Raw genomic sequence first — 72089 nt, 5'->3', positions numbered from 1 at the left:
GTTGAGCAACACTTCAGACAGACCATAAAATGGGTAAGCCCTCCTCTAAGTCTACAGTAAGTCTAGAAATGTTGTTAGTCATCCTTTGGAAACAGTATCATAATAGCAATTCGGTTGCACAGGTGTTGCCATCCTGTTGTGTGTAAAAACACATTTTCATCAATCCAAGAGCATTTAGACATAGCAAAAATGTCTCTTCGTCAATCCAAGAGCCTCCTGCATGGCAAGCATGGTTTGCAGCTAAGCAGCCAGCCACGGCTCTCCTGATGCCCCTTTGGCCTTTTCTCCCTCTCCAGTTTGTGATCTCGGCAGTGGGACTCTATCACAACACACAGACAGACACACACAATTTCAGTCTGACAATACCAGCACCTCTCTGTGGCATTTTCTTCCATATGAATCCATTGAAAACGTATATGGATGTGCACATGTAGCCTCGACTCTCAAATCCTCCAGTACATCACGAGCGCAGCTGCGCCCAATGGAGGCCATGGCGCATGGACTGTAGAGATTGAATGAACGTGGACACGTGACAGCATTCCTAAGGTGGATGACCTGTACGTTCTAGCTGCTCATGGCTACCAAGCGCTCTCGTCACTCAAGTATTCACCAATATAACATTGCAAAGTTCTCGATCGCAATATCTGGAACATATTGATGCCGGTTCAGCAGCAGATTAAAATCTTGTTTCAATGTCTGCTTGTGTTGATATGGAGGAAGCATCAGAGGGCTCTTCTGTACTTTCAGCATTTGGAAATCTCCGTATACTGAGCAAAACCTTTGCTTTTTGTAGACATTGTACTCCCTTCTTCATTGGTAACCATGAGGCAAAACCAGTGCAATAATGCAGTATAAGGTACCGTAACTGAAGTGTGTCTAGCAGGTGCTTGCTCAAAGTTATGTTCTTAAGGTGATGCAGGCGATACGCAGCTGAGCAATTGCGAGTGCTCTAAGATGGCTGATGCAGAGAGACCCTGCTGCTGCACCTTCTCATGTGGACTATGACTGTCCATCTGGGTAGGACTGAGACAATTGTAATTGGGCAGCCCGAGGACACCTCAGAAGCATGATTTGCAATGGGTCCCTCGACCTGCCCTTAGTATTTGTCATTGGGAGCGTTGCCAACATTTACTGCAACAGAGATCAAACACCAAGTTATAGATGTAGTTTCTTATTAGATTAGAGCCCATTTGAATGGTACTAGTGTAGGCAACGCAGTACAATGAATTAAGTGAACTGAATATAATTTCACATGCATACATTTTGCTTACTATTGTTTTTCTTTCTTTTAGAGCTGGAAGTAAAAGAGGACCCCTGGACCTGCACCACGAGAAGGGAAAAGAAGCCAGAGTCTGCTTCAGTGCAGCTTCCAGTGCCTTGCACATTATCAAGCAACAGTGCACACAATCAAGCTCCTGTGCATTAATGATGCTTTTTCTGTCAATAAACGCATTTTGCAGGCTTCATGCAGATTTGTCAATTGCTTTCTTATTGTGTTAAAAATATTGGCTTGTACTCTTGAGAAAAAGGGACATGTTATTTCTACAACAGCTTCATCGTCTATTATCAGTGTGGGCACTGACTTTGCAATGAGAGCTTATGAGTAGTAAAAACAGAAACATTATCACCTTCGGAATGAACATACAAAAATAAGGTAACCTGCAGTCTTCCTCCAGAAAGTAAGCTCTATATTGGTGTTTGAGCCATGAACACCCTCTGCACCTTCCGCTGTGTGCTGCAACCACAAGGCCTGTTGCCATGCTGGATCCTCATGCATGGTGGTGCATGCCGCGCGGCATGCCTTATCATCCTCTGGAGCAGTAGGATTTCTGGTGCTGCACTGAGCGCAATTAGAGCATAGATTTAATGATAGAGAGATGTGGGTAACACACACCTCAGATATAGATAGAACAAAACAGAGATATTGCTGTTCACATGTGCTACGCACGCAGAATATTTTGGGATAAATAGCACTACTGTGAGCCAACAAACTCATATACACTATTCATAAATGTAAACGTCAGACCGAATTAGACATATACTTAAGACCTCACTGTTGTGATCCTAACGAGAGCCAAAAAAGGGAAAATTGCAAGAGAGAAGGGGCTCGAGGGCCATTACAGCAAGGAGGTCGGGAGAGTGAGCAATTGCCAAGGAGGAAGGTGCAAAGATGAAGGAAAACAGGAAGAACAACCTCATGGGCACAGGACAGCACCAAAATCCATCTGGACCGGACCATTTCTCAACTATCTCAACCATAACTGAACAAAGCGAGAATGTCTGCATTGGAATTGAACATGGTAGAACACTTTGTGTTTTGCTCTCTTTGATGATGAAGCCTCAAAGTAATTACTCCAAGAAGGGCAAGGGGGACCAGACACTCCCATTGGGATAAGTTGTAAAGAGAGTTGAAAGGGTTCCAATATGGGCAATTCTTTCATGCAAACGCAGAGTGATGAAGGGTGCTGCTTGGAAACTGGTCGACTTCAAACCTTTTGGAAAGACCTGTTCATGTCACTTCTACTGCCCAGATGCCTCCTCTGATGCATGTGTGCACTCAAGGAACCACACTCCCATGTCCACCCTGGTCATGCCAGGTTTACAGGGGATTAGGGCAACCTGCACTTTACATCCCACCTGCCTCCCACGATTTCCTGGGAATTAGTAAACAACTATAGCTAGACACCCAAAGCCTAATGTTAATGTCTACTTTTAACATGCAATGTAGGCAATATGCTGGTGTTTAAACCATTGAGAACCTCTCCTGCTTTATTTTTAAATGTAATGGAATCGTGGCACCGGCGGGTAAAGTACTTTAATTTGCCTGTTATTGTTCAACATGGTCCAATGGGAAGATTGATTCAAACCCTGATTTCTTTACTATCCCATTCAATACTCCTGGTATTTTGTAAACTACAATCATGGCATCTTGAATGGGCCATTGGCTGCATGTAGGACCTTATTGATATAATGTACAATTTAATTAGTTGAGCACACCTATATCTTCAGAAATACTAAGATTTAAAGCATCCATTAATGTTGAGTCATCTGAGTGACAATTCGGCTTATTGAATTGTCTATTGTGTGCATACAAGCAAAACAACTGTTCTCACCACTGGAGCTCGGGACCATGTTCAATTTCACTGAAATCCCTTCTTTGAATGGTCACTCCCGATCCTTTGCTTGCCAAATTAACAGTCCCTCATATTTCCAATCGTTGCACTGTTTCTTTTTTCAGTCTTCCAGTGCGCTAGGCAACTTCACTTTATTACAGAATGAAAGGAACATAAAAATTAAAACAAGCAACAAAAAAAACAGCTCGTATGAGCAATTCTAAGAGAGGCTCTTCTGAAGAAGCGCAGGTGGATGTCACAGTGGGGAAGGCATTGTCCCAAATCATCCTCACCCTCTGCAAACATGTGTATGAACAACAAGACAGAGCCGTTAAGGTTTAGTCACCTTACCTGGGCCTGCAGTGGCATGGGTGATGAGTCCGTGGCATCAGCCTGTGTGATGTGGGTCCACCATAGATCTATTGCCATGGTGACATCTGTCTCTTGGGGAGTCACAAACTTTACTTTGCCCCATATCTCCCGACTTTTGCCTCCTGTTTGGGTGGCGGATTGATGGGAGGCAGGGCGCCAGAGTTGAAGAGCGAATGTGCATGGTATTAGCACTAGGGCAAAGATTGCCCTATTTTTAAAAACCACGGGTCATATTAGAAAACTATTGCACCATGACAAGTGAAGTTTGGCAGGTTATTGGAAATATTGAAACAGTCAAAGTGGGAGAAGGCCATGGAAATGGTGACATGGATTTGTGTAGGTAATACTCAAGAGGGGTAGGCTGCATCTGAGGACATGGGCTTGGAAGTGAGATGTCTTCAATAGGAGAATAAAGATTGAGGTGGCTGTCAAAGTTCACTCCAAGGTTGTTCATGTCAGGTAGGGACAGATGGGGGAGTGCTTAATGAGGAAGGCAAAGGTAAACAACAAATACTTCAGTGCATTAAGCCAGAGGACATGTCAGATGCAGCATATCCTCATTCAATATGACCCAAATAATTAAAGCTAACACTTCTATATCCTTCTCCCACCTTAACTGTTGTGGAAACCCCTCTTGGGCCTAGTTTAAAATCTTTAAAATGACGAAAATAAAGCAGCTAGACCGGTTCTTGGACCAAAACAGTTATCACATAACACCTCCCTTGATAGCCTTCTATTGGATGCCTCTAGATATGCACTTCAAATTCAAGGCTCTCTGCCTCATCTACAGAACCATCGTAACACTGACCCAATCCAAAACAGGTGCAAGATGAAGTAGAACATTCCCCACAGGATCCTGAGGTCATCTGGATCAATGACGGTTCTCCGTAAGACTCTGGATCCTCCCAGCCTCTGGAACATCCTCCCTCATTTCATTAGATGTTGGGCGAACCGCCTCAATTGCAGACACATCTCAAAATCTCACCTCTTCAGAGTAGCATTCCTTTAGGAGATTGGTTATTCCTTCCCATTAACACACTATCGGCCTCATTACAAGGATGCTGGTCTGGAAACAATGGTGCTGGTAGTTCCGTACCAGCACCTTTTTCCAGACCGGTATAGTCTGAGTAGCGAATCCGGTAACACTGGCACTGCAAGTAACCCACTGCATCCTGAAACACTGTGGCCGTTATCTGCGGAGTGCCATGGCAGCCGTGCCTGCCATACCGTCATGGCGTTACTAAGTGCACATTATGAGCAGCACAGACACGCAATTACTGGCATGGACATGCCGGTATCAACATGAAATTGATGCCGGAAACACCGGGATCACGGACCTGGAGTTAAGTAGAATCACGTGTGTAAAAATATCCCACATGTGCAAAAAATCAGCACAGGTACCACAAATCAGCAGTGCTACAGCACAAAAGAACCACACCCACACTCTGCACCCCTTACAAGACCGAATTCTAGCAGTAGCAGAAGCAGTACTGGAGTTGGAGGCCATGCCTGCAGGACTATTACTTGAAGAGACAGGGGGGTAGAGGATGCAGCGTATGCGCTTGAGGAGAAAGAGGGCCATCATGGTCCAGCAAAACCCCATTGTTCAGCTGGTTGCACTGCGCAGACAGCCTCCAATCCCTCGGTTAACAGCCACACAATTAAACAGAGCGAAAGGTAGATCTGCACCCTGTACTGGCTAGACAGGGAGACCATCATTAATATAGTGGACCTGATCCACGATGACCTGGTCAGCCTTCTAAATATACTCACAGTCATCCCCCCCTTACTAAAGGTAGTGTCTGTGCTACACTTCCTTGCTACAGGCACATTCCGGCACACAGTTGGAGAGCTGCATGGGATAACGCAACCCTGTTTTTCAAGTGTCCTATTCCAGGTCATTGATGCGCTCTTACGTCATGTTCGAGACCACATCAGTCTACCCAGAACAGCAGACCAGGTCAATGTCAAGAAAAAAGGCTTTCATGCCCTTGCATGCATGCCGAAGGCCATTGGTGCCTCGGGCTGCACACATGGAGCTGGTGGCCAGGCAGGCTGTGGAGGCTGTGTAACATAAAACATTATCATTCACTGAACGTGCAGATGGTGTGTGATGCCCACCTCATCATCACCCATTTCTGTGCCATATTTCCAGGTTCCACCCATGACTCCATGCTGCTGCGCAACTCCAGGCTGCCTGAGTACATGGCATGTTACGTTGGACAGTGTACCTGGCTGCTGGGTGAGTCTAACTGCAAGGCCATGTGTACAGTTGAATTTGGTGGGGGGGGCATGAAACAGCATAGTGTACCTGGCTGCTTTATGAGTCTAACTACAAGGCCATGAGCACAGTTGAATGTGGGCCATGTCTAACACACATCACCAGTGGCTGTGCACATTTAATGCTTCATTCCATTTTACATCCCACTTATCTGTGCTCCTTAAATTACCAAAAAGCCATGAAATCGAACATGTGCAAGATAGCAGGTGTAAAGGGGAATGGTTGCTATGAATAAGACTAGTTCTCATGAATCAAGGCAATAGTACTACACATACAGGTACTAAATGAAAGGGGAGAAGTATTTACTTTGTGTTGTGTGCGCATTAAACCTGAAAGTGTACAGATGTGACTGAAGGTGCTACACAGTAATAGCATACCCGAGAGCAAGGTCTTGACAGGCGTTCCACAACTTCAGAAATCGATCCAGTGCATGCATAAGAGTAACAATTCTGTACAACTATAAACAAGAAAACAACATGTACACAGCACCACAACAGAAGGAGACCAAGAAGCAATAACACAGTCAAGGAAACCCACAACAATTGAAGGACAGACATAGAACAATACTGCATCCACCTGCATAATAGTGTTTGTCAACACACACATTGTCCATCTCCCCTGCCTGTTTGAACCACACAATCACATGTTTCTCATTCCTAATCTAAAAGTAACATAGTACATGGGCATTGTCTTACATTTTCCCACATAACACAAGAATGATAGATCCAGCATTTCAATTTCTGTATTTGGTACTACAAGGGTAGGAGGTCATGTTGCCAGTGAATGGCCCGAGTGAAAGCGACTTCAGACCACACCCCCACACGCATTTTGACATAGTGCATTTCAGGTACCTGATACAGGACATATGTTAGCGGAACTAAATATTGCATGTGCATATCTGTCCACTCAAAAGAACACTATAGAGCCTGTGCCAACATGACAATGACAGAAGAATGACATTGTACACTTTCTGTTGCCCCCATGCAGGTGATGCTGGTTACCCCCTGTCGCCATGGTTGATGACACCCATGAGGAAACTGTTAGGGAGAATTCTCAAAAATATGTTAATTCCCTCCACCTTAGAGACCCTCAGCAACTTTACTGGTTTTTGAGGACTTGGTTTTTTTTTTCCTGGAGAGAGGGTGACCCTTTTTTCCCACTCTCTCGTGTATTTTAATGTGATTTTAAACACTCTGTTTCTTTTTGGTTGTGGAGCCTAACCAACTCCATAGGCATCATATTTTACAATTGTGTCAAAAAGCACTTTCAGTGCTGTGCCACAGGGAAGTCTTCCAGATTTCCCAGGGTTTAAATACCTTCTCTGGGATCAACAATTGTTTCCCTGGGCAGTAAAGTGAAATTGGCTTTACTTAGCATTTTACTTACTAGACCCAGCACACCCTGTCTTACAATATAGTGCTGGAGGGGTTACTTAGTATCCCATGTGTCTAAATGCTCATGTACCATTTTTTGTGTTACCCTTTTCTCAATTGAATGGCTAGTGGCAGTGGTTTCATTTTGAACTACCTAGGTTTACATTTACCGCGACCATTCACAGACCCGGTAATGTTAACTGCGGGAGCCATCTTTTTCAAAATGGCGTCCAGTCATCTTTGCTAAAATGGTGCCCAGTCTATTTTCGCCAGGTCTTTGTGGAAAGGCCCTTCTTTGTTCATTTCGCCTTTGGCAGGATTTCTGAGAGAAACCCGCCTATGGCTCCAGAGTGTCTGGGCTAGGCAGGAAGTGTAGGAGGTACCCGAAACTCCCTGCGCTTAGTCTCCTAGGAGACCTGAATGCACCCCGTGGTGATTGGCTGGCTGACTGTCCGGCAATGACAGCCACCCTGCTAGGTGAGCTACAGCTAGGCTTGAAAGAAGGGGAGAGAACTGAATAAAAGGCCAGTCTTTTGGATTGGAAGGCAGAGTCGAAAACTGGATGAAGGAACTGAAGAAGAGGTTGAAGAGGACGTCTGCTGCAACTCCTGCACCGTTTGTTTGCCCTGTGAAGCCCTGCTGCAGCGACTACTTGCCAAGTTCGCATCGACAGAGAAGCCCTGCAAGGACGACTTCTCCCTTTAAGTTGGTGGGACCAATCAACTCCCAAGTAAGCCACCTAGACACCAATCTCGGAGCTGGTTGAATTTCCTCGGAGTTACTGCAGGAAACTGTAGAGCCAGGGAGAGGGACACTAGATTGTGTGCATTGCTTGTAAGCTAGCCTAAAGCTTTTGGAAGATCCTACAGCCTCCCACAAAGCAGTACTGACCAAGCCTGACCCCCCTCAGTCAAGTGCTGGACCTCAGATGTGAGGAAAGTCCACCTTGACAGCCAGGAACATTGCTTATTGCTATTTGTTGTACCACAAGGAGCTGAAACGCGAAACAGCCACGGAAAGTAAAGTTTGCCGGTTGCCAGTTTTTTACAGTACTGGTGTAATGCAGGAGTCCCCCAACGTCCCTCCTCTTGTCACCACAACTGAGGTCCAGGAACAGTAAGATCTGCAGAACAGCACAGGAACTGAAGTCTTCAGCTGCATCTTGTCTGCTTTACCAAGGTACTGTAAAACCAGGCTCAGACAACTTACCTCTTACTGTGGAAGTGCTTGCAACTTCTACAACTCACAAGTCTAACCAGCTTGTGGCCCTACATCTGATTCTTCTATTTATCAAAGACTCCTAAGAACTTGTGAAAAGACTTTCCGTTTGCTTACCTGAGGTGCTGCATCCTATACAAAGACTTTTCCCATTGACTTTGACTTGGCCTATTTGAATTCTAAGTGCTATCTGAAAGTATTTGCCCTGCTTATGAATATTTGTAATTTCTTGTGTTCTAATAACCTTTGCCTTTTACCATCTTTTTAAGAGTGTTCTGAATGCCAACAGTAAGATATTAATGTCCCCAGCACCCTTGTTACTGAAGTCACCTGTGGGTGTAGGTTGTGTCTGTGGGCCACCCCAAAGGGTCTTGTCTGATTCAGAAACTCATATTGTACAGTATTGAAGTATGTTTATGTGTTACTATTCTATTGCTCCCTTCTGAAGAAGGCTATAGAGCTGACTGATAAATAAATTATTAATTATTTATGCAAGATACCTTGAGGCTGATTCATGGAATTATTTGCACCAAAAAACAGGGATTTGTGCGCCATTCTGCCCGCAAATCCTTGTTTAACAAATGGGGATTTGCAGGCAGAATGGCGCACAGATCCCCATTTTTCGGCGCAAATAATTCCATGTATCAGCCCCCTTGGGTGTAAGAGTTTATTTGACTAGCTGTAATTGTGAATCTTTGTGTAACTCCACTACTGCTCCCATTTCCTGTCTTGAGATAAGCCTGGCTGCTCAACACGCTACCAAAACTCTGTAGTACAAGCTTATGCAAAAGGTGATGTTGGCTACACCTGTAGTCATAATTGCTTGTAGTGTTCCCAGAGGGTACTGCATTCAAACTTTGCCTAACAGCAACCACACAACATCAACAAGCAGGAATACAATCGTGCCCATGTACGTACTTGGGGCACAATTGAACAGACATTTGGTCAGTTGAGGCAACGTTCCGCTGCGTGAGCAGATCGGAGGGGCACTGATGTACAGCCCAGAAAAGGTTGGAAAGATACTGCTTGTCTGTGCCATGTCGCACAACTTGTGCATCAGACGCAATGTCCTGCTGCCCCCTGACATGGACATGCACACACCAGAGGCTGAGTACGACAGTGATGATGATGAGGCAATTGGCCAGCGCCATGATGGCATAGATGGATGTGTTTCACGTGATGCACTTATACAGCACTACTTCTAATCACCTGTCACACACGTGGCACAGGCCACCTTGCGCACTGGGCACTGCACGTAAATAAATACAATCACACTGAATAATCAAAGTCCAGTCATTATTTCTGTTTGCCACACCAACTATATTTTGTGATTTGAAACTATGTACAATGTAAAGTTACTATACTACTAATACTGTGCATCCCAATGATCCCTCCCCACACCCCCTCCCCAACTATCCCTCCCCACACCACCTCCCCAACTATCCATCCCCACCCGCTCCCCATCTATCCCTCCTGAAAACCCCTCCCAAAATATACATCCCCACACCCCCTCCACAACTATCCCTTCCCACACCCCCTCCCCAATTGTACCTTCCCACACCCCCTCACCAAACTGTCTATGGCCAACCCCTGTCCTGTACAACTATGTACATTTGAAAAATTCTCAGATAGGGCACCCATGGGTCCATGGCCTATTTGCGGCTCCTTTTATGCTCGTGGGTGCGGCTTTGTGCAGTACGAGACAGCCGCGCTGAGCGCCGCCTTGGGCTACTCTGTACTGAACTCCCTGGTGTGGTGATGGAGGAGGGAGCCAGTGGTGTTGACAAGGGCCATCAGTGCAGGAAGGCCTGTAACAACATGGCCATTGTTTCTGCTATTGAGGGTATGACACTTTTGCCCTCCCTCACCCTGTGTGACATTTGTACTATGGCACATGTGCATCACCCCAGTGCCCGTGCATTCTGCCTTGAACTGGCCTGCACACTCTCCCGCATCAGCTGTGCCTCATTAAGGTGCTGTTGCACAGTGATTTGAGAGTATCCTGGCATTGCTCCATCTGTGTCAGGCGGAGCATCCTTGTTAGCATAATCCCCATTTCCATTGAGCCCTATGGGGGCTCAAATGGGAATGGGGATGTACCGGGTCTGGGTCCCAGGAAAGGGAATTACCGGGACCTCCAAGGTCGGAAAGGCCCGATAATTCCTCATTCATGGAACCCGGACCCGGTATGGGGGTAGCCATGCCACTAAAAGCGGCATGACTACCTCCATAATAGTAATGAGGCCTATTGTATTTTTGTTGCCTTTTTGTTTTCCCCAATTCCTTGTCCTTTCAAGCGTATGAAATTGATTCATTTTATAGCGCATAAAGTACACACGGGTGACATTACAGGGAAAGATAGCTAAATAGGAACAGCATCCTTCCCTTTTCCGACGGTGCTTGGCATACTCTTTATGGGTACTGTTCTTATTACATTCCTCTATTGTCCAAGCCCAGTCTTGTTCTAATAATTTTTTTTTTTTTTACATAAACAGGTCGCAGGTATAAGTAATTTTGTTCCACCCCAATTTCGTCCAATAACGATTTCATCCTTGCATGGTACGCCCTAATAGAGCGACAGCTACTTCCCATTGATATTTGATACAAATCTTGATAGAGGGAGTTCCTTAATGGAACTAGGATTCTATTGTAGTTTAACAGTGCTCTCCATTCCCAACAGCAAGAGAGAGAGATATTATACCCAACTCATGACGAATTATGCAATTCGGGATGGAAGGAGCAAGATGAAGGTCAGATTTCAACAGGTGCCCCTGTAAGGTGTTAAGATATGAATTTAAAGTAAAGAAATACATATCAAGGGCGTAGAGAAGAACTGATTCCACTTTTAATTACATAAATTCCAACGGTATCAGAGAGAATCTGCTGTATTTGTGGCAAATTATCTTCATTTTACTTAGTAAATGTCTTGCCTTTGAATGGAGACGATCAATCCAGAATTTGGTGGAATATGAATTACTTAAATGGTAGCCATGGTATGTAATTTCAGTAGATTTGGATATAGCTTGGCCATTAATCTTCCATGTAAAATGGTAAATGTTTTGCCAGCATCAAACACAATAATGCTAGTCCTTGGAGAATTTAGTGTGAGATTATGTTGGATTGCAAATTCCTCAATAACTGCAGCTTCCTCTGCAGGCCTGCCGGAGGAAGATCGAACAAAAAATTATCATCCGCAAAAGCTAACCAATGTAGCCTCAAGGAACACAACCTGGCAGCAAACGTATTACTGGTCTTCCAAAGTTCATCTAGATCGCACAAATATAGATTAAACAACGTTGCTGCCAGGTTGCATCCTTGCTACAAGCCTAAGTATGACATTACAGAATCCGTCATTGCCCCCGTTGGGTGATTCTAATCTTGTTTGAGGTATTTGTGTGAATTTTGGCAATCCAATAAATCAGGTTTTCCAGGATGCCTAAATTAAACATCTTTGTCCATAACAGATTTCAAACTACAGTGTCAAACGCTGCAGACATGTCAATGGAAGCCACGTAAATTGGACTAAGTTCTTTAGTTGTAGTGCCTGCTAACAAAAATGGGCCAGTATTGTAGCGTTTAACGTTTTACTCATGGGGCCTCATTACGGGTTTGGTGGTAGCCATGCCCTTAATAAGGGCATGGCTGCCTCAAATCCGTGTCCGGGTTCCCTGAATGGGGAATTACCAGGCCATTCCGAGTTCGGAGGGCCCGGTAATTCCTCCCTCAAGGAAAACAGGCCCGGACCTTCCCCTTTCCCATTTGAGCCCCCATACAGCTCAAATGGGAATGGGAGCGGGAGCTAACAACGGGCCGATTACGTCCGGTCCGTTGCTAGCTCCCTGTTCCCCTCGCGGTTTTACAAGGCGTCCTTACCGTGTCTCTCAAGGGGACCTCGTAATATTGCAGAATGGGTTAACGGGTGCCGCCACCATTAGCGGCACCTGTTAACCCATTCTATAATTCTTGTAAGATGCCCATAGACCTTCTAAAACATATTTGAAATTTCGAGTATGTATTATGTAGTGTGATATGTTTTTCCAAGTCATATATGTTATGTTATGTTATTTTGCATTTATATAGCGCCTTATATACCATTGGTATGGTCTGAAGGCGCTGGTAGGTTGAACGCCCTTGGGAACCGAAGTTCAGATCAGTAGAGAGAGTAGAGAGAGTCAAAAGTGCGTGTGAGCACCAGGTATGTGTGCAGCTGGTGCAGTATTTGTGTAATAGCTGCTTCTTAGCAGTAGGTGTGGTGGTTTAGAGATCAGGAGTATGTGTTCGTTCTGGCAGGATTTATCCAGACCGAATGTGGTTGCGTTATGCCTGAGGAGAACGCCTGGCTGTGGGGTGTGTAACCAGCAGTGTTTACTTAGAATGATGTGGAGTGTGCGGCGGATTTTGGTATGAGAACAGTTATACCGAATGGTGTCATATTAACTCTGTGTTCTAGTTGAGTGGTGGTGTAAAGGAGAGAGTAAGCGTGGTGGTGTGATATGATGGGTTATATGCTTTTTAAACGTTCTCTGTATTCCAAACGATAATATATACGTCACGCAGTTCTATGCTCTCCAATTGGTTCCTTGCACTCCTATCTACCCATGCACCCCAGTCTGCTCCACACACTCCGGTCAGCTCCACGCACTCATACATTCCAGTCGGCCCCACGCGCTAAAGTCTGCATGCACTCTTGTCTGCCCCACGCATGCACTCTTTTCTGCCCCATGCATGCATTCCTGTCATCCCTATGCTCTACGCATTCAGCAGTTCTACGTGCTCCTCCATATATAGAATTAGAATCGAAAATACTTTTCCAGCTGCATCCGTTAATGAAACAGGCCTATAGTTTTCAGGCTTTGCTGGATCGCCCTTTTTGTAAATCGGAACTGTCAGAAGTGTTTTTGTTAGGACACCCTTCTGCACGTCCTTGCGGCTGGGGTGCAGGTGCCACCGGGATCTGAGGCGGCTGCGGTGCAAGTGCCACCGGGTTCGGAGGCAGCTGGGTTGCAGGTGCCACCGGGATCTGAAGTGACTGGGGTGCAGGTGCCACCGGCATCTGAGGCGGCTGGGGTGTAGGTGACACCGGGATCTGAGGCAGCTGGGGTGCAGGTGCCTCTGGGATATGAGGTAGCTGGCGTGCAGGTACCACTGGGATCCGAGGCGACTGGGTTGCAGGTGCCACCGGGATCTGAGGTAGCTGGAGGGATGCAAATGGGGTCGCACTTTCAAATCTGCCTCTTGACGCTGTGGAGTCCTGTGTCGAAGTGGTGGTGGGATTTCTGCAGTGAGGCCTGATTTTGTACATTCCAAGTTCTCTAATATTCACGTATCCCATAGCAAGAGCAGTTTTAATTCCTGCATCTATTTTCTAAACAGCATTTCAGAGTCTATGGGGCTCATTATGCGGTAGCTGGTAAAATCCCCCGGTAGGTGGCGGATTACCGGCAACTCTGTAACACCCTTACTGCCACTTGATATCCCGGTGCCACTGGGATATCACAAGCGGCGGCAGTACTGGCAAATCCCCATTTTCATAGAGTCACATGGGACTCCATGGAAATTGGGTCACTGAAGCACTGGCACTGTTGTTAATGTAGCTGGTGCTTCAGCAACAACCATGCCGGCAGGCGCCTGAAAACCCAGCAGGTCAGGCCGCAGGTCAGGCCTGCCTGTGGATCCGTGGCCCCTACCGCCATTGTTGTAGTATTGTGGTCTGCAAAGGGTGCCGGTACGTTGCTACCGGCACCCTTATTTCCAGACTGCCATACTTATAATGACCTATGCCTGCAGTCCTGTTAAGGATTTCAATCAGACGACACACACCTTAGTCTTGGCCTAGTATGCAGCGCGCGATTGAAAGGCTTATGTTTTATGTTAGATTCAATATTGAGATGGAACACCACTCATATCACACCCCCTTTTCAAATAGCCAGGGTCACAATGGACCATGAACCAGGCTGGTTGATAAAATGTAATATTAATTTATTTATTTTAAAATTCAAAAGAAATCATAACATTTTTAATATGGGGCAGCAATCACCAATGGGGTGATAAGAACAATAGGAATGTAAGCAATGCCCTTAGTCTAACCTTCTATTGACACAACTACAAACACCAGGGAATAGGAGCACTTTTGATTTTAGGTAAGATAGCACTTGAGTTAGAATGTCCCCCTGCAATGTTCCCTCAACCCACAAATAATCATTTTTAAGTGGATAAACAGAAGCAGCAGGTAATCAGGAATGACAAATGGGAAACAAATGGGAAACATAATTGAAATCCAACCTTCCCTCTCCAAGCAAGAGAGAAAAACAGATTTTAAATCCTGGCAATGCTAAAACTGAAACTCAGAAATGCATGAATGAAACAATGAATGTATATAAAACGCTTGAAACAAAAACAATTCTTTACTGGAGCAACACTGGAAAGATACTAGCAATCAAATGCAATGTATTGAGCAAAAGCATACAATTCAAAATTGAATGGAAGATTTAAAACAGTTTATAATCAAAATGACACATTGGAAATTTAGTAAACTTTTACAATTCCCTCCTGAATTTACCAAAAATGTTTTTTTTTAAAAATGGGTGAAATATTGAGTAGGGGTGTAGCTATGGATCATAGGTACAATATGGAAGTGAAATGAGGTCTCTAGCTGGTAAATTGAGTGAGTTATGCAAGATCTAGTGAGGTGCGTTTTGAGAAAATGAAGGCGCGAAAAAGGAAAAGAAATCAATTTTGACAATTCTACACTAGAGCATTCAGGCTACACTACCGGATTGAGACACAGTTAGCTCCAGGGTTGACTCACAAATTCAACCCTAGCACCTCCTTCGACCGCCGTGGCGGAACCACTCCAATCACTCGAAAGAGGAATAAGTGCTTAGGATTTCAAAAGTCAAAATTATTAAAGAAGTTGGCGCCAGTGCAAGAAATCAAAGGCAGGGTTTGAAGGCTAAGCATAGGATGACTTAGAGAGTGGAACTAAGGACAAGGCGATACAAGGTATACTATGGTTTTCTATGGTTCTTATTGGAACTCACAGTCCACTTTTTAGTTTGGTTTTTGGACAGTCAATGGTTCTGGTCACCAAACGGATCTAGTCTAACACAACACAGCTGGACAAAATCAGCGGGACAGGATAAGCTGGGCGGGGAGGCGATACCAAAGTATTTTTCTTTTGGACTGGCAATTCTGGTTACTGGATACTATAGATCAGCAGGGTAGCAGGATGGCAGCTGCATGCAGTGAGTGGCGGCAAGCCAAACTGGATTAGGATGCCAAAAGTACCACAGTTTCTCCTGGTTGCTGGGATATTAGTAGGTTTTAATATTGTAGGGTAGGCCTTGCCCGAGCCAGATCAGCAATGCTTGGTTTTTGCAATGGGTTCTGGAATAGGATCAGCAATGCTTGGCCTTGTAGTTGGAGTCTGGAGTCTGAAAGATGAAACAGGAACAGGATTGTAGCGCAGGAAATCAGGAAGAGTGTGTGTCTAGGGTCCTGTCAGGGACCTTTATTTATAATGCAAAATTACATCATCCAGGTAGAGGCTGGGCAGGTTAACTACGCCGGCCCCTAAACTACTTGGATTGGGCAGGGGAGCCAGTCTCTGCCTCGCTCTCAGTTGGTGGGACTTCTAAGGGAATGATGTCAGATTTATGAGGTGAGGTTTACAATGTCCAAACACTCCCACATTTACTTTACTTAAAATCCGATTTTGCCAAAAACATACATTTCTTCACTTGCAATCTCTTGGCAAATTATACAAACAGGTTACATATTATGTGCAGCCCAGATCAGTCCAATCTTCAGTTCTGTGCAACCTTGTTTCACCTTTCTGATACATTTTGGTAAATTTGGCCTAAAAATCCACAATTTTATACACAGATGCAAATTGTCCCCAGGGATGTATGTACAAAATGGTATGTTTGCCACATTAATACTTTCCTTGGAATCTCGCTTATTCCGTAACTTGTGTTCCCAATGCGGCAATGAGTTCTACCAAGTTTGAAAAGATAGCCCACAAAATTAGATTTAAAACTGCAAACTTTTAAGATTTTTGCTTATTCTTGCTACAGATAAAAGTCTTAAAGTTTCTTTATAACATAGTCTTGTAACCCAAAAGGCAGTCCCTTTGTTACTGGAGCCTGTTTTTTCCCTCCAACTGCAAGCAGCTGTCATTTCCTTGCAGGCAAGGGGGTTTCCAGTCTTAATTGAAGGTTTTATTGCCCCTTCACACTTGACAGGTGAGTGTCCCAGGACTGCTATTGTCCCAGCCTGGAGCACAGACGAATGTCTGATGAGAGTGTGAACTTTCATGGTCCTGTCCCATACAACGTTTTTCAAGCTTGCAATTCGCACCTCTATGTCCTTGATTTACGGTGTATCTCCCTTCCTTGGAGAAGTTTCATGACTGGCAACTCGAACAACAGGTTTTTCTGAGAGTTTGCAAATCCATCCCATGTGTTTTAAACTGTTTAATTTCTTACTTTGTGTCTTGAATTAAAGGAGACCCTGTGCAGGGAGTCCTAAACCCCTCCCTCACATCCTGTCCCCCCAAGACATACAGGCGTCTAAGGAGGGCTTCTGTGTAGAAGCCCGCAAAAGGAGAGTGAACAAAGGAACCAAACCTGGTTTGGCGGGCAGAGAAAAACACGAGAAATACTTTTACAAAAAGAAATGGCGACTAAACCCAGCCAGAACCGTATAAAAACGTACATGGTCTAGCGGGTTTAAGTTTGTGGCTTCCAAGATAGCCTATAACAATAGAAGGCTAATAAATATAACTGCGGTAGGAAAAATAGGGTAGTTACCACTGCCACCAGCCAAGTCTTAATGAAAAGGGAGCGAAACAATGCTCCAAGAGAAACAGACAAAAAGGGATAAGTATTAACCCTTTCCAGAACTCTATTTAAGATAGTTTGTACTGGGTCTGTGAGTTTTAAAAGAGACTAATAAAGTCAATGGCAACTTTATATGTTCTGGGAGACAGTAGTCAGTCCCAGAAAATGGAGTCGGAGTTGGGAAGCCAAAAAGACAACCCTGTCTCACTGCACTGAAGGTGCTGTGTAACACACAGTAAAAAAGATGATGCCTATGGATTAGGTGAGGCTCCACAGTCTATGAACACAAGAAAATGTTAAATACACACAGCAACACACATGTAAGAGTGGGAAAAAAGGCTCACACTCTTACCAGGTGAAAAAAATAAATCCTAGAAATCCAGCAAAGCTGCTGAGGGACTCAGTAGGGAAGAGAAACTAGCCATTCTGGAGAATTCTCCCTAACACACCCTACCATATCACTTCTGCAGAAGTCTAAATTATGATTGTTGGCCTAGTTGAATTTTGCACCAATCTGAAACTGTGCACCGTCTAAATCTCGTAAAGTCCCTTCCAGACGTCTCAATGCTGAACCTTCAGGATATATCTCTCTTGAACCTCTTGCTTCCCATTCTCCAAGTTGCAGGTCTCTCATAGCTCTCTGGTTTCTCAGCATTCAGTCTTAGGAGGGCTAACATAGCTTTTGGGTTTCTAAGCATTTACAGTTTAGGTACCTCTTATCGTTCCTCAGTAATCAGTATCAGGTCTCAGCTAGATGTGTGGTTTCTTGGCTTTCACTGTTCACGCCTCCCATAGACCCCTGGCAGGTGTCACCCAGATTTATCAGGGTCTATGTAGCAAGTAAGGACTTCAACAAAGTGGCCATCTTGCACCAAGTAGAATGTTTACTGTATCAGCATAGAACAGTATGGCACACTTCTTTCATATTGCAGTTGGCCACCTGTGCTGGGCTCTTCTACAGTGTCTTACTGGTGTGTGTAATAGTTCCACCCTTGTTATTGGCTGGGATCCCTAGAGAGTTATGTCAGGTTTTAGGATTGTGCTTTTCCCTTGATTTTGATAAATGTACCACACACCTTGCACAAGCCCCCTTCTCTAAATTGGTTAATTGTAGTATTATCCTCACCTGGCATTTCCGGGGCTTTATAGGTGCAGCGGACCATCAACAACATCCTGGATTTCCTCTTGTAGCAGATGTCCATTCCGCGACAGCCCCAATCCTCCCAGGCTCATGGAGGGGACTGCAGAGGTGTCTCTGTGCAACAACATGGTTTGTTGTTGTGTTGCTTTCTGTCTCTCATCTGCGGTATGTTTGGGAAATGTTAGCAGTGTTGTGCGTGCCCTAGACAGCACCACATATGGACGTGGAAACCTTTTTTGGCATTTTCCTGCTTTGTCCCACATGCTATTTTTGTATGGCCTGAATTGGTTTGAAGGGTATTTTCCCAGTTGGTATTAGGAATTACAGAAGGTACAAGTGGGGTTATACCAGGTTTTGGATGATTTAGCACACCTGTGGGTTCCAGCTCTATCTACCCTCTGGGAGACACATCGGATAGCAGCCAGACTAACCCAGTCCATTGTGGCTCACTCCTTCGACTAGTAGGAGTCCCTCTGCCAACTCACTCCATCATCAAACTGCATGAATGATAGTACTGCAGAACAAAAGCCTTGCTCAGCCCACAAGGGGCCTGATTCATGGAATGTTTAGCACAGTGCAAAGTGACTTTTCACTGGTGCAAAGTGACTTTGCACTGCACAAATACACTTTGTACTGCTCCTTGAATCAGGGTGTTTTTTGCAGTGCAAAGTCATGTTGCACCAGTGAACAGTCACTTTGCACCATGCAGGCTCCATTGAGCACAACTTTTATTATAATAGCCAGTGCAGAAGCACTACATTTATTTTCTGTGCCCCCATCTTCTTCCCCCTGCAATACTCTCCAAATCATGTGATGGTCAAGGCAGTGCATATGTAAGATTCACTGTGGACCAGGATAGGTGGGGGTGTAGTAACTGACAAAACAAAGAGCAGCCTGCCTCTTCCATACTGAATGGGGGTCGTATCTCTTTACAGAACAAATCAGAGTTAATGTTCACCAAGTGTCTGATGCTGTGATGATTTGAACAAAGTCTCCCAACTTGCTCAATATTTCAAAGAAAAGCCACAGCTGCTTGTGAAGTTATTTGTGTTTATGGACTGTTGACAGGTGAACACATCCGAGAGTTAAGTGGGGAGGGTTTCTTACGTCCTCTGACCCAAAGTGCACTAATGTGTGTTAATCCCTGAAACAAGGCACCATTTCAAAGAACACTATAAATGCAATGCATGCTCTGCTTTCAAACATCAGTTCTGCAACACAGGCAACAGGATCATTCACGTCACTACTCGAGGAAGGTAAGTGGCTGCGTTAGTGCAGCGCATCGCATGCCGTGGAAATGTGCACGATTCTAGATCACAAACCTGTTTGTTTCCAATTAATCACAAACCCCTTTGTATTCACATTACATAACATTATTTGTGTGTTCTATAACATTTTTAAATATAATGGCCTGAATTGGGGCGCTTTCGTCCACCGACCGTATGATAAAATTTGGTTTGATTTTAATGTGGGACAAAATAATATGAAAACCTATTTTTTATTGATTTCAGGAAAGACACATTTGGACTAATTTGCAAAGTGTTTTTCGAAGGGAAAATCCCATTGCAAAATGCTTTATAAAATAGATCAATTGTATTTTCTTAGTAATTATAAAGATCATCCCGATTCTAAATACTCAGGAAGTCAATGGGACAAGGCGACACATGGAAGCAGCCTGTTGGTGAATAGATTATTGCCTAAATTCTACAATGTGTATATCCTACGGCTGTGCTGCTCTCTAGAATGAACCGATTCATTTACCAAGAACCCCAACATATTTTAGGCTAGAAGATTGTATGAAAGAAACATCAGATGAACTAATTACGTTATTTGATCTATGGATCCCATAATCCCACACTTTCAAATGTGAATTAACTAGTGGGGAGATGTTCAGATGCACGTTTGTTGTCAGTGTCATGTCCTCCATTCATTGCTGGTCTTCAATTGCCAATGATCCAGCCCTGGAAACAATGGTGTGCATGCTATGGACCTGGGTGTGAGGTGAATAGGCTGTGCATTCTTAGCAAGTCTATTTTGCATTTTGAGTTACAGAAACAGTATTTTGTCGACGTTGCCCACAAAACAATAACATGTAAGGGTCATATCTTGTATGAATGTACATTTTGTAGCAGAATATAACTCAAAGGGTGGTAATGTACATTTGAGTGGAAAACCTCAATAAGCTCCTGGGCTTTGGACATATTAAAGAATCTTAATTCAAACAAAGGAATGACTACATGTCTCTCATATGGCTATGATGAAGGTCTTCCTAACAGTATTCAGGTTTATTTGGAGAGGAGAGGTTGACATTGGTGAGTTGTTTTTTTGAGTCCCGAATATGGACTAGCTTTGTTGATAATGGGTTTGAAGGAAAGTCATGGCTCCACAAGGACAAGAAATGATGTGATCCGTGAGGTCATGTCTAGGAAGCATGATCTTTGGCAGATGGGATTGGGGATGGATGGCCTGTGTTCATTCCTGTAGTTGGAGCTTTCAGTAGCTACAATGTTTTGGAGACATGTAAGCATAGCTACAACATCAACTGTCAGTCTTGAACTATGTGAGGCAGTTCACTTACTTCTTTATCGTGGAGCATCCCTCGAACATTCTTCGAAGGATTGGGTGTAGTCTACACTTTGAAAACCAGAGAGGCATTAGCCGTGACTTACCTCTCCAATTTGGGCCCTAGAGCTGTTGAGAAGCAGTGGGGAGAGGAAAGAGACTTACGGTATGAGGGAGGTTGTTTTTTGGGGTCCAGGTTGTATAACAAAGATTATTTCATGAGGTTGGTGAGAAATGAGCTGCACCATTACCAGACTGGACCACCTTGTGCTAGTGAAACTAAGTTTGCGTAACTGGACACCAGGAAAGAGAAATGGAATAACCATCAGAATACTGGCAGATAATAGAGAGACTTAGTTGAACACCATCTTATTTCATGTTTAAACATCTGAACTAAGCCTAATGTGTCTTATCGGAGTCCAAAGCATAGCTAGGAGTGTGATCCATAACATCCCTTGCTGTGTTCACTTCGGTTGTTTAAAGGCACTGCACTTCTCACTGGCACTGGGAATTCCCCTGGTCGTGCTAAGGATTCTGAGCACCAACCTCAGCAGAAACATTTCCAGACCACCCAGGACTCCCCCACAGGATATCAGCAGCACTCTAGCATATATACTTTTTTCTCTTTTTTTATATATTGTTTTTTTTGTGACATATGAAACAAATGCTATTCAGATGTTGGCAACACATATAAATGTTCAATGTTTTAGAAAAAAAGTGAATACAAGTCATTTTACTGGTGCTACAAGCTGAATGATTGTAGTCTTTCACATTTTGAATGTGTATTGTTCTTAGAAATAAGGTGCACATGATCCTAAGATTGGCCCTCTTGTGACATTTTGGTTGAAAGGGCTATTTTTGGTATTTGCAAATGGTAGGAAGGGACAGTTCGTCATGCTATGCACCTGGACGTAATGTGAAGAATTTTACAAATTGTGGCCCCTGAGCTCTGTTCATCAATCCATTGCTTCACAGCACCTTTCCCTAATTCTATATCAGTAAAAAAAAACACGTTCGGTGAACTCATTCCTTTTTAAATGTCAGAGAAATGTGCAGTGCATAAAAAGCCCACATAAGTGTTTCTTTTTATTTATTTATCTACTTTCAGGGGCAGCTGATACACAATGAGGACTCTACTTGTGGTGGCCTGCTTTATGGCGGTAGCTATTTGCATAGTGGTACGTGGCAGAATCAGTGGGGTAAAATTAGACAGCGTTAGACTTGCTGCCAGTGGGCAAACAACTTAAGTAGTTCACAATTAATCCTGATCTCATCAGAATCCCCCCATTTCATAATGTGGCTTATTCCATTGTGTTTTCTTATGTATAAAGGTTTGCAAACTTGGGGAGCTTTTCTAGCTGCACTCTTAAACCTCCGCGACTTAATACAAAAGTAATAACTCAATCGTGTCGCAATGATGTGTGTAGAGAGCGAAGACACAGATTTCCCCCACTTCGCTTGTCAAAAATGAAACTATAAAGTTCCACACACATCCATTACTGCGCCACCAAAAAAATTGTTCAAAAGCAGTTATGTTTGTTCATTTTCAGCCTTATTTATTTTTAGTTGCAGCCCTTATTGATGACACGTGTTTCGGCACTCTCACTTTGCCTTTCTCAATCTGGGCAATTATTCTTATACACATTACTATCCAAACTGATCAGTAAAGAATCAGTAAAGAACCAACAAAAAATCAATTTTCACAGTTATTTTAAAAAAAGGAAAATAAATTCAGAAAGCATTATTTTAAAACATATCATAATGCAGAGCAAAAAATATTTGTCAACATAGATATCCATCATGAGAAAATCAAAGAAAAAAATAAATAAAAAGAGCACATACCAAAATAATGTCCAGTTGCAAGGTGGGTCCATGCGTGATGATTTAGTGTTCCGATGGAGATGGAGAAAGAGGGGGGTGGGGTAAATTAAATTAAAAGAAAAAGAGAGAGTAGAAATAAAAGGGATTACACGAAATTTTAATGAAATTTTAAATTGAATGAGAGGGGTAGTGGGCAAAAATAGTATATCTATATGGTTAATGCCGTTTGTCCTTCCAAGTATCATTTGTTTATTAAGTGCAAGTATTATATAAAATAGGGCTTAGCGATCTTTTGTTGTTCATGGTTTCTCTAAATGACGTGGGTGATACAAATGGAGAGAGTGCCGTCAGACTCGTGGACAAGGTACGTCCTGGTAAGGTAAAAAAAATTGAAATATTGGGAATGGGTTGGTTCCCTCATTATCCCGCTCGCAATTCACCATTTACTGGTTTAGGAATTCGAATCTAAGCGACAGGTGCATTTGCTTTTTTTAGGGGTTTTAGTTACAGTACGAAATTATAAATTGATAAAAATTGCAACGTTCATAAGTAATCCTTTTTCTATGTGTTCTGCCATACACAATGTGTTTTTTATATAGCATGGAGGCCGGCTACGGCACATACACACTTTCATTTCTTAACAGCAGTTCATTATATGTTTGACTTTTCATTCTAGAGTTAGTGCGGCTCCATGGGCCATCTCGTCTTTTTTTGCGGATCTGAGACTGATAGGAAGGTAGCAATGGGTGGTCTCATGCTTAGTTAGAGCTTACCTGAAAAGTCACAATTCCGGCATCAAGCGTCGTGTGTTTACTAGGCGTTCGCCTCCTACAGAATGGGGAGTATGTATGCTGTTACCAAGGTAGCTTGTTCGTCCTACTTCGCTTTCCACCTTCTCCCTGCCGTCGGCCATAGATTGGGATACTATGCCTCTATTGACCTGTGTCATGAGGTTACCCGAAGTTTAATTCCATTATGCAATTTAAACGCATAGTTATGCATTTAGCTTTACAAACGGATCCCTTTTTATTGTTGGCTCGTGTGAAAACCTAGTAAATCTTTATTATTGTATGGTAAAGTCACGTGTATCTCCTTCACCCCTAGTCTCATGGGAACTGTAGTTTCTGCTATATTTAGTGGCTTGTTGATCCCTTCACCCATAGTCTCATGGGAAATGTAGTTTCTGCTATATTTAGTAGCTTTTTATCTGTCCTTTAACTCAGTGTGTATTGTTCTTATTTTTACATTGTTAGTGCGGTCTATGTGGACAAATATACAAGGAAATGCTATTACTTCCACATTCTGTGCAAACGGTAAGTGCATAAGAGCAGTTGCTTGTGTATAACCACAAAGTTTAATAAATGGTTCAACACTATCAATGGCATAGTTACAAGTTTTATTGCGTGGGTCCTTTTTGGTTCACACACTTTTTGATTGTTATCAAAAATAAACATTTTTTCATTAGTGAAACCAATATAGTTTTTATATGTGGTGAATTCACGTGCATCTATTTCTCCCAATGTCTTATGGTAACAATGTAGTTTTTATATGTGGTAAGTTCACGTGCATCTATTTCTCCCAATGTCTTATGGGAACTGTAGTTACTACTGTATTAAGTGATTTTTTTTGGGATAGCAGTCTATTAGCTCTGTATGTGTTGTTTTGATTCTGATTTTAAATATATGTCCACAAATAAACACGGAAAACCCAATAGTTGCCATTTTCGTACAAACAACTGATACATAGAGCACTTATTTCAATAAAAACACAAAGGTTAGTGTATGATTCAATCTTCTCAATGGCATGATTCTACATTTTCGGACATAAGTCCTTTTTGGTTCACTCTTTTTGGGTTATTATTAAAGAAAATTGGACATCTCATTGTCTGTGTTTAAACCTGTTTCAATACATCTGAAATACTTGATTAGCTTCGCTTCTTCTTGTCGCAATCTTAGTTCCTGGTTTCCACCTCGGCATCCCAAGGATACCTTTTTTAGACCAATAAATTTGATGTCCCGCTTGCAATCCAATTGATGAAGACTCTGCCAGTGTTCTGCCAATGGTAGATTCTTATCTTGGTTTCCAATCACTGCCAAGTGTTCTCGTATTCTTGTGCGTATTTCTCGGATCGTGCTTCCTATATAAATTTTGCTGCAAATGCATATAATCGCATAGATCACATATTTCGTGCGACAATTGATCTGCTCCCTTATTTTCATTTTGATGCCATCTTTATTCTCGAAGCGGTCAGTCATGGGAACCGCATGCTTGCACATGGTACATGTTCCACATTTTGTGAACCCCACTTTGGGATGTAACCAGTTCTCTGTTTTCTCCTCTTTCTCATCAGGTAATAATGATGGACTAAGGCTCAGTTTTAAGGTTCTCGCCCGTCGATACACTATCGAAGGGTAATCTTGTATTTGTGGTCCAATGTGTGGGCCCAAATTGAGCAGGCCCCAGTGTCTTCTGAGGATTCTTTTAATCAACTGGTTATTGGTACAAAAGGTGGTAATGAATTGTACCTGTTTGTCTTGAGTAGGTTTGTTGCGCTGTAAAAGAGTTTGTGATCTTGTTATTTGGTGAGCTTTCTGGTATGCCGTTTTGATGCTTGTTCCCGGATAGCCTATAGCTCTGAATCTAGTAGACAGGATTTCACATTCCTTCTCAAAGTCTGTTTGTTCACAGCAGTTCCTTCTCGCTCTAATAAATTCACCCTTGGGGATGTCACGGATGACAGGTGCATAGTGACAACTGGTAGCATGTAGCGTGGAGTTTACTTCAGTGCTCTTACGATATGTTCGAGTCTTCAAGCTATTGCCTGATACATAGATTGTTAAATCCAAGAACTTTATTTCAGTGTTGCTGTATTCCCCTGTAAACTCTATACCCAACTCGTTGGCATTTATTTCTTGTCGAAAAAGCTCTAATTGCTGTGGTGTCCCTTGCCATATAAACAAGACGTCGTCAATGTACCTGGTCCATTTAACAACATGTAGGCCGAATGTCTCTGTAGTATAGATCTTGAGGTCTTCAAACATGCCCATCACTAGGTTCGCTAGGGCCGGTGCATATTTAACCCCCATAGCTACGCCTCGTTTTTGTTTGTAGAAACTGTTATTAAACATGAAGATACTATTATCTAGAGTAGCCATGAGCATTTCTTTAAGCATGCAAACAAATGGGAGATAAGATGCTGATTCATTTTTAAAAGTATGGTCAATTGCATCTAGGGTAAAAAAGGTAATCCCTTTTATTTCTACTCTCTCTTTTTCTTTTAATTTAATTTACCCCACCCCCCTCTTTCTCCATCTCCATCGGAACACTAAATCATCACGCATGGACCCACCTTGCAACTGGACATTATTTTGGTATGTGCTCTTTTTATTTCTTTTTTTTCTTTGATTTTCTCATGATGGATATCTATGATGACAAATATGTTTTGCTCTGCATTATGATATGTTTTAAAATAATGCTTTCTGAATTTATTCTCCTTTTTTTAAAATAACTGTGAACATTGATTTTTTGTTGGTTCTTTACTGATTCTTTACTGATCAGTTTGGATAGTAATTTGTATAAGAATAATTGCCCAGATTTGAGAAAGGCAAAGTGAGAGTGCCGAAACACGTGTCATCAATAAGGGCTGCAACTAAAAATAAATAAGGCTGAAAATGAACAAACATAACTGCTTTTGAACAATTTTTTTGGTGGCGCAGTAATGGATGTGTGTGGAACTTTATAGTTTCTTATGTATAAACCTTACAAAAATGGTACTAATGCAAGTGACCAACGTTTCAGTCCAATGTTTCCAACACAATCAAAGGGAAGAGAGCTTAATTGTTTACAATAATTGCAATGATAGTGATGAAGACGGAGGCGTGTAGCATGTCCCCAGGATCAGAGCAAAGGCCCCCCGCATCCGTCCCCTGGCCAACCTGCCTTCACTTATCCCCTTCTCTATCTCCTGTGTATATTCTGATGATTGTTTCTGCCTCCATCGCTAAGGGTTCTCCAAAGTTAGGAGATTCTAAGTATATTTATATGCTGTGGTTTCTACTGAAAAGTGAGAACTGCAGTATCTCCTCTTCGGCCCTTACTCTGCATGTGTCTTCCATTATTCTGATCGCTCAGTTGGATCTAAGACTAGTGGGCAATCTTTACCGCACTCTCATACCTCTATCATCCATCTTCCTTTCAGTGCGGCCTCACCATGATGCTCCATGGTATGCCGCTGCCTGCTCACCCTGAAACACTCGTGACCTTTCCTCACTCACCCCAAGCCCTCTGTTCGTGTTTCCCTCTTCATATTCTGTTCCCTTTATTTATGCCAAAAAGTACCACTCTATGGGCCTGATTCTTGGATTTTTGTGCAAAGTCACTTTGCACAGCAAAACAACACTTTGCACTGCTGCATGAATTAGGGTGTTCGTTGACAGTGCAAGTCACTTTGCACTAGTGAAAAGCCACTTTGCACTGTGCAAAGAATTCCATGAATCAGGCTCTATGAGTGCTTAGCAGCTGAGTGAGTGAGTCAGTCAGTCAGTTGATCAGCCCAAAAGTCTCTGTCAGTGACAATCAGTCAGTGAAGTCCATTCTGAGGCAAAGACTTCCCACCAAAAGTCCCCTTAGTGCTGGCCATCACTACAGAGGAGACCCAGAGCAATTGATGAGCCAGAGAAGAGCGTCCAAGGGGCTTACATTGCTGCCTTTTTAGTAGGAGTGTGTTCCACTGTTTCAGCAACCTTTTGGGATAGCCAAGAACTCCAAAGCTGCACATATTAATCCGCTCTAGTGACCGAATAATGACGCTCATTAAACGCAGGAATTCAGGGTTTAGCCCCTGAAGACATAGCATAAAAAGGCATGCTTGCATACCGCAGATTATTACAGGGCAGTTTATGGTATGTTATAGGGGGCAGTTCCAAGTGAAATTGACTGACAGTTCTTGTGATAGTAGAAGGAAGTTGTATGGACAGTTAATGCCTCACAAATAGGGGGAATTATCAATTTTTTTTAAATAAAGGCAAGTGAACGTGACTTTTAAAGTTTTATTTTTCTTGGAGATAGTTTTCTAATACCTATCTGCAAGCACAGAAGAGGAATGTATTGGGCAGTTCATAACATACTTGTATTCTCAATCAAACAGGGCTGTTAATTTAAGCAGAATAAAAGTATGTGAACCAGCTGGCGAGTGGGCTTCTCTTCCATGGGGGTCCGAGCATGCAGGCTGCCGAAAGCTGTGACATTTGCAATACGCCAGACCTTTGCATTCAATGGGTCTGGTGATATGGATTGTATTTTGCAATTCTCAATTCAACTTTTAGAATCATATATAACTATTGATAGAGATGACACATCCTGCTAATGGCAAAGTTACATCAATGTATACAGAATAGGATGGGAATAGGAATTGTGAATGTTTGTATGTGTCCTTTTCATGTAATGCTGAAGGCTTCTTCTTGTGTCCCCGGCATTATTTGCAAACCTCTGCAGAGAATGAACAGGAAGATGCAAGTGCTGGCAGCGTAAGTGACCCTCTCCTTCTCAATGAATTCCGTTTTCTTGCATTCATCAATATTAGTTTTATCCATTTTATTTTAATGTTAAGTCAGTTAATCACTTCACACATTTATTTTTCCTAATAATGCAACTTTCAATGCAAATTAAAAAAAGCGATCTATGGGATCATTTCATAAATGGTGACTAATCTGTGTGGCAAATAAATTAAGAAGATATACTAATTATGCAATTCTAAACAGTGTCCAGTCAAACGATCGAAAAAAAAGGATCAAATGACCCTTTGCTCGAATGCAAAAGGATTGAAAAAATAAGGGTTGAATTTTTGTTTTATTTATTTATATATATATATTTTAGTTTGGGTTGGTAAAAAAATGTATTTAATAAAGAAAACGGGGGTGGAGGGAACCCCCCATACAAAAAATAAAATAAAAAAACAACCCTTTTTTTCCATCCTTTGACTGTCGATCAAAAGGCATTCGATCCTTTTGTGTTCGACCCTATCACTGGCAACCATTCTAAACACATTAGCATTTTTAGAAACAGCATAAAACAGCATTTCTGTTCAATAATATTAAGAGAAGAGGCAAATGTCCTGGATCAGGATTCAACCCATTTAATTGGACTACAGAGGAAGCAGGATCAGGAAACGCATGTAGTTGTGCTCTTTGATTTGCCTTCTACCTTTTCATTCTTGATTGTTCTTCCTCTGTTCCTTGTGATACTTACAGGCTTCTGTAGCGAAGATGGGAGGATCGAAGTGCTTCGGACGTAAGTGGAAAATCACCTTTTGAAAGTGTTCCTTGTTTCTTGTTCTTCTCAGGAATGTGTATGGCCTTTCATTATTCATTTGACATCAATTGCTCACAAATTAAAATCTTTGTTTAACGTTTTCTCAGACAACAATCAATGCCGGGTTTACCTTCTACGGGAGATAGATATTGACACATTTAGAACAAGTGAACCATTCAAAAGAAATGTATTTGAGAATTATGTAGGAAAATGAGGTACTGTGAGAAAAAAATAAAATAATAAACTGAGTAGGAGAATTGTGAGGCTGTCCCTACGAAGTATTTGTAAAAAGCCAATCGGGGAAAATAAAGTATTACTAAAGATAGAGTCCCCAAAACTCTCATGTACATAACAGAACGAATCTGCAGCAAGCCTCTGCCTCCCTGTTTATTCTTCTTTCGGTTGTCTTGCTAGAACCATCTTTTGTCTGTTACCATTAGATTGTGCTCCACACCATGCCCACCGCCTTTCCCAACCAACCACTGAGGCCTTTGGTTAACACAGGGGAAACTATCCCTTAACCCTGTTCTGCCCAATACAACTCACTACCTCGCATGCCATGAAAAGGTTCTCCAAATGAGGAAAAGACCCTGTACTGTCTTCCAGCCTTGATCCTTCTTTATTCTCTCAGCATTTCCTTCCCCTACACCCAAACACCCATGTCTCTCCTCCACTACACCACATCACAGCCGCCCGAGCAACGTCAGCAAATGACGGAAAGCCCCATCTTGTCTTCCATCCTCCATCTTCTCTGTTGTCTCTGCATTTCCCTTCCCTGCACCCAAACACACATTTCTCTACTCCATTACACTACATCACAGCACCAGGCCGGAGGTGTTGCTAGATGGCGGAGGGGGAGCTAAGGGGGCTATAGCCCGGGTCATTTGGTTGTAGCCCCAGATATAAACCCAGGAGCAACAACCAAAAAGGCTAGCTAGCCCTGAGTCCTAATAGTCCTGACATTTGAACAGCCCCAGATCTTTTCCAGACCAAGCAACACCCCGCCCCCCCTACGCCGCATCAGCAAAAGAGGGAATGCTGCATGTGGTCTTCCTTCCTCAACCTTCTCTCTTCTCTCTGCATTTCCTTCCCATTCACCCAAACGCCCATGTCGCTCCTCTATTACACCACTCATGTGAATCTCTTCCAATCCTGCTCCTCCTCACATTGCAACCCTAAGATCCGCCAGGCCAACCAATAAACGGCAATGGTGCAAAGCAATCTGCCTTCATTCAAGATTCATATTTTAAATGAATATACTTTTTTTTCTAACTTTTCAAATAATTACAAGGTTTGCGGACATCCCTTGGAAGCGGTAGTCAATTTACGAGTTTTAATGAAAATTTATTTTTCTTATTTTTAACTTTTAAAATGGCAAAAACAATTCTGAAATTGCTAAGTGTCACGGATCTTAGAGCGCGTACACCAGTGTTTCCTACACCTCGACATAGGAGTCTCCCTCATAAATATCTTATTTCCCTTTGCACAGCACCCTGCTGCTTTCATGCTAGAGTTGCACTACAGCAATACCACACATGCACACATGAATAGAACATAAGTAGGTTTTTACATAACCTACTTGCCTGCCTCTAGTCTATGAGCAAAAGCAATTAATACTCCTTCCGGTGTGTTCACTAGCTGTCTTTGCAAAACCTTTTCATGCCCCTGAGGGCATCTATGCTAGATATGGAAAGTAAAGATAATCAGTGTACAAAATAAGCAGCCATTTGCATTTTTATGATTTGGATACCTTGAGTCTACATACACACATAGAAGAGTGATAGAAAACCACGTGACCTGTGTGGTTTGTAGCTTTATTGTAATCCATTGTCAGGATGTTTCAATTAATTTGTTGATGACTTTTTTTTTTTCTTGCAGTCAAATGAAAGCAGGGGATACGCAAAGCGAAAGTATAATCGTAAAGATCGTCATCATCGTTTCCGTTCAACTACTCCAACCACTACTAAGCCAACCACCAAAACTCCAACTACAACTACGCCAACCACCAATACTCCGACCACCACTACTCCAACCACCACTACTCCCACTACACTTTCCACAGCTCAAGGCTAATAATGGAATCAGGTATGTATGTAATGCACTCCAGATCATGTGTGTAATATGCCAAATGCTTAAGAGAAATGTTTCTTATCCTGTCCCTTCAAGTGACCACACTGAGTACCTCTGACTAGCTGACTGACTAGAAGTCCTTAAAAGCTGGAACATAGGATTGAGATACAGGGCAGTCCAAGTCTATCTTTCATGTGTTGGCTTCCCCAGATACCACATGGTCACATGATATAGGAACGCCATTTGACAATGCCAATGTGTTGAGCAACACTTCAGACAGAGACCATAAAATGGGTAATCCCTCCTCTAAGTCTACTGTAAGTCTAGAAATGTTGTTAGTCATCCTTTGGAAACAGTATTATAATAGCAATTCGGTTGCACAGGTGTTGCCATCCTGTTGTGTGTAAAAACACATTTTCATCAATCCAAGAGCATTTAGACATAGCAAAAATGTCTCTTCGTCAATCCAAGAGCCTCCTGCATGGCAAGCATGGTTTGCAGCTAAGCACCCAGCCATGGCTCTCCCGATGCCCCTTTGGGCTTCTCTCCCTCTCCAGTTTGTGATCTCGGCAGTTGGACTCTATCACAACGCACAGACAGACACAGGCACAAACAATTTCAGTCTGACAATACCAGCACATCTTCTGTGGCATTTTCCTCTGTATGAATCCTTTGAAAACGCATATGGATGTGTTCACATGTAGCCTCGACTCTCAAATCCTCCAGTACATCACGAGCGCAGCTGCCCCCAATGGAGGCCATGGCGCATGGACTGTAGAGATTGAATGAACGTGGACACGTGTCAGCGTTCCTAAGGTGGATGACCTGTAAGTTCTAGCCGCTCATGGCTACCAAGCGCTGTCGTCACTCAAGCATTCGCCAATATAACTTTTGCAAAGTTCTGGATCGCAATATCTGGAACATATTGATGCCGGTTCAGCAGCAGATTAAAATCTTGTTTCAATATCTGCTTGTGTTGATATGGAGGAAGCATCAGAGGGCTCGTTTGTACTTTCAGCATTTGGAAATCTCCGTCTACTGAACAAAAACTATTGCTTTTTGTACACATTGTACTCCCTTCTTCTTTGGTAAACATGAGGCAAAACCAGTGTAATAATGGAGTATAAGGTACCGTAACTGAAGTGTGTCTAGCAGGTGCTTGCTCAAAGTTACGTTCTTAAGGTGATGCAGGCGATACACAGCTGAGCAATTGTGAGTGCTCTAAGATGGCTGATGCAGAGAGACCCTCCAGCTGCACCTTCTCATGTGGACTATGACTGTCCATCTGGGTAGGACAGAAACAATTGTAATTGGGCAGCCCGAGGACACATCAGAAGCATGATCTGCAAAGGGTCCCTCGACCTGCCCTTAGTATTTGCCATTGGGAGCGTTGCCAACATTTAGTGCAACAGAGATCAAACACCAAGTTATAGATGTGGTTTCTGATTAGATTAGATCCCATTTGAATGCTACTAGTGTAGGCAACGCAGTACAATGAATTAAGTGAACTGAATATAATTTCACATGCATACATTTTGCTTACTATTTTTTTTCTTTCTTTTAGAGCCGGAAGTAAAAGAGGACTCCTGGACCTGCACCACGAGAAGGGAAAAGAAGCCAGAGTCTGCTTCAGTGCAGCTTCAAATGCATTTCACATGATCAAGCAACAGTGCACACAGTCAAGCTCCTGTGCATTGATGATGCTAGAAAAAGGGACATGTTATTTCTACAACAGCTTCATCGTCTATTATCAGTGTGGGCACTGACTTTGCAATGAGAGCTTATGAGTAGTAAAAACAGAAACATTATCACCTTCGGAATGAACATACAAAAATAAGGTAACCTGCAGTCTTCCTCCAGAAAGTAAGCTCTATATTGTTGTTTGAGCTATGAACACCCTCTGCACCTTCGGCTGTGTGCTGCAACCACAAGGCATGTTGCCATGCTGGATCCTCATGCACGGTGGTGCATGCCACGCGGCATCCCTTATCATCCTCTGGAGCAGTAGGATTTCTGGTGCCGCACTGAGCGCAATTAGAGCATAGATTTAATGATAGTGAGATGTGGGTAACACACACCTCAGATATAGATAGAACAAAACAGAGATATTGCTGTTCGCATGTGCTAGGCACGCAGAATATTTCGGGATAAATAGCACTACTGTGAACCAACAAACAGATATACACTATTCATAAATGTAAACCTCAGACCGAATTAGACATATACTTAAGACCTCACTGTTGTGATCCTAACGAGAGCCAAAAAAGGGAAAATTGCAAGAGAGAAGGGGCTCGAGGGCCATTATAGCAAGGAGGTCGGGAGAGTGAGCAATTGCCAAGGAGGAAGGTGCAAAGATGAAGGAAAACAGGAATAACAACCTCATAGGCACAGGACAGTACCACAATCCATCTGGACAGGACCATTTCTCAACTGTCACAACCATAACTGACCAAAGCGAGAATGTCTGCATCGGAATTGAACATGGTAGAACACTTTGTTTTAAGCTCTCTTTGATGATAAAGCCTCAAAGTAATTACTCCAAGAAGGGCAAGGGGGACCAGACACTCCCATTGGGATAATTTGTTAGAGAGTTGAAAGGGTTCCAATATGGACAATTCTTTCATGCAAACGCGAAGTGATGAATGGTGCTGCTTGGAAACTGGTTGACTTCAAACCTTTTGGAAAGTCCTGTGCATGTCACTTCTACTGCCCAGATGCCTCCTCTGATGCATGTGTGCACTCAAGGAACCACACTCCCATGCTCACCCTGGTAATGCCAGGTTTACAGGGGATGAGGGCAACCTGCACTTTACATCCCACCTGCTGCCTACGATTTCCTGGGAATTAGTAAATAACTATAGCTGGACACCCAAAGCCTAATGTTAATGTCTACTTTTAACATGCAATGTAGGCAATATGCTGGTGTTTAAACCATTGAGAACCTCTCCTGCTTTATTTTTAAATGTAATGGAATCGTAGCACCGGCGGGTAAAGTACTTTAATTTGCCTGTTATTGTTCAACATGGTCCAATGAGAAGATTGATTGAAACCCTGATTTCTTTACTATCCCATTCAATACTCCTGGTATTTTGTAAACTACAATCATGGCATCTTGAATGGGCCATTGGCTGCATGTTCCGCCTTATTGATATAATGCACAATTTAATTAGTTGCGCACACCTATATCTTCAGAAATACTAAGATTTAAAGCATCCATTAATGGTGAGTCATCTGCTTATTGAATTGTCTATAGTGTGCATACAAGCAAAACAACTGTTCTCACCACTGGAGCTCGGGACCGTGTTCAATTTCACTGAAATACCTTCTTTGAATGGTCACTCCCGATCCTTCGCTTGCCAAATTAACACTCTCTCAGATTTCCAATCGTTGCACTGTTTCTTTTTTCAGTCTTCCAGTGCGCTAGGCAACTTCACTTTATTACAGAATGAAAGGAACATAAAAATTAAAACAAGCAACAAAAAAAACAGCTCGTATGAGCAATTCTAAGAGAGGCTCTTCTGAAGAAGCGCAGGTGGATGTCACAGTGGGGAAGGCATTGTCCCAAATCATCCTCACCCTCTGCAAACATGTGTATGAACAACAAGACAGAGCCGTTAAGGTTTAGTCACCTTACCTAGGCCTGCAGTGGCATGGGTGATGAGTCCGTGGCATCAACCTGTGTGCGTGGGTCCACCACAGATCTATTGCCATGGTGACATCTGTCTCTTGGCGAGTCACAAACTTTACTTTGCCCCATATCTCCCGACTTTTGCCTCCTGTTTGGGTGGCGGATTGATGGGAGGCGGGACGCCAGAGTTGAAGAGCGAATGTGCATGGTATTAGCACTAGGGCAAAGATTGCCCTATTTTTAAAAACCACAGGGTCATAATAGAAAACTATTGCACCATGACAAGTGAAGTTTGGCAGGTTATTGTAAATATTGAAACAGTCAAAGTGGGAGATGGCAATGGCAGAGGTAACATGGATTTATGTAGGTAATACTCAAGAGGGGTAGGCTGCATCTGAGAACATGGGCTTGGAAGTGAGATGTCTTGAATAGGAGAATAAAGATTGAGGTGGCTGTGAAAGTTCACTCCAAGGTTGTTAATGTCAGGTGAGGACAGATGGGGGAGTGCCTAATGAGGAAGGCAAAGGTAAACAACAAATACTCCAGTGCATTAAGCCAGAGGACATGTCAGATGCGGCATATCCTCATTCAATATGACCCAAATAATTAAAGCTAACACTTCTATATCCTTCTCCCACCTTAACTGTTGTGGAAACCCCTCTTGGGCCTAGTTTAAAATCTTTAAAATGTCGAAAATAAAGCAGCTAGACCGGTTCTTGGACCAAAACAGTTATCACATAACACCTCCCTTGATAGCCTTCTATTGGATGCCTCTAGATATGCACTTCAAATTCAAGGCTCTCTGCCTCATCTACAGAACCATCGTAACACTGACCCAATCCAAAACAGGTGCAAGATGAAGTAGAACATTCCCCACAGGATCCTGAGGTCATCTGGATCAATGACGGTTCTCCGTAAGACTCTGGATCCTCCCAGCCTCTGGAACATCCTCCCTCATTTCATTAGATGTTGGGCGAACCGCCTACAATTGAAGACATATCTCAAAATCTCACCTCTTCAGAGTGGCATTCCTTTAGGAGATAGGTTATTCCTTCCCATTAACACACTATCGGCCTCATTACAAGGATGCTGGTCTGGAAACAATGGTGCTGGTAGTTCCGTACCAGCACCTTTTTCCAGACCGGTATAGTCTGAGTAGCGATGCCGGCAACACTGACACTGCAAGTGACCCACTGCATGCTGCAACACCGTGGCCGGTATCTGCGGAGTCCCATGGCAACCATGCCTGCCATACCGCCATGGCGTTACTAAGTGCACATTATGAGCAGCACAGACACGCAAATACTGGCATGGACATGCCGGTATCAACATGAAATTGATGCCGGAAACACCGGGATCGCGGACCTGGAGTTAAGTAGAATCACGTGTGTAAAAATATCCCACAAGTGCAAAAAATCAGCACAGGTACCACAAATCAGCAGTGCTACAGCACAAAAATGCTAGCAGTAGCAGAAGCAGTACTGGAGCTGGAAGCCATTCCTGCAGTACTATTACTTGAAGAGGCAGGGGGGTAGAGGATGCAGCATAGGCGCTTGAGGAGAAAGAGGGCCATCATGGTCCAGCAAAACCCCATTGTCCAGCTTGTTGCACTGCGCAGACAGCCACCAAATCTCGGTAAATGGCCACACAATTAAACCGAGCGAAAGGTAGCTCCACACCCTGTACCGGCTAGACAGGGAGACCATCATTAATGTAGTGGACTTGATCCACGATGACACTTTCTTGCTACAGGCACATACCGGCACACAGTTGGAGAGCTGCATGGGATAACGCAACCCTGTTTTTCAAGTGTCCTGTTCCAGGTCATTGATGCACTCTTACGTCATGTTCGAGACCACATCAGTCTACCCAGAACAGCAGACCAGGTCAATGTCAAGAAAAAAGGCTTCCATGCCGTTGCATGCATGCCGAACATTATTGGTGCCTCGGACTGCACACATGTGGAGCTGGTGGCCAGGCAGGCTGTGGAGGCTGTGTAACATAAAACATTATCATTCACTGACGTGCAGATGATGTGTGATGCCCACCTCATCATCACCCATTTCTGTGCCATATTTCCCGGTTCCACCCATGACTCCATGCTGCTGCGCAACTCCACTCTGCCTGGGTACATGGCATGTTACGGTGGACAGTGTACCTGGCTGCTGGGTGAGTCTAACTGCAAGGCCATGTGCACAGTTGAATGTGGGGGGGGGCATGAAACAGCATAGTGTACCTGGCTGCTTTATGAGTCTAACTACAAAGCCATGAATTTGGGCCATGTCTAACACACATCACCAGTGGATGTGCACATGTAATGCTTCATTCCATCTTACATCCCACTTATCTGTGCTCCTTAAATTACCAAAAAGCCATGAATCGAACATGTGCAAGATAGGGGGTGTAAAGGGGAATGGTTGCCATGAATAAGACTAGTTCTCATGAATCCAGGCAATAGTACTACACATACAGTTACTAAATGAAAGGGGAGAAGTATTTCCTTTGTGTTGTGTGCGCATTAAACCTTAAAGTGTACAGATGTGACTGAAGGTGCTACACAGTAATAGCATGCCCGAGAGCAAGGTCTTGACAAGCGTTCCACAACTTAGGAAATCGATCCAGTGCATGCATAAGAATAACAATTCTGTACAACAATAAACAAGAAAACAACATGTACACAGCACCACAACAGAATGAGACCAAGAAGCAATAACACAGTCAAGCAAACACACAACAATTGAAGGACAGACAGAGAACAATACTGCATCCACCCGCATAATAGTGTTTGTCAACACACACATTGTCCATCTCCCCTGCCTGTTTGAACCACACAATCACACATTTCTCATTCCTAATCTAAAAGTAACCTAGTACATGGGCATTGTCTTACATTTTCCCTCATAACACAAGAATGATAGATCCAGCATTTCAATTTCTGTATTTGGTACTACAAGGGTAGGAGGTCATGTTGCCAGTGAATGGCCCGAGTGAATGCGACTGCAGACCACACCCCCCACACGCATTTTGACATAGTGCATTTCTGATACAGGACATATGTTAGCGGAACTAAATATTGCATGTGCATGTCTGTCCACTCAAATGAACACCATAGAGCCTGTGCCAACATGACATGGACAGAAGAATGACATTGTACACTTTCTGTTGTCCCCGTGCAGGTGATGTTACCCCCTGTCGCCATGGTTGATGACACCCATGAGGAAACTGTTAGTGAGAATTCTCAAAAATGTGTTAATTCCCTCCACCTTAGAGACCCTCAGCAACTTTGCTGGTTTTTGAGGACTTGTTTTTTTTTCCTGGAGAGAGTGTGACCCTTTTTTCCCACTCTCTCGTGTATTTTTTTTTTTCAATTCTCTTTATTGAATTTTTCAACAACTTTAACAATCCACATAACTCTCCCTCCCTCCCTTCCCCCCTCCCCCCGGTGCTGTTCCAAAGTCTCCATAGCTCCCTGTCACCACAAAGTGTCTAGTCGGGGTTATTCCAGATCCAGAAGTCTTAAACGTTGCGGGCGCCACCCGATCCTGAAATCATCTCTGAGAAATGAAAGGACCTCACCCCACTCGCCCGCAAAGTTTTGTATTGTATTGTTCATTGCACAGGAGGCCCATTCCATCGCTACTATCTCCCAGACTTTACGCAGCCAGTCTTGAAACATTGGTATGTTCGAGCTCTTCCATCTCTGGGCTATGATTGTCATTGCTGCCAGAATGAGCATCACTCTCGCTCTTTCCCTGCCCCTCGGACCCGCCGGCCCTTCTGCTGGCCTCAAGCCTAATAGTGACCATTCCGGGGGTATGCCTCCCTCTGCCCCAAACACTTGTTCCATTGCCTGCTTGATGTCTCCCCAGAACGGGACTATTTTTGGGCATCGCCACCAAATATGTATTTTAATGTGATTTTATACACTCTGTTTCTTTTTGGTTGTGGAGTCTAACCAACTCCATAGGCATCATATTTTACAATTGTGTCACAAAGCACCTTCAGTGCTGTGCCACAGGGAAGTCTTCCAGATTTCCCAGGGTTTAAATACCTTCTCTGGGATCAAAAACTGTTTCCCAGGGCAGTAAAGTGAAATTGGCTTTACTTAGCATTTTACTTACTAGACCCAGCACACCCTGTCTTACAATATAGTGCTGGAGGGGTTACTTAGTATCCCATGTGTCTAAATGCTCATGTACCCTTTTTTATGTTACCCTTTCCTCAATTGAATGGCTGGTGGCAGTGGTTTCGTTTTGAACTACCTAGGTTTACATTTACCGCGACCATTCGCAGACCCGGTAATGTTAACTGCGGGAGCCATCTTTTTCAAAATGGCATCCAGTCATCTTTGCTAAAATGGTGGCCAGTCTATTTTCGCCATGTCTTTGTGGAAAGGCCCTTCTTTGTTCATTTCGCCTTTGGCAGGATTTCTGAGAGAAACCCGCCTCTGCGTCCAGAGTGCCTGGGCTAGGCAGGAAGTGAAGGAGGTACCCGAAACTCCCTGTGCTTAGTCTCCTAGGAGACCTGAATGCACCCCATGGTGATTGGCTGGCTGACTGTCTGGCAACGACAGCCACCCTGCTAGGTGAGCTACAGCTAGGCTCGAAAGAAGGGGAGAGAACTGAATAAAAGGCCAGTCTTTTGGCTTGGAAGGCAGAGTCGACCACTGAATGAAGGAACTGAAGAAGGGCTTGAAGAGGACGCCTGCTGCAACTCCTGCACCGTTGGTTTGCCCTGCAAGGACGACTTCTCCCTTTAAGTTGGTGGGACTAATCAACTCCGAAGTAAGCCACCTAGACACCAATCTCGGAGCTGGTTAAATTTCCTCAGAGTTACTGCAGGAAACCGTAGAGCCAGGGAGAGGGACACCAGATTGGTTGGCATTGCTTGTAAGCTAGCCTAAAGCTTTTGGAAGATCCTACAGACTCCTACAAAGCAGTACTGACCAAGCCTGACCCCCCTCAGTCAGGTGCTGGACCTCAGATGTGAGGAAAGTCCACCTTGACAGCCAGGAACATTGCTTATTGCTATTTGTTGTACCACAAGGAGCTGAAACGCGAAACAGCCACTGAAAGTAAAGTTTGCCAGTTGCCAGTTTGTTACAGTACTGGTGTAATGCAGGAGTCCCCCACCGTCCCCCCTCTTGTCACCACAACTGAGGTCCAGGAACAGTGAGATCTGCAGAACAGCACAGGAACAGAAGTCTTCAGCTGCATCTTGTCTGCTTTACCAAGGTACTGTAAAACCAGGCTAAGAGAATTTACCTCTTACTGTGGAAGTGCTTGCAACTTCTACAACTCCAAGGTCTAACCAGCTTGTGGCCCTACATCTTATTCTTCTTTTTATCAAAGACTCCTAAGACTTTGTGAAAAGACTTTTCCATTTGCTTACCTGAGGTGCTTCATCCTATGCAAATACTTTTGCCCATTGACTTTGACTTAGCCTATTTGAATTCTAAGTGCTATCTGAAAGTATTTGCCCTGCTTATGAATATTTGTAATTTCTTGTGTTCTAATAACCTTTGCCTTTTACCAACTTTTTAAGAGTGTTCTGAATGCCAACAGTAAGATATTAATGTCCCCATCACCCTTGTTACTGAAGTCATCTGTGGGTGTAGGTTGTCTCTGTGGGCCACCCCAAAGGGTCTTGTCTGATTCAGAAACTCATATTGTACAGTATTGAAGTATGTTTATGTGTTACTATTCTATTGCTCCCTTCTGAAGAAGGCTATAGAGTTGACTGATAAATAAATTATTAATTGTTTATGCAAGACACCTTGGGGCTGATTCATGGAATTATTTAAGCCAAAAAACAGGGATTCGTGCGCCATTCTGCCCGCAAATCCTTGTTTAACAAATGGGGATTTGCCGGCAGAATGGCGTACAAATCCCTATTTTTCGGCGCAAATAATTCCATGAATCAGCCCCCTTGGGTGTAAGAGTTTATTTGAATAGCTGTAATTGTGAATCTTTGTGTAACTCCACTACTGCTCACATTTCCTGTCTTGAGATAAGCCTGGCTGCTCAACACGCTACCAAAACTCTGTAGTACAAGCTTATGCAAAAGGTGGTGTTGGCTACACCTGTAGTCATAGTTGCTTGTAGTGTTCCCAGAGGGTACTGCATTCAAACTTTGCCTAACAGCAACCACACAACATCCACAAGCAGGAATACAATCGTGCCCGTGTACGTACTTGGGGCACAATTGAACAGACATTTGGCCAGTTGAGGCAAGGTTCCTCTGCGTGAGCAGATCGGGGGGCACTGATGTACAGCCCGGAAAAGGTTGGAAAGATACTGCTTGTCTGTGCCATGTTGCACAACATGTGCATCAGACGCAATGTCCTGCTGCCCCCTGACATGGACATGCACACACCAGAGGCTGAGTACGACAGTGATGATGATGAGTCAATTGGCCAGAGCCATGATGGCATGGATGGATGTGTTGCACGTGATGCACTTATACAGCACTCCTTCTAATCACCTGTCACACACGTGGCACAGGCCACCTTGCGCACTGGGCACTGCACGTAAATAAATACAATCACACTGAATAATCAATGTCCGGTTATTATTTCTGTTTGCCACACCAACTATATTTTGTGATTTGAAACTATGTACAATTGTAAAGTTACTATACTACTAATACTGTGCATCCCAACTATCCCTCCCCACAACCCCTCCCCAACTATCCCTCCCCACCTATCCCTCCTGAAAACCCCTCCCCAAATATACATCCCCACACCCCCTCCACAACTATCCCTTCCCACACCCCCTCCCCAACTGTACCTCCCACACCACCTCCCCAACTATCCCTCCCCACCCCCTCCCCATCTATCCCTCCTGAAAACCCCTCCCCAAATATACATCCCCACACCCCCTCCACAACTATCCCTTCCCACACCCCCTCCCCAACTGTACCTCCCCACACCCCCTCACCAAACTGTCTATGGCCAACCCCTGTCCTGTATAACTATGTACATTTGAAAAATTCTCGGACAGGGCACCCATGGGTCCATGGCCTATTTGCGGCTCCTTTTATGCTCGTGGGTGCGGCTTTGTGCAGTACGAGACAGCCGCGCCGCCTTGGGCTGCTCTTTACGGAACTCCCTGGTGTGGGGATGGAGGAGGGAGCCAGTGGTGTTGACAGGGTCCGTCGGTGCAGGAAGGCCTGTAACAACATGGCCATTGTTTCTGCTATTGAGGACATGACACTTTTGCCCTCCCTCACCCTGCGTGACATTTGTACTATGACACATGTGCATCACCCCAGTGCCCGTGCATTCTGCCTTGAAATGGCCTGCACACTCTCCCGCATCAGCTGTGCCTCATTAAGGTGCTGTTGCACAGTGATTTGAGAGCATCCTGGCATTGCTCCATCTGTGTCAGGCAGAGCATCCTTGTTAGCATAATCCCCATTCCCATTGAGCACTATAGGGGCTCAAATGGGAATGGGGATGTACCGGGTGTGGGTCCCAGGAAAGGGAATTACCGGGACCTCCAAGGTCGGAAAGGCCCGGTAATTCCTCATTCATGGAACCCGGACCCGGTATGGGGGTAGCCATGCCACTAAAAGCGGCATGACTACCTCCATAATAGTAATGAGGCCTATTGTATTTTTGTTGCCTTTTTGTTTTCCCCAATTCCTTGTCCTTTCAAGTGTATGAAATTGATTCATTTTATAGCGCATAAAGTACACACGGGTGACATTACAGGGAAAGATAGCTAAATAGGAACAGCATCCTTCCCTTTTCCGAAGGTGCTTGGCACACTCTTTATAGGTACTGTACGTATTAAGTTCCTCTATTGTCCTAGCCCAGTCTTGTTGTAATAGTTTTTTTTTTTTACATAAACAGGTAGCAGGTATAAGTAATTTTGTGCCAACCCAATTTCGTCCAATAATGATTTCATCCTTGCATGGTACGCCCTAATAGAGCGAGAGCTACTTCCCATTGATATTTGACACAAATCTTGATAGAGGCAGTTCCTTAAAGGAACTAGGATTCTATTGTAGTTTGACAGTGCTCTCCATTCCCAACAGCAAGAGAGAGATATTATACCCAACTCATGACGAATTATGCAATTCGGGATGGAAGCAGCAAGATGAAGAGCAGATTTCAACAGGCGCCCCTGTAAGGTGTTAAGATATGAATTTAAATTAAAGAAACACATATCAAGGGCGTAGAGAAGAAATGATTCCACTTTTAATGACATAAATTCCAACATCGGTATCAGAGAGAATCTGCTGTATTTGTGGAAAATTATCTTCATTTTACTTAGTAAAGGTCTTGCCTTTGAATGGAGACGATCAATCCAGAATTTGGTGGAATATGAATTACTTAAATGTAGCCATGGTATGTAATTTCAGTAGATTTGGATATAGCTTTCCAATTAATCTTCCATGTAAAAAATGCTGGCAAAAAATGTTTAATTTTTTGCCAGCATCAAACACAATAATGCAAGTCCTTGGAGAATTTGGTGTGAGATTATGTTGGATTGCAAATTGCTCAAATAACTGCAGCTTCCTCTGCAGGCCTGCCGGAGGAAGATCGAACAAAAAATTATCATCCGCAAAAGCTAACCAATGTAGCCTCAAGGAACACAACCTGGCAGCAAACGTATTACTGTTCTTCCAAAGTTCATCCAGATCGCACAAATATAGATTAAACAACGTTGCTTCCAGGTTGCATCCTTGCTACAAGCCTAAGTATGACATTACAGAATCCGTCATTGCCCCTGTTGGGTGATTCTAATCTTGTATGAGGTATTTGTGTGAAATTTGGCAATCCAATAAATCAGGTTTACCAGGATGCCTAAGTTAAACATCTTCGTCCATAACAGATTTCGAACTACAGTGTCTCACGCTGCAGACATGTCAATGGAAGCCATGCAAATTGGACTAAGTTCTTTAGTTGTACTGCCTGCTAACAAAAATGAGCCATTATTGTAGCGTTTAACATTGTACTCATGGGGCCTCATTACGGGTTTGGCGGTAGCCATGCCCTTAATAAGGGCATGGCTGCCTCCAAAACCGTGTCCGGGTTCCCTGAATGGGGATTTACCGGGCCATTCCGAGTTCAGAGGGCCCAGTAATTCCTCCCTCAGGGAACATGGGCCCGGACCTTCCCCGTTCCCATTTGAGCCCCAATAGGGCTCAAATGGGAATGGGAGCGGGAGCTAACAACGGGGCGATTACGTCCGGTCCCTTTGTTAGCTCCCTGGTCCCCTCGCCATTTTACCAGGCGTCCTTACCAGGTCCCTCAAGAGGACCTCGTAATATTGCAGATAGGATAACAGGTGCTGCCACCATTAGCGGCACCCGTTAACCCATTCTATAATTCTTGTAAGAGGGCCATAGACCTTCTAAAACACGTTTGAAATTTCGAGTATGTATTATGTAGTGTGATATGTTTTTCCAAGTCATATATGTTATGTTATGTTATTTTGCATTTATATAGCGCCTTATATACCATTGGTATGGTCTGAAGGCGCTGGTAGATTGAACGCCCTTGGGAACCGAAGTTCAGATCAGTAGAGAGAGTAGAGAGAGTCAAAAGTGCATGTGAGCACCAGGTATGTGTGCAGCTGGTGCGGTATTCGTGTAATAGCTGCTTCTTAATGGTAGGTGTGGAGGTTGAGAGATCAGGAGTATGTGTTCATTCCGGCAGGATTTATCCAAACCGAATGTGGCTGCATTAGGACTGAGGAGAACGCCTGGCTGGGGGGTGTGTAACCAGCAGTGTTTACTTAGAATGATGTGGAGTGTGCGGCAGATGTTGGTATGAGAACAGTTATACTGAATGGTGTCATAGTATCTCTGTGTTCTAGTTGAGTGGTGGTGCAAAGGAGAGAGTAAGCGTGGTGGTGTGATATGATGGGTTATATGCTTTTTAAACGTTCTCTGTATTCCAAACGATACTATATACGTCACGCAGTTCTATGCTCTCCAATTGGTTCCATGCATTCCTATCTACCCATGCACCCCAGTCTGCTCCACACACTCCGGTCAGCTCCACGCCCTCATGCATTCCAGTCGGCCCCATGCGCTAAAGTCTGCATGCACTCTTGTCTGCCCCACGCATGCACTCTTTTCTGCCCCATGCATGCATTCCTGTCATCCCTATGCTCTACGCTTTCAGCAGTTCTACGTGCTCCTCCATATATAGGATGAGAATCGAAAATACTTTTCCAGTGGCATCCGTTAATGAAACGGGCCTATAGTTTTCGGGCTTTGCTGGATCGCCCTTTTTGTAAATCGGAACTGTCAGAAGTGTTTTTGTTAGGACACACTTAAGCACGTCCTTGCGGCTGGGGTGCAGGTGCCACTGGGATCTGAGGCAGCTGCGGTGCCAGTGCCACCGGGTTCGGAGGCAGCTGGGTTGCAGGTGCCACCGGGATTTGAAGTGACTGGGGTGCAGGTGCCACCGGCATCTGAGGCGGCTGGGGTGTAGGTGACACCGGGATCTGAGGCAGCTGGGGTGCAGGTGCGACCGGGATCTGAGGTAGCTGGGGTGCAGGTGCCACTGGGATCCGAGGCGACTGGATTGCAGGTGCCACCGGGATCTGAGGTAGCTGGAGGGATGCGGATGGGGTCGCACTTTCAAATCTGCCTCTTGACGCTGTGGAGTCCTGTGTCAAAGTGGTGTTGTTATTTCAACAGTGAGGCCTGATTTTGCACATTCCAAGTTCTCTAATATTCACGTAGCCCATTGCAAGAGCAGTTTTAATTCCTGCATTTATTTTCTAAACAGCATTTCAGAGTCTACGTGGCTCATTATGGGGTAGCCGCTAAAATCCGCCGGCAGGCGGCGGATTACCGGCAACCCTGTAACACCCTTACTGCCACTTGATATCCCGGTGCCACTGGGATATCACAAGCAGCGGCAGTACTGGTAAATCCCCATTTTCATAGAGTCACATGGGACTCCATGGAAATTGGGTCACTGAAGCACTGGCACTGTTGTTAAGGTAGCTGGTGCTTCAGCAACATCCATGCCGGCAGGGGCCTGAAAACCCAGCAGGTCAGGCCGCAGATCAGGCCTGCCTGCGGATCCGTGGCCCCTATCGCCATTGTTGTAGTATTGTGGTCTGCAAAGGGTGCCGGTACGTTGCTACCGGCCCCCTTATTTCCAGACTGCCATACTTATAATGACCTATGCCTGCAGTCCTGTTAAGGATTTCAATCAGTCGACACACACCTTAGTCTCGGCCTAGTATGCAGCGCGCGATTGAAAGGCTTATGTTTTATGTTAGATCCAATATTGAGATGGAACACCACTCATATCACACCCCCTTTTCAAATAGCCGGGTCACAATGGACCATGAACCTGGCTGGTTGATAAAATGTAATATTAATTTGTACAGGAAAGTCATCCACCCGGAGAGCCTAGAAATCTACCGAATAATTGCCGAAGAGATCGAGAAGGGTAAAAACCTAACGATGAATAAATGGGCACAGGATCAAAATTTGATATTGGAAGAAATTGCTTGCACTAAAGAAGAACTAAAATACAATCCTTGTAGGATTAAGACCAAACTACAGTGTAACGATTGGATCCAGACAATCGAAAAGTCAACTGGTAATAAATTATTAGCACATCTTCCTATGAATGGCAATAAATTGAAGGAACCTATGGCATACTGTAAACGATATCCCAACAAAGCCCTTATGAGAACCTTCCTAAAAGCCCGCCTCAACGTTCTTCCGACGCAGGAAATTCTGGCGATCAGGACAAAATCCATGATAAATGCCTGTAGATTGTGCAAAAACGATGCAGAACCGGAATCCATCAGACATCTTCTAATGCTCTGTCCTGCCCTGAACCAAGAAAGGATGGCCTTTTTCAGTACCCTGACCGCTAACTCGTTTGCAAGTAATGAAAGTATCTGGTGGAATCGCTTGATAACCGGGGACAAGACAAGATGGCATACGGCATCAGCTAAATTGCTGAATCTAGCATTCCAAAAAATGACTTTGCCCACTATTACTTGAGATAGCATACTTTTATGGGTGGAAGTTGCTTCTTCATCTGAGTTCTTGTAAAAATCTAGTTCTGATTATATACAAGTAATAAAAAAAAAAAATATTAATTTATTTATTTTAAAATTCAAAAGAAATCATAACATTTTTAATATGGGGCAGCAATCACCAATGGGGTGATAAGAACAATAGGAATGTAAGCAATGAACTTAGTTTAACCTTCTATTGACACAACTACAAAACACCAGGGAATAGGAGCACTTTTGATTTTAGGTAAGATAGCACTTGAGTTAGAATGTCCCCCTGCAATGTTCCATCAACCCACAAATAATCATTTCTAAGTGGATAAACAGAAGCAGCAGGTAATCAGGAATGACAAATGGGAAACAAATGGGAAACATAATTGAAATCCAACCTTACCTCTCCAAGCAAGAGAGAAAAACAGATTTTAAACCCTGGCAATGCTGAAACTGAAACTCAGAAATGGAGGAATAAAACAATGAATGTATATAAAACGCTTGAAACAAAAACAATTCTTTACTGGAGCAACACTGGAAAGATACTAACAATCAAAAGCAATGTATTGAGCAAAAGCATACAATTCAAAATTGAATGGAAGATTTAAAACAGTTTATAATCAAAATGACACATTGGAAATTTAGTAAAGTTTTACAATTCCAGTCTGAATTTACCAAAAAGGTTTTTTTGTAAAAACGGGTGAAATATTGAGTAGGGGTGTAGCTATGGATCATAGGTACAACATGGAAGTGAAATGAGGTCTCTAGCTGGTAAATTGAGTGAGTTATGCAAGATCTAGTGAGGTGCGTTTTGAGAAAATGAAGGCGCGAAAAAGGAAAAGAAATTAATTTTGACAATTCTACACTAGAGTATTCAGGCTAGACTACCAGATTGAGACACAGTTAGCTCCAGGGTTGACTCACAAATTCAACCCTAGCACCTCCTTTGCCCGCCGTGGCGGAACCACTCCAATCACTCGAAAGAGGACTAAGTGCTTAGGATTTCACAAGACAAAATTATTAAAGAAGTTGGCGCTAGTGCAAGAAATCAAAGACAGGGTTTCAAGAATGATTTTTGACAATATTACAAGTTATCAGGATAAGCATGGGATGACTTAGAGAGTGGAACTAAGGACAAGGCGATACAAGGTATAGTATGGTTTTCTATGGTTCTTATTGGAACTCACAGTCCACTTTTTAGTTTGGTTTTTGGACAGTCACCGGTTCTGGTCACCAAATGGATCTAGTCTAACACAACACAGCTGGACAAAATCAGAGGGACAGGATAAACTGGGCAGGGACGCGATACCAAAGGATAGTTCTTCTGGACTGGCAATTCTGGTTACTGGATACTATAGGTCAGCAGGGTAGCAGGATGGCAGCAGCATGGAGTGAGTGGCGGCAAGCCAGACTGGATTAGGATGCCAAAAATACCACAGTTTCTCCTGGTTGCTGGGAGATTAGTGGGTTTTAATATTGTAGGGTAGGCCTTGCCCGAGCCGGATCAGCAATGCTTGGGTTTTGCAATGGGTTCTGGAATAGGATCAGCAATGCTTGGCCTTGTAGTTGGAGTCTGGAGTCTGAAACATGAAACAGGAACAGGAATGTAGCGCAGGAAATCAGGAAGAGTGTGTGTCTAGGGTCCTGTCAGGGACCTTTATTTAAAATGCAAAATTACATCATCCAAGTAGAGGCTGGGCAGGTTATCTACGCCGGCCCCTAATCTACTTGGATTGGGCAGGGGAGCTATCCTCTGCCTCGCTCTCAGTTGGTTGGACTTCTAAGGGAATGATGTCAGATTTATGAGGTGAGGTTTACAATGTCCAAACACTCCCACATTTACTTTACTCAAAATCCGATTTTGCCAAAAACATACATTTCTTCACTTGCAATCTCTTGGCAAATTATACAAACAGGTTACATATTATGTGCAGCCCAGATCAGTCCAATCTTCAGTTCTGTGCAACCTTGTTTCACCTTTCTGATACATTTTGGTAATTTTACACATTAAAGATTTGGCCTAAAAATCCACAATTTTATACACAGATGCAAATTGTCCCCAGGGATGTATGTACAAAATGTTATGTTTGCCACATTAATACTTTCCTTGGAATCTGTCCTATTCCGTAACTTCTGTTCCCCATGCGGCAATGAGTTCTACCAAGTTTGAAAAGATAGCCCACAAATTAGATTTAAAACTGCAAACTTTTAAAATGTTTGCTTATTCTTTCTACAGAAATAAAAGTCTTAAAGTTTCTTTATAACATAGTCTTGTAACACAAAAGGCAGTCCCTTTGTAACTAGAGCCTGTTTTTTCCCTCCAACTGTCATTTCCTTGCAGGCAAGGGGGTTTCCAGTCTTAATTGAAGGTTTTATTGCCCCTTCACACTTGACAGGTGAGTGTCCCAGGACTGCTATTGTCCCAGCCTGGAGCACAGACGAATGTCTGATGAGCTTGTGAACTTTCATTGTCCTGTCCCATACAACGTTTTTCAAGCTTGCAATTCGCACCTACATGTCCTTGATTTATGGTGTATCTCCCTTGGTTGGAGAAGTTTCATGACTGGCAACTGGAATAACAGGTTTTCTGAGAGTTTGCAAATCCATCCCATGTGTTTTAAACTGTTTAATGTCTTACTTTGGGTCTTGAATTAAAGGACACCCTGTGCAGGGAGTCCTAAACCCCTCCCTCACATCCTGTCGCCCCCAGACATACAGACGTCTAAGGAGGGTTTCTGTGTAGAAGCCCGCAAAAGGACAGTGAACAAAGGAACCAAACCTGGTTTGGTGTGCAGAGAAAAACACGAGAAATACTTTTACAAAAAGAAATGGCGACTAAACCCAGCCAGAACCGTATAAAAACATAGATGGTCTAGCGAGTTTAAGTTCGAGGCTACCAAGATAGACTAAAACAATAGAAGGCTTTTAAAGATAACCGCGGTAGGAAAAATAGGGTAGTTACCACTGCCACCAGCCAAGTTTTAATGAAAAGGGAGCGAAACAATGCTCCAAGAGAAACAGACAAAAAGGGATAAGTATTAACCCTTTCCAGAACTCTATTTAAGATAGTTCGTACTGGGTCTGTTAGTTTTAAAAGAGACTAATAAAGTCAATGGCAACTTTACATGTTCTGGGAGACAGTAGTCAGTCCCAGAAAATGGAGTCGGAGTTGGGAAGCCAAAAAGACAACCCTGTCTCACTGCACTGAAGGTGATGTGTAACACACAGTAAAAAGATGATGCCTATGGAGTAGGTGAGGCTCCACAGTCTATGAACACAAGAACATGTTAAATACACACAGCAAAACACATGTAAGAGTGGGAAAAAAGAATCACACTCTTACCAGGTAAAACAAATAAATCCTAGAAATCCAGCAAAGCTGCTGAGGGACTCAGTAGGGAAGGGAATCTAGCCATTCTGGAGAATTCTCCCTAACACACCCTACCATATCACTTCTGCAGGAGTCTAAGTTATGATTTTTGGCCTAGTTGAAATTTGCACCAATCCGAAAATGCGCACCGCCTAAATCTCCTAAAGTCCCTTCCAGACGTCTCAATGCTTAACCTTCAGGATATATCTCTCCTGAACCTCTTGCTTCCCATTCTCCAAGTTGCAGGTCTCTCATAGCTCTCTGGTTTCTCAGCATTCAGTCTTAGGAGGGCTGACGTAGCTGTTGGTTTTCTAAGCATTTACAGTTTAGGTACCTCTTATGGTTCGTCAGTATTCAGTTTCAGGTCTCAGCTAGATGTTTGGTTTCTTGGCTTTCACTGTTCACGCCTCCCATAGACCCCTGGCAGGTGTCACCCACGTTTATCAGGGTCTATGTAGCAAGTAAGGACTTCAATAAAGTGGCCACCTTGTACCAAGTAGAAGGTTTCCTGTATCAGCATAGAACAGTATGGCACACTTCTTTCATATCGCAGTTGGCTACCTGTGCTGGGCTCTTCTACAGTGTCTTACTGGTGTATGAAGTAGTTCCACCCTTGTGATTGGCTGGGATCCCTATAAGGTTGTGTCAGGTATTAGGATTGTGCTTTCCCTTGGTTCTCCTAAATGTACCACACACCTGGCACAAGCCCCCTTTTCCACATAGGTTAATTGTAGTATTATCCTCACCTGGCAGTTCCGGGACTTTATAGGTGCAGGGGACCATCAACAACATCCTGGATTTCCTCTTGTAGCAGATGTCCATTCCATGACAGCCCCAATACTCCCAGGCTCAGGGAGGGAACTGCAGAGTTGTCTCTGTGCAGCGGGGAAGTGCAGTATATGGTTAGTAGAATACAAGATAAATAATAGGGCCAGCTGGTGGCAAGTGAAAGGAAAGTGCGGTACATGGTTAAGAGAATACTAGATAAATAATAGGGCCAGCTGGTGGCAAGTGCAAAGGTAAGTGCCAGGAGAAGGGACTGTAGGATACATAGACAGTAGTCATGTATCGTAGTGCATGTAGGCAGTGCAAGGAAGAGGGGCTGGGCCAGGACATGAGATCGGTGAGTGGCCCAGTTGCAGATTTAGTGCAGGTTCAGTGATTTTAGCAGGGGAGAGAGGGAGAGAAAGCGGAGGCAAAGAGTAAGGTTTTGAGGTGCTTCCGGAACCGGAGATGGTTCTCCTCAAGTTTCAGGGAGGCATGAAGGCTGTTCCAGAGGGAGGCCCCTGCTGCGGCGAGAGATCTACCACCACGTCGTTGCTTGGAGAAGCGGCTGACCCTGAGGTAGTTGGAGGTGGATGAGCGAAGGGCTTGAGAAGGAAGATATTTAGGAAGAGAGAGTTGAAGGTATTTCGGCCCAAGGCCCCAGAAGGCCTTATGGACAATGCAGAGGGTTTTGAACTTAATCCTTGCAGCCACTGGGAGCCAGTGTAGTAATTTCAGTCCTGGAGAGATACGGTCCCTGGGCTTGAGGCCAAGGACAAGTCTCGCAGTCCTGTTCTGGATGAGTTGCAAAGGGCGGGGAGTAGAGGCAGGAAGATTTAGATAGAGGCTGTTACAGTAGTCCAGCCTAGAGAGAACCAGAGCTCTGGAGACAGTGAGCTTCTGGGGGAAGGAGAGAAAAGGAAGGATACCTCTGAGGAGGTGTAGCTGGTAGTGTGACTTCTTAGAGATGTCAGAGATGTGAGGAGAGAAGGAGAGTGTGGAGTCGAAGATGACCCAGAGGTTTTTTGCTGTGCAGGTAGGAGCAGGAAGAGGGCCAAGGGAGGCTGGCCAGAGAGCTGCAGGGAAGGAGGGAGTGGGTGTGCCGATAAGTAGAATCTCAGTCTTACTAGCATTAAGGCAGAGGTCTTTGGCGGCACACCATTCCTGGATAGCAGAAAGACAGTCAGAGATGAGGGAAGTGGAAGAGAAGGCCGAGGGTAGCCTGAAAATGAGCTGGGTATCATCCACGTAGCACTGAAAGTTGGGACAGAGAGCGGCTATGCGGTGAGCAAGAAGTGCAAGATACTGTTTGAACAGCCAGGGGGAGAGGTTAGATCCCTGGGGGACACCACAGGTAGAGAAAAAGATGTCAGAGAGGAAGGAACCCAGTTGGACCTGGGAGGGTCGATTGGAGAGGAAGGAGGACAGCCACGCCAGAGCTTGACCAGTGATACCCAGGTTATCACAGAGACGGTTGAGCAGGATGGTGTGGTTAACAGTGTCAAAGGCAGAGGAGAGGTCGATGAGAACACAAGGGGTATTAGAGTCAAGGTTTGAGAGCAGGTCCTCACAGATGTTCAGGAGAGCAGTTTCCGTGCTTCTGGGAGCTCTGAAGCCAGACTGATGGTCATGAAGACTACCAACAGATTCAGCGTGGAGATTAAGCTGGTAGATGGCCAGTTTCTCCAGGAGCTTGCCCAGGAAGGGAGTGATAGAGATTGGGTTATCTGGACAGGAGGGGTCGGATGAGGGTTTCTTAAGAAGGGGGTGCACAAGGGAGTGGTTGAGGGGGGATGGGAAGACTCCAGAGGCGAAGGAGTGATTGCAGAAGTCAGCCAAGGCAGGCGCCAGGGAGTCGATGTGGTCCTTGATAGTTTTGGAGGAACAGGGGTGGACCTGTTTTGACGAGACTTTCATAGATCGGACTTGTCTCGCAACCTCGTCAGCAGAAAAAGGGGAAAGGCAGAGAAGGAGGGAGGAGGGGTGGCTGCCGAAAGGCCAGAGGGAGAGCAGGGAATAGGGGAGGGGAGATGATAGGAGGAGAGGAGAGTGAGGACAGGATGTCTTGAGTTTTTGAAATGAAGTGAGGGGCCAGTGCTGTGCAGAGGGCCTGGGAGGGGACAGGAGAGGTGGAGACTGCAGCAGGGTTGGCCAGCTCCTTGCAGATTTTAAAGAGTTTGGCCGAATTGTTAGATGCCGCAGAGATGCGGGCTTGGATAAGGGCTCTCTTCTTAGTGAGAACGGAGAGCCGGTATTGCCTTTGGAGCAGGCGGCAGGCCAGTTTGTCAGAGGATGAACATGAAGCACGCCATTTCCTCTCTGCCACCCTGCACTTGCGTTTAAGGGTGACAAGATCTGAGTCATACCAGGAGTTACATTTGGCTTTGGGCTTCAGGTGGATTCTCATGACAGGGGCAAGGATATCAAGGGTATCAGATATAGCAGAGTGGAGAGTGGAGAGGGCTGTGTCAGGGTGGGAGTCAGCCGAAGGGGGGGGGGCGAGAAGGTGGTAGCGAAAGCCTCAACTGACACGCACTTCATGGGTCGGATGACCGCGAAGGTGGGTGGCAGTGATGAGGGTGGCTTTGCCTGTGGGGTAGGGAGGGTGAGGTGGGAGGAAAGGAGAGAGTGATCACTCCAGGAGAGAGGAGTGGAGAGAGGGACAGAGAGGGGAAGGTCAGAAGAGATCAGAGCATCAAGTGTGTGCCCTGCAGAATGGGTCGGCCCAGACGGGAGAACAGAGAGTGAGAGAGAGTCGCAGAGGTCGCGAAAGAGTCTAGAGGGAGGACAGGAGGCTTCAAGGTGGATATTGAAGTCTCCAAGAAAGAGGAGTTGAGTGGTTAAGGACAGGAGTGAGGAGGAGAGGTCAGCCCAATCAGAGAGTAAGGAGGACATTTGACCAAGTGGCCGATAGATAGTAGCCACAGTAAGGGAATGGCTAGGAGAGAGAGAGAGTCGGCAGACAAGGCATTCAAAGGAGGAGTAGGTCTGCGAGGAGTGACAGTGGCAGGAATCCACTCAGGGAAGATAAGGGCCACACCCTGCCCCAGCACGGTTGGGCCTGGGCAAGGAGAGGATCTTGTAACCGTCAGGTAGGAGTGTGTCAAAGCTGGCGACAGAGCTGGCCGTGAACCATGTCTCAGTGAGACCGAGGATGTCAAGGTCCAGTTCCTCAAGAAGGCGACATATATCAGAGGAATGTTTGACGGCAGAGCGAGAGTTAAGAGTGGCAATGTGGAGTAGGTTGCCATCCTTGAAGGACTTCCAGGGAGGGGTGCAGATCAGAGGTACGCCCTGTGGAGGTGAAGAAGAAGGAGCCAGAGAGAGGGCAGGGTGAGAGGGTGGTGGCAGGGTAGCCGAGGACAGAGAAGAGGGGACAGCAGTAGAGGAAAGGAAGTTGATGAGGCACGGGAAGCGTCTATCAAAGAGGTGGAGGTTGGCCTGAGGGCCTTGGACCAAGACGGTCCCATTAGCGTAGACATTAATGATGGCCTTAGAGGAGCGGAAGGGGGCCAAGAGGACATCCCAACGGGTGCCACCATTAATGGGAGAAGAGGAGAAGGGAGAGAGCAGAGAGACCATATGAAGGGTCCATTGGTCAGGGGAAGGCACGAAAAAGAGGATGTCATTAAGTGTTTCCTTGGAGGCGGCGCTAGTGTAGGTGTCAGCTATAGGGAGGCCTGGGTTGGAGACCAGGATATCCTTTTTAAACTTTTTCCTACCAGATTTAGTGAGGAGAGCAGGATAGTCAATGGAGAAGCAGTTAGAGAAGATAGGAGAGAGAGCACCATGGAATAATGAGGGAGTGGGCGGAAGACAGACGAGATCAAGCGGAAAGGAATGAAGCGGCAAGCCCTAGTTACCACTGTTTCAGAGCAACAGTAACACAGTAAAAACGAATTAGGTACCCAGTGTAGAGGCCACCTAAATTTGAGAGTCCTGCGAGGGGAGAAAAAGCCCTAGTTTACCACAATTTCAGAGCAACAGTAACACAGTAAAAACGAATTAGGCACCCAGTGTAGAGGCCACCTAAATTTGAGAGTCCTGCGAGGGGAGAAAAGCAGACCTAATTTACCACAATTGGCGGTACACACTGAAGTGTAGAAACCATGTGAAAGAAAAGGAAAGGGAAGGAGTGGGTAGTTGGGCTGGGCGAGCAGGTGGAGCTAACCAGAAAAAGGCGGACCGGCGACTGGCGTCCCCTGCGGACACCTGCAGACACAGGGAGCCGCAGACACAGGGAGCCGCAGCAATAGGAGCCGCCCTTTGCCTAAGGGGGCCCTTAGCCGATTGGGGCTGCCGGGCCGGGGGCTGCCCCAGGGGGCGGGCTTTTAGGCAGGAGGAGAGGAAGGGGAGGGGGGGAGTGGGCGGGCATGGAGGCGGGAGGGGACAGGGGAGAGGAGGAACCAGGGAGTGAGTTGGAGGGAGGGGGCAGGGGGCAGCACAAAAACGCACAGAGCGCTAAACCAAAAATAAACTACAGTGCCTGAAATGAATGAATCTTACTGAAGGCCCAGCAGGGCCTGGCAGGCAGCCTTGGAACACGCACACCGGGCTACGGGCGACCGCTCACACCAGCTCTAGCTCAACAAAGAAGCGAGCTTCAGGAGCGGTCGTCGCGTAGTCCCAGAGGGACTACAAGGACAACCAATCAGAGGGGGGGTGGGCGGGCAGGGAGGCGGAAGGGGACAGGGGAGAGGAGGAACCAGGAAGTGAGTTGGAGGGAGGGGGTAGGGGGCAGCACAAACGCGCACGGAGCGCTAAACCAAAAATAAACTACAGTGCCTGAAATGAATGAATCTTACTGAAGGCCCAGCGGGGCCTGGCAGGCAGCCTCGGAACACGCACACCGGGCTACGGACAACCGCTCACACCAGCTCTAGCTCAACAAAGAAGCGAGCTTCAGGAGCGGTCGTCGCGTAGTGCCGCAGGGACTACACGGACAACCAATCAGAGGGGGGTGGGCGGGCAGGGAGGCGGGAGGGGACAGAGGAGAGGAGGAACCAGGAAGTGAGTTGGAGGGAGGGGGTAGGGAGCAGCACAAACACGCACAGAGCGCTAAACCAAAAATAAACTACAGTGCCTGAAATGAATGAATCTTACTGAAGGCCCAGCGGGGCCTGGCAGGCAGCCTCGGAACACGCACACCGTTTACGGGCGACCGCTCACACCAGCTCTAGCTCAACAAAGACCAGGTTTTGGAGGATTTAGCACACCTGTGGGATCTCGCTCTGTCTACCATCTGGGAGACACATCGGGTAGCAGCCAGACTAACCCAGTCCATTGTGGCTCACTCCCTCGACTAGTAGGAGTTCCTCTGCAACTCACTGCATCATCAAACTGCATGAGTGATAGTACTGCAGAACAAAAGCATTGCTCAGCCCACAAGGGGCCTGATTCATGGAATTTTTAGCACAGTGCAAAAATACACTTTGTACTGCTCCTTGAATCAGGGTGTTGGTTGGCAGTTCAAAGTCACGTTGCACCAGTGAAAAGTCACTTTGCACCATGCAGGTTCCATTGAGCATGCATTTATTATAATCGCCAGTGCAGAAGCACTACATTTATTTTCTGTGCCCCCTTCATGTCCCCCCTGCAATAGTCTCCAAATCTTGTGATGGTCAAGGCAGTGCATATGTAAGATTCACTGGACCAGGAAAGGTGGGGCTGTAGTAACTGACAAAACAAAGAGCAGTCTGTCCCTTCCATACTGAACTGGGGTGGTGCATAGCTCTATAACAATTATACATTTACAGAACAAATCAGAGCTAATGCTAAACAAGTGTCTGATGCTGTGATGCTTTGAACACAGTCTCCCGACTTGCTCAATATTTCAAAGAAAAGCCACAGCTTCTTGTGAAGTTATTTGTTTTTAGGGACTGTTGGCAGGGGAACACATCCGAGAGTTAAGTGGGGAGGGTTTCTTACTCCCACGGTCCCATTGTGCACTAATTTGTGTTAATCCCTGAAACAAGGCACCATTTCAAAGAACACTATAAAGGCAATGCATGCTCTGCTTTCAAACATCAGTTCAGCAACACAGGCAACAGGATCATTCACGTCACTACTCAAGGAAGGTAAGTGGCTGTGTTAGTGCAGCGCATCTCATGCCATGGAAATGTGCACGATTAGAATCTAATTTAGATCACAAACTTGTTTGTTTACAATTAATAATAAACCACTTTGTATTGACATTACATTAAATAATGTGTTTGTTGTATATAATTTTTAAATATAATGGCATGAATTGGGGCACGTTCGTCCATCGACAGTATGATACAATTTGGTTTGATTTTAATGTGGGACAAAATAATATGAAAACGTATTTTTAATTGATTTCAGGAAAGACACATTGCAAAATGCTATATAAAATAGACCAATTGTATGTTCTTAGTAATTATGAAGATCATCCTGAAATATTCAGGAAGTCAACGGGACAAGATGACACATGGAAGCAGCCTGTTGATGAATAGATTATTGCCTAAATTCCACAATGTGTATATCCTACGGTGGTGCTGCTCTCTAGAATGAACTAAGAACCCCAAAATATCTTAGGCTAGAAGATTTTATGAAAGAAACATTGGATAAGCTAATAACGTTATTTGATCTAGGATCCCACAATCCCACACTTTTACATGTGAACATAGCAATTTAACCAGTGGGGAGATGTTCGGATGCACTTTTGTTGTCAGTTTCATGTCCTCCAGTCATTGCTGGTCTTCAGTATCCAATGATCCAGCCCTGGAAACAATGGTGTGCATGCTATGGACCTGGGTGTGAGGTGAATAGGCTGTGCATTCTTACCAAATCTATTTTGCATTGTGAGTTACAGAAACAGTATTTTGGCAACGTTGCCCACAAAACAATAACATGGAAGGGTCATATGTTGTATGAATGTACATTTTGTAGCAGCATATAACTCAATGGGTGTTAATGTACAATTGAGTGGAAAACCTCGATAATCTCCTGGGCTTTTGACATATTAAAGAATCTTAATTCAAACAAACAGGACTACATGTCTCTGATAGGGCTATGATGAATGTCTTCCTAACAACATTCAGGTATATTTGGAGAGGAGAGGTTGATGTTGTTGAGTTGTTTTTTTGAGTCCCAAATATGGTCTGGCTTTGTTGATAATGGGTTTGAAGGAAAGTCATGGCTCCACAAGGACAAGAAATTATGCGATCCGTGAGGTCATGTCTAGGAAGCATGATCATTGGCAGATGGTGTTGGGGATGGTTACAATATAAAATACAAAGCAATATAATACCGAAGTATACATGAGTAAAGACAGTGCAATATAGTACAAGGGTATATACAGGTTAAAGTACAAATGAATGGAATGTGTGACAGAACCAGGAGAGCTGTAAGAGGAGTTCTAACAGGGTGGGAGGTCACTGGATATCAGCCAGAGTTTGAGGTGTTTCCTAAATTTCAGGATTGATTGGTCAAATCTTAAATGGGGGGGTGGGGTAGGGAGTTCCACAATTGGGTGGCCATGACTGGAAAGCTGCTGCCACCTGCTTTCTTCAATCTGAACCTAGGGACTCTAAGGCAGCCTGAGTTGGAAGATCTGGTAGATTGGGCAGAGTTGTGCCTGATGAATTTTGCAGAAAGTTACTGAGGGGCTGCTTTATTAAGGCATTTGTGCATAAGAGAGGCTGTTTTGAGGGTGATTCTGTCCTTGATCGATAACCAGTAGTTGTTTTGTCTGAGCATCGATATGTGCTGTTTTACAGGGACCCTAAGGGCTGTTCTGAGAGCATTGCTTTTCAAGATCTGTAGTTTGTTAATGATATTTTTGTTGGCTCCGATGTAAAGTGCATTGCAGTAGTCGATTTTACAGAGAATAAGGGCTCAAGCCAATGTAATGCAGCTATCTACAGAGAGAAATGTTTTGCAGGTGTGGATCAGTTTGCAGGTGTAAGGTGTCGCTGAGGCTGTGGCACTGGCTTGTTTGCATAAATTCAGGGCGGAATCTAGGTGGAAACCCAAGGTGTTAACCTCTTTAGCCACCTTGATGTTATTGCCATCAATGTTGAAGGCGGGGAATTGGTTACATGATTTCTTCTGGTTATGGGGAGAGGCTAGGAGAAGTAATTCAGTCTTCTCATCATTCAGGCAAAGACCATGTGTGGCCACCCATGCCTGAATGATGAGATAGTAGCCCGTCAGAGGTATGAGTATCTGCATGTCAACTGCATATTTAGTGTATGTGACACCCAGATAGTCTAGGTCATTGAATAATGGTTTGGTAAATGCATTATACATGGTGGGCAACACACAGGAACCTTGTAGGACTCCACAGGTTATGGGAATGGGATCAGCTGCAGCTTTGGATGAGAAAACTCTCATGGATCTGTTGCTTAGGAAAATTTGGACCCATGCTGTTGCTTCTACTGAGAAATGGGCCGCTGAGGATAGATGTTTGCAGAGTACCTTATGATCAACTAAGTCAAAAGCGGCTGACAGATCCAGTAGAAGCAAAAGGGCAGGTGTTCCATTGTCTTTCAAGTCATCAATCTGTATCTTTAGGTCAATCAAAGCTGTTTCAGTGACATGTTGGGGTTTGAAGCCAGATTGTCTGAGTCCTAATAGGTTGTTGGAGTCTAAGTAAGATTGAATCTGGATGTAAGCAGCTTTATCAATGATTTTTATAAAAAATGGGGCAGTAATTATAAATCTAAAGTTAGTGGGGATGCTTCAGTCCAGGGAGGGTTTCTTTAGAAGAGGTAGTACCTAGGAGTTCTTTAGGTTAGTGGGGACAGTGGAAGTGTGAAGGAAAAGTGGATCGGAGTGGCAACAAAAGGGGCAAGTGCGCTGGCAGCTTCTTTAATAGTGGAAGCTGGGCACGAGTCTCTCTGGCAATTGGAGGATTCTAATGAGGCTATGATGTTTTCCACTTCCCGCGTGGAAACTTGAGTGAATTTGAATCGCAGGAAAGGTTTTGTAGGGTTCAAGCCGGGATTGGAGGTATTTTTTTGAGATTCTTGGGAAAGGAGATTGGTTCTTTTGGCAGTAATTTTATTCTGGAGTGAAGTGATCTTATTGGCTAGTGCATCTTGGATCTTGGTGCACAAAGTCTTGTCTATGATACAGTTATCTGTTGGGGGGATAGGTGATTCCAGCTCTCTTAGTATGGAGAAATGTTCTCTAGTACTTGAGCTGGCTTTTTCAATCATATCGTTGTAGGGGTCTCGTTTGGCAGAAAGGATTTAGGCTTTGTCGTTGGCTGTGATTTTAAGAAGTTTATCTTCATTGGCAGGGCTGGGTTATCCTTCCAGGTGGTTTCCCATTTCCTTTTTTCATTACAAATGGATTTGAGTTTGGGTGTGAACCAGGTGTTCAGATGTGATTCAGGTTTGCCTTTCCTCAATTTAAGGGGTGCTATTATGTCAAGAACAGAGGTGATAGTGTTGTTGTGGAGCTCCACAAGTTCTGCCGGATCAGCAGATGCAGGTAATCTGAGGTGTGCAGTCAAGGATGTTAAAGGTAAGTAGTGAGTGGTCGGTCCACAGGTATGGTTCAATAGCGGTAATGGAGGTTGCACAATGTAAGTCAGCGACCCAATCTAAGGTTCTACCTTTATTGTGCAAAGGGTGGAGGACTATTTGTGTGAGGCCCTTCTCAGTCAAGGAATTAGTCAGAGACGTGACAGGTTGGTCATTCGTGTCATTGAGACCTAGGTTGAAATCACCTAGAATGAGGATTTTGAGGAAGGTTTGGTATTAGAAGGGAGTAGAGTAACAATGTCTTCTTCAAAGGAGCCTATAGGTCCTGGGGGTCTGTAGATCAAATGTATTGTTATAGTCCGTGAGTTATTGAGGGGAAGCTTAACTGATATCATTTCACAAGAGGAAGTGGGAGTGTGAGGAGCTATTCTGAGTCCTAAGTGTGTCTTGGCGATAAAGGAAATTCCTCCATCTTTGGAGGATTCTCTGTCGGATTTTAGTATTGTGTAATTGTCAGGGGTAGCAACGAAGAGAGCGGGACCTGCAGAAGCATGCAGCCAGGTCTCAGTTATTGCTATGAAGTCCGATTTCTTCTCCATAATTAGATCTGCAATGTCTGCAGCATGAGCCACCAGGAATCTGGCGTTGATTAGTTACAAACTATTACAAAGATTATTTTATGAAGTTGATGAGAAACGAGTTGCACCATTTCAAGACTGGACCACCTTGTCCTAGTCAAACTAAGTTTGTGTAACTGGAAACCAAGAATGTGGAAATTGAATAACCATCCCAATACTCGCAGGTAATAGAGAGACTTAGTTGAACACCATCAGTTTTCATGTGGAAGAATCAGGACTAAACATAAGGTGTCTCGTTTGTGTTCAAAGCATAGCTAGGAGAGAGATCCATGACATACCTTGCTGTGTTCCCTTCTGTTGTTTCAAGGTGCTGCACTTCTCAATGGCATTCGGAATACGCCTGGGCATGCTGAGGATTCTGAACTCCGACCTCAGCAGAGGCATTTCAGAACTGCCCAGGACTCGCCCACAGAATATCAGCAGCACTCTAGCATATGTTTTTTTCTCTTTTTTTTATATATTGTTTTTTTTGTGACATATGAAAGAAATGCCATTCAGATTTTTGGCAACACACTGAAATGTCCAATGTTTTAGAAATAAGGAATTCATCCTGATAATATGGGTCACTTGAAGCGTATTAGTGGATTTTCGAATATCGATTCTTTACAAGTTATCAAAAAAGTTAATCCAAATCATTTTACTGGTGCTAAAAGCTGAATGATTGCAGTCTTTCACATTTTGAAAGTTTATTGATCTTAGAAATAAGGGATACATAATCTTAATATTGGCCCTCTTGTGACATTTTGGTTGAAAGGGCTATTTTTGGTATTTGCAAATGGTAAGAAGGGACAGTTCTTCATGCTATCCACCTGGACGTCATGTGAAGAATTTTACAAATTGCGGCCCCTGAGCTCTGTTCATCAATCCATTGCCTCACAGCACCGTTCGCTAATTCTATATCAGTAAAAAAAAAACATGTTCAGTGAGCCCACACGTTTTTAAATGTCAGGGAAATGTGCAGTGCATAAAAAGCCCATATAAGTGTTTCTTTTTTATTTATTTATCTACTTTCAGGCGCAGTTGATACACAATGAGGACTCTACTTGTGGTGGCCTGCTTTATGGCGGTAGCTATTTGCATAGTGGTAAGTGGCAGAATCAGTGGGGTAAAGTTAGACAGCGTTAGACTTGCTGCCAGTGGACACACAACTTAAGTAGTTCACAATTAATCCTGATCTCATCAGAATACCCCTATTTCACAATGTGGCTTATTCCATTGTGTTTTCTTATGTATAAACCTTACAAAAATGGTACTAATGCAAGTGACCAACGTTTCAGTCCAATGTTTCCAACATAATAAAAGTGAAGAGAGATTCATTGTTTACAATATTTGCAATGCTAGTGATGAAGACGGACGCATGTAGCATGCCCCCCTGCTCAGGGCAGAGGCCCCCTCATCCCTCCCCTGACCACCCATCCGTCACGTATCCCCTTCTCTGTCTCCTGTGTATATTCTGATGATCGTTTCTGCCTCCATCGCTAAGGGCTCTCCAAAGTTAGGAGATTCTAAGTATATGTGTATGCTGTGGTTTCTCCTGAAAAGCGAGAACTGCAGTATCTCCTCTTCAGCCCTTACTCTGCATGTGTCTTCCATTATTCTGATCGCTCAGTTGGATCTCATACTAGTGGACATCTTTATGGCGCTCTCATGCCGCTATCATCCATCTTCCAAAGCAGCGTAGTGTTACCATGATACTCCATGGTACGCCGCCGCCTGCTCACCCTGAAACAATCGCAACCTTTTCTCACTACCAAAGGACCTCTGTTCTTGTTTACTTCTTCATATTCTGTTCCTTTTATTTATGCCAAAAGGTACCACTACATCGGCCTGATTCTTGGATTTTTGTGCAAAGTGACGTTGCAATGCAAAAATACACATTACAATACACTGCTCCATGAATCAGTGTGCTCCATACGCTGCTTCATGAATCAGGGTGTTTGTTGGCAGTTCAAGTCACTTTGCATCATTGAAAAGTCACTTTGCACCATGCAAAGAATTCCATGAATCAGGCTCTATGAGTGCTTAGCAGCTGAGTGAGTGAGTCAGTCAGACAGTTGATCAGCCAGCCAGTCTCTGTCAGTGACAACCAGTCAGTGAGATCCATTCTGAGGCAAAAACTGCCCACCAAAAGTCCCCTTAGTGCTGGGCATCAACACAGAGGAGACCCAGAGCAAATAACGAGCCAGAGAAGAGCCTCCAAGGGGCTTGCATTGCTGCCTTTTTAGTAGGAGTGTGTTCCACTGTTTCAGCAATCTTTTCGGATAGCCATGAACTCCAAAGCTGCAGATATTAATCCGCGCTAGTGACAGAATACTGACGCTCATCAAACGCAGGAATTCAGGGTTTAGCCCCTGAAAAAATAGCATGAAAGTCCATGCTTGCATATCGCAGATTATTACAGGGACGTTTTGTGGGCGGTGACAGTTCTTTTCATAGTAGAAGGAAGTTGTATGGAGACAGTTTATGCCTCAAGAAAAAGGCAAGTGAACGTGACTTTTAGAGTTTTATTTTTGTTGGATATAGTTTTCTAACACCTATCTGCAAGCACAGAAGAGGACCGTATTGGGCAGTTCATAACATACTTGTATTATCGATCAAACAGGGCTTTTATGTTATGCAGAATAAAAGTATGTAAACCAGCTGGCGAGTGGGCTTCTCTTCCATGGGGGTCCTAGCGTGCAGGCAGCCGAAAGCTGTGACGTTTGCAATACGCCAGACCTTTGCATGCAATGGGTCTGGCGATATAGACTGTATTTTGCAATTCTCAATTCAACTGTTAGAATCATATATAACTTTTGATAGAGATGAGGCATCCTGCTAATGGCAAAGTTACATCAATGTGTACAGAATAGGATGGCCATGGGAATTGCAAATGTTTGTATGTGTCCTTTCCATGTAATTCTGAAGGCTTCTTCTTGTGTCCCCGGCATTATTTGCAGATCTCTGCAGAGAATGAACTGGAAGATGCAAGTGCTGGCAGCGTAAGTGACCCTCTCCTTCTCAATGAATTCCTTTTTCTTGCATTCATCAATATTAGGTTTATCCATTTTATTTTAATGTTAAGTCAGTTAATGATTTCACACATTTATTTTTCCTACTAATGCAACTTTCAATGCAAATTAAAAAAAGCGATCTATGGGATCATTTCATAAATGGTGACTAATCTGTCTGGCAAATAAATTAAGAAGACATACTAATTATGCAATTCTAAACACATCAGCATTTTTAGAAACAGCCATAAAACAGCATTTCTGTTCAATAATATTAAGAGAAGAGGCAAATGTCCTTGATCAGGATTCAACCCATTTGATTGGACTACAGAGGAAGCAGGATCAGGAAATGCATGTAGTTGTGATCTTTGATTTGCCTTCTACCTTCTCATTCTTGTGTGTTCTTCCTTTGTTCCTTGTGATACTTACAGGCTTCCGTAGCGAAGCAGCGGGAGGATCGAAGTGCTTCCGACGTAAGTACAAAATCACCTTTCTAAAGGGTTCCGTGTTTCTTGTTCTTCTCAGGAATGTATATGGCCTTTCATTATTCATTTGACAACTATCAATGCCAGGTTTACCTTCTACGGGAGATAGATATTGACACATTTAGAACAAGTACACCATTCAAAAGAAATATATTTGAGATTATTTAGGAAAATGAGGTACTGTGATAAAAAAAAACTAAACTGAGTGGGAGAATTGCGAGGCTGTCCCTACAAAGTATTTGTAAAAACCCAATAGGGGAAAATAAAGTATTACTAAAGATAGAGAGTCCCCAAAACTCTCATGTACACAACAGAAGGAATCTGCAGCAAGCCTCTGCCTCCCTGTTTATTCTTCTTTCGGTTGTCTTCCCAGAACCATGTTTTGTCTGTTACCATTAGATTGTGCTCCACACCATGCCCACCGCCTTTCCCAACCAACCACTGAGGCCTTTGGTTAATACAGGGGAAACTATCCCTTAGCCCTGTTCTGCCCAATACCACTCACTACCTTGCGTGCCAAATGAGGAAAAGACCCTGTACTGTCTTCCAGCCTCAATCCTTCCTCATTCTCTCAGCATTTCCTTCCCCTGCACCCAAACGCCCATGTCTCTCCTCCACTACACTACATCACAGCCGCCCGAGCAACATCAGAAAATGAGGGAAAGCCCCATCTTGTCTTCCATCCTCCCACTTCTCTATTGTCCCTGCATTTCCCTCCCCTGAACCCAAACACACATTTCTCTACTCCATTACACTACATCACATCCCCAGGCCAGAGGCGTTGCTAGATGGGGGTGGTGGGGCTGAGGGGGCTATAGCCCCGTGTCTTTTGGTTGTAGCCCCGGATAGAAGCCCAGGAGCAACGACCACAAAGACTAGCTAGGCCCGAACCCTGACAGTCCTGACATTTGCACAGTCCCAGATCTTTTCCAGATCTAGCAACACAAGTCCCCCCCAAGCCGTATCAGCAAAAGAGGGAATGCTGCATGTGGTCTTCCTTCCTTAACCTTCTCTCTTCTCTCTGCATTTCCTTCCCCTGCACCCAAACACCCATGTCACTCCTCCAGTACACCACTCATGTGAATCTCTTCCAATCCTGCTCCTCCTCACATTGCAACCCTAAGACCCGCCAGTCCAACCAATAAACGGCAATGGTGCAAAACTATATGTCATCGTTCAAGATTCATATTTTAAATTAATATACTTTTTTTCTAACTTTTCAAATAATTGTAAGGTTTGTGGACATCGCTTGTAAACGGTAGTCAATTTACTAGTTGCTATGAACAGTTATTTTTCTTATTTTTAACTTTTAAAATGGCAAAACATTTTTGGGAAGTTGCTAAGTGCCATGGATCTTAGAGCGCGTGGGAGACTGTCCCTGTGTTTCATCTCCCTTATAAATCTCTTATTTATCTTTGCACAGCACCATGCTGCTTTCTCGCTAGTTGCACTACAGCAACACCACACATGCACACATGAATAGAACATAAGTAGGTTTTTACATAACCTACTTGCCTGCCTCTAGTCTATGAGCAAAAACAATTAATACTACTTCCGGTGTGTTCACTAGCTGTCTTTGCAAAACCTTTTCATGCCCCTGAGGGCATCTATGTAGATATGGAAATTAAAGATAAGCAGTGTACAAAATAAGCGGACATTTGCATTTCTATGATTTGGATACCTACAGTCTACATGCAGACATAGAAGAGTGATAAAAAACCATGTGGCCCGCATGGTTTGTAGCTTTATTGTAATCCATTGTCAGGCTGTATCAATTCGTTTGTGAATGACTTTTTTTTTTCTTGCAGTCAAATGAAAGCAGGGGATACGCAAAGCGAAAGTATAATCGTAAAGATAGTCATCATCGTCATCATCGTTTCCGTTCAACTACTCCAACCACCACTACGCCAACCACCACAACTACAACTACAACTACGCCAACCACCTCTACACCAAGCACCACAACTCCAATTACAACTACGCCAACCACCACTACACCAACCACCACTACTACAACCACCACTACTCCAACTACCACGACTCCCACTACACCTTCCACAGCTCAAGGCTAATAATGGAATCAGGTATGTGATGCACTCCAGATCATGTGTGTAATATGCCAAATGCCAAAAGCTTAAGAGAAAAGTTTCTTCTCCTGTCCCTTCAAGTGAGCACTCTGAGTACCACAGACTAGCTGACTGCCTTAAAGTCCTTATAGGTAGAACATAGGATTGAGATACAGGGCGATCCAAGTCTATCTTTTATGTATTAGCTTCCCCAGATACCACATGGTCACATAATATAGGAACGCCATTTGACGATACCAAAGTGTTGCGCAACACTTCAGACAGAGACCATAACATTGGCAAGCCTAGAAAGTGAGTCTAGAAATGTCATTAGTCATTCTTTGTGAACAGTATTATAATAGTAATTTGGTTGCACAGGTGTTGCCATCCAGTTGCGTTTAAAAACACCTTTTCATCAATCCAAGAGCATTTAGACATAGCATAGCAAAAAAATGCCTCTTCGTCAATCCAAGAGACTCCTGCATGGCAAGCATGTTTTGCAGCGAAGCACCCAGCCACGGCTCTCCCGAAGCCACTTTGGGCTTCTCTCCCTCTCCAGTTTGCGATCTCGGCATTGGGACGCCATCAACACACACATACACTCTCAGTCTGGCAATGCCAGCACCTCTTCCGTGGCATTTTCTTCCATATGAATCCTTTGAAAACGCATATCATGTAGCCTTGATTCTCAAATCCCCCTGTGCACCACGAGTGCAGCTGCCCCCAATGGAGGCCATGGCACATTGACTGTATAAATTGAATGACCGTGGACACGACACGTGTCAGCGTTCCTAAGGGGCATGACCTGCAAGTTCTAGCCGCTCATGACTACCACGCGCTGTTGTCATTCAAGCATTCGCCGATATAACTTTTGCAAAGTTCTGGATCGCAATATCTGGAACACTATGAGGCAGGTTTAGCAGTAGATTAAAATCTTGATTTAATGTCTGCATGTGTTGATATGGAGGAAGCATCAGAAGGCTTTTCTCCATCTACTGAAGAAAAACTATTGTTTCATGTAGACAATATACTAATTCTTTATTGGTAACCATGAGTCAAAACCAGTGTAATAATGCAGTATAATGTTCCTAGGCTGAAGTGTGTCTGGCAGGTGCTTGCTAAAAGTTACGGCCTTAAGGTGATGCAGGTGATACACAGCTGAGCAATTGTGACTGTTCTAAGATGGCTGATGCACAGAGACTCTGCAGCTGCAACTTCTCATGTGGACTATGACTGTCCATCTGGGTAGGACTGAGACAATGGTAATTGGGCAGCAGAAGGACACCTCATAAGCATGATCTACAATGGGTCCCTCGACCTGCACTTAGTATTTGCCATTGGGAGCTTTGCCAACATTTACCACAACTGAGATCAAACACCACATTATAGATGTGGTTTCTGATTAAATTCGAGCCCAGCATTTGAATAGTACTTGCGTAGGCAACACAGTACAATGAATTACGAGAACTGAATTTAATTCAAGATGCATACATGTTTCTTAATATTGTTTTTTTTTCGTTTTTCCTCTAGACCCGAAAGTAAAAGAGGGCTCCTGGAGCTGCACCACTACAAGGGAAAATAAGCCACAGTCTGCTTCAGTGCAGCTAATAGTGCATTGCACATGACCAAGCAACAGTGCACACAATCAAGCTCCTGTGCATTAATGATGCTTTTTCTGCAATAAACAAACTTTACAGGCATCATACAGATGTGTCAATTGCTTTTGTTTTTTGTTAAAAATATTGGCTTGTCTTAAGGAATAGGGACATATTTTTAAACAGCAGCTTTACCGTCTATTATCAATTTGGACACTGACTTTGCAATGCGAGCTTCTGATTATTAAAAACAGAAACATTATGACCTTCGGAATGAACATACAAAAATAAGGTAACCTGCAGTCTTCCTCCAGAAAGCCAGCTCTATAGTGTGGTATGTGCCAGGAATGCCCTCTGCACCTTCCGCTGTGTGCTGCTGCCACACGGCCTTTTGCCATGCTGGATCCTCATGCACGGTGGTGAATGCCGCGCGGCAATGCCTCATCATCCTCTGGTGCAGTCGGATTTCTGATACCACACAGAGCTCAATTAGAGAATAGATTTAATGCACAAGTGAGATGTGGGTAGCACACACCTCAGATATAGGTAGAACAGAACAGAGATGTTGCTGTTCACATATGTAAGGCACGCAGACTATTTTGGGATGAATAGCACTACTTTGTGTCAACACAAACATATTCAGGGTAATTCATAGAATTTCGCACAAAAGTGGCGCACGCGGCTGGCGCACAGTGTGCGCGTGCGAATGCCTGCGCCAGCCTCGTGCGCTAAAATCGATTTGCGCGCACAGCATATTCATGGATTTTAGCCTCCAAAACCACCCTGCAGCAGCGCCAGTTACGCCCCCAAGAACGCCCTTGCACAAGGAAAAGCCATCAAAATTCCCAATTTAGTGCAAAGGGCTGCTCTAACCCTGGACCAGTTTACAGGGCTGCCAAACAGCAAACGCCAAGCGGGGAACATGTATTAATGGGGTGCACGTGAAGTTTCACACGCAAAAGGGCCTTTCCGAGTGGGGTACGTGTATTACTGGGGTTCGCGGGAAGTTTCACACGCAATTTCAGCAGGGTACATGTATTACAGGGTTCGCGGGAACTTTCACACGCGAAAGGGCCTGCGCACGTGGGGTACGTGTATTACGGGGGTGCGCGGGAAGTTTCACACATGATTGGGCTGGTTACGTGTATTTCAGGGGTGCGCGGGAAGTTTCACCTGCGATTGGCCTGGGTATGTGGATTTCAGGGGTGCGCAGGAAGTTTCACACGCGAAAGGGCCTTTGCGAGTGGGGTACGTGTATCACGGGGGTGCGCGGGAAGTTTCACATGCGATTTCAGCAGGGTACGTGTATTACTGGGGTTTGCGGGAAGTTTCACATGCGATTTCAGCAGGGTACGTGTATTACAGGGTTTGCGGGAACTTTCACACGTGAAAGGGCCTGTGCGAGTGGGGTATGTGTATTACGGGGGTGTGCGGGAAGTTTCACACGAGATTGGGCTGGGTACGTGTATTTCAGGGGTGCGCGGGAAGTTTCACATACGATTGACCTGGTTACGTGTATTTCAGGGGTGCGCGGGAAGTTTCACACGCGAAAGGGCCTGTGCGAGTGGGGTACGTGTATTACGGGGGTGCCCTGGAAGTTTCACACGCGATTGGCCTGGGTACATGATTTACTGGGGTTTGCGGGAAGTTTCACACGCGATTGGGCTGGGTACGTGTATTTCAGGGATGTGCGGGAAGTTTCACACGCGATTGGCCTGGGTACGTGTATTTCGGGGGTGCGCGTGAAGTTTCACACGCGATTGGGCTGGGTACGTGTATTTCAGGGGTGCGCGGGAAGTTTCACACGCAATTGGCCTAGGTACGTATATTTCAGGGGTGCGTGGGAAGTTTCACACGCGATTGGGCTGGGTATGTGTATTTCAGGGGTGCGCGGGAAGTTTCACACGCGATTGGAGTAGGGTACGTGTATTACTGGGCTGCGCATGAAGTTTCACAAGCGATTTTGCTGTCAGAGCAGGGAACGCGTTTTTTGCGGGTGTCCTCCCAGGTGTCCCCTCTACCCCCTCCATGGCCCCTGCAGGCAGCCCACACCACAGGGGACTACCCTGCACCCCTGGGCATGTCCCGCAGGCAGCTCATTCACCATGGGCATGCCCCCCAGCCAAGCCACATGTCATGTTGCAATATGATCACCAACTCATGTCTCCCAGCACCCCAACCCCCCAGCAGTGAGGGGCACCTGCCAGCAGGCCCCCACTCATGTCCCCCAGCACCCCCACCCCCCCCAGCAGTCAGGGGCACCTTCCAGCAGGCCCCCACACATGTCTCCCAGCACCCCCACCCCCCAGCAGTGCAGGGCACCTGCCAGCAGGCCCCCACACATGCCCCCCTGTACTCCCACCCCCAGCAGTCAATGTCCCTCAGACCCACGCAATGGTGACACATGACTGTGAAAAGATCAACATTGTTCCATGCACAAAACAAAAGAGATAAGACCACATCAGTAAAGTATATAATAAATGTGTATTCAATAATTAACCAAATGAATAACAAAAAAATACACACAATAATGGAAATAATGAAGAAAAAGCTGTATGTCCAAAATATTAAAAAAAAATGTGTGAAAGCAGAATCCAAATCAATCCAAAAGCAAATGGGTCCAAAGAGTCTGTCCGTCCAACCAAATCCAAAGTGTAAAAATAAGACACATCCATTGCTCCATGGTAAAAATGAAACTTAAATTAAGTGAAATCCAGTGTAGAACAGTACAAATCCAGGGTCCATGACCCCAACCATTGAAAGGAAACCTACAAAAACCCTACCTAATGAAGAACTATATACAAAAAGGTGGGGCATTGTCCAAGCACCCCAAATGAAATGAAAACCAAAAGGAAACATAACACTAATTAACTATATACAATGGCAGCGGGCTAGTCTGACGGCTCACTTCCTGATTTCCCGGGCCAGGGCATCATCGAACTCCTGCTCGATGTCCCAGAGGCGGTCCTCTTCTAAGGCCCCGAGGGTTCGCAGGGACGATGACATCCGGACCTCCAGGTCCCTGCGAATTCCCTCGAGGCACTCGACTCGCCTCAGAGCCCTTTGCATGGAGTCCTCCGCCCTGACCATCGTGAGCCGTGCCTCTTCCGCCCGCTGCCGCTCTGCATCTATACCATGGCCTAACCGCTGCCACATGGAAGACATTTCCCGTCCTGGGTCCTCCTGCCCTCCGGCCGATGCCTGCCCCTCCGATGTCGAAGGCCCTGAGCCATCTTGGCTCCCACCTTGTTGCTGCTGCTGCTGTGCCTGTGCCCATGCCCTGGCTCCTGCCGCCTGCACATCCTCCTCTGGCTGGGGTGCAGTTCTTGAGGTGGCCACCCCTGCTGGACGTCCGACTCCCGACTGTGGCAGGGATGTGTCCTCCAACAGCCTGGCTGCACGGTCAGAGGCAGCTCCACAGGGTCCACAGGTGATACATGGGTGGGAAGATGGCAAGGAGGACGACTGGCGCATAGGGGGTTCAGGTGAGGAGGGGGTCGAAGCAAGGTTCAGGAAACTGAGGAATCCGGCCTGGGTGACCTGTCCCAGTAGGCTGACGTGGCCAACGAGCCATTCGAGATGACGTGCAGTCTCCTCATGAAAAGACTGCAGGTCACCTTGCATGTCCCATTGACACAACGCCACCCCACCCAGGACAGGCTCAACCTGGTCCTGGATAGCCAAGTCCGCAGGGAGAGGAAGGCCAGTTGTTGTAAGCAGATCCCCTCCCTGAAAATGGGTCTGGTTGTAGGCATCCCTGCTGGTGCGGGATGATGCAGTCACAAGATCGGGGACAGGATTACACACAGGCACCTCTGCGGTGGTTTGTGCTGCCTCCTGTCCCTGCCCCTGCACTGCACCACTGGCATCAGTGGAATCCCCACCTCTAGACCCCGTCTCTGTCCCTTGCAAGGCCTCCTCCTCCACCAAACCCCCCACCAACCTGGATGACTCAGTGCCATCTTCCTTCGTCGGACCCTGTGGGGTCTCAGCTGCCCCTTCTG

General features: G+C 44.7%; 1 protein-coding gene across 2 annotated transcripts; it reads left to right on the top strand.

The window, feature by feature from the left end:
• Positions 1–19543: 19543 nt before the first annotated feature.
• On the top strand, positions 19544–68195 carry LOC138515476 (probable serine/threonine-protein kinase irlD). Of its 2 annotated transcripts, none has more exons than XM_069630302.1 (6): positions 19544–19594; positions 22009–22078; positions 63889–63930; positions 64371–64412; positions 66233–66508; positions 68021–68195. In XM_069630302.1, exons 2-5 carry the CDS (start codon positions 22025–22027, stop codon positions 66494–66496), a joined length of 402 nt encoding a protein of 133 aa, XP_069486403.1. In that variant the 5' UTR covers positions 19544–19594; positions 22009–22024; the 3' UTR covers positions 66497–66508; positions 68021–68195. The 2 variants fall into 2 exon arrangements, with proteins under 2 accessions (XP_069486403.1, XP_069486402.1); XM_069630301.1 differs by lacking the exons at positions 19544–19594; positions 22009–22078 and adding exons at positions 56859–56936; positions 61964–62033.
• Positions 68196–72089: the final 3894 nt, after the last annotated feature.

Source organism: Ambystoma mexicanum, chromosome 6q (assembly GCF_040938575.1).
Source record: "Ambystoma mexicanum isolate Mex_15411 chromosome 6q, UKY_AmexF1_1, whole genome shotgun sequence".
Lineage (NCBI taxonomy): Eukaryota > Metazoa > Chordata > Amphibia > Caudata > Ambystomatidae > Ambystoma > Ambystoma mexicanum.
The sequence above is the reverse complement of the archived record's forward strand: the minus strand, read 5'-3'. Positions and strand labels throughout refer to the sequence as shown.

Excerpts from the sequence above, each read along its gene's own strand:
- LOC138515476 (XM_069630302.1), top strand. The coding sequence starts at position 22,025 with ATGAGGACTCTACTTGTGGTGGCCTGCTTTATGGCGGTAGCTATTTGC. Across the intron at positions 22,079-63,888 it reads CGGTAGCTATTTGCATAGTG|ATCTCTGCAGAGAATGAACT; the intron begins GTACGTGGCAGA and ends CATTATTTGCAG. Across the intron at positions 63,931-64,370 it reads AAGATGCAAGTGCTGGCAGC|GCTTCCGTAGCGAAGCAGCG; the intron begins GTAAGTGACCCT and ends TGATACTTACAG.